General features: G+C 43.1%; 1 protein-coding gene and 2 long non-coding RNA genes across 4 annotated transcripts; all 3 read left to right on the top strand.

The window, feature by feature from the left end:
- Nucleotides 1–27354: 27354 nt before the first annotated feature.
- Nucleotides 27355–31202, top strand: LOC143102666 (4-galactosyl-N-acetylglucosaminide 3-alpha-L-fucosyltransferase 9-like). Of its 2 annotated transcripts, none has more exons than XM_076266426.1 (2): nt 27355–27413; nt 29727–31202. In XM_076266426.1, the coding sequence occupies exons 1-2, from the start codon at nt 27370–27372 to the stop codon at nt 30787–30789; spliced, it is 1107 nt and encodes a 368-aa protein (XP_076122541.1). In that variant the 5' UTR covers nt 27355–27369; the 3' UTR covers nt 30790–31202. The 2 variants fall into 2 exon arrangements, with proteins under 2 accessions (XP_076122541.1, XP_076122542.1); XM_076266427.1 differs by lacking the exon at nt 27355–27413 and adding an exon at nt 27424–27572.
- Nucleotides 31203–43293: 12091 nt separating this feature from the next.
- Nucleotides 43294–43677, top strand: LOC143102679 (uncharacterized). The gene is made up of 2 exons (XR_012982627.1): nt 43294–43374; nt 43586–43677. It is a non-coding gene; the product is annotated as an uncharacterized LOC143102679 (long non-coding RNA).
- A 9307-nt stretch (nt 43678–52984) lies between these two features.
- LOC143102680 (uncharacterized) lies at nt 52985–55406 on the top strand. Its single transcript, XR_012982628.1, has 3 exons — nt 52985–54161; nt 54700–54790; nt 54938–55406. It is a non-coding gene; the product is annotated as an uncharacterized LOC143102680 (long non-coding RNA).
- Nucleotides 55407–72089: the final 16683 nt, after the last annotated feature.

Genomic DNA, 72089 nt, shown 5'->3' with positions numbered 1-72089 from the left:
ATGTTCTCCACAGCCAAAGAGATAAATAGAGAGAGAGAATAAGGGATACAAAGGAGAGAAGTAAGACACACAGAGAAAGCGGATGAAAAAAGGAGAGACAGGGCCAGATGTATGTTTTTGTGCCCACATCAGGCATATTTCATTCGCAAAGTGCACGTAAAAGCATGGCAAGGTATGTACAAACAGGCCGCACTGAGAAAAAAGCGTAGACTGCCTGTCGTGGGAGCTGCAAATGGCTATTTGTGCTTTTCCGTGTCATGCATATGCATTCATAGGAGGGTCAGGGGAAAGTGGGAGTATCGCGCAAACACAGGAGACGACAAGTGCTAATAGCATTGATTAGGTATTCCACCATATGTATGAAAACAGCGCATGTCTGTTTTGCGGTGAAAAACTTGCACCTGTTAATCAAAATCGCGGTTGAATGCGTCAATTAGAGAAACTTTTAGAGACAGCTGAATAAGTATTCAGAGCATCAGTTTTCTTCATTGTGCAATAAATAGTTCAAGTATTTTTAAGTAGATTAGTAGAACTACTAGGCCTACTCTGTATGTCGCTGCTCGTTGACATCTTATTATCAGGGGCGTAGCACCAAATTCTGGGCCCTATGCACAAGTGGTGGCCATTCCACAAGTTAGCTTTGCTACTAATTTGACAGCCTTTCCTCATGAACCTATATAACATTGAGCCTACTAAGTTAAGGTATTAGCTCATAATAATTTTCGAATTAGTAGGCTATTGAAATGTGGTGGTAGGCTATAAATCAGGCATCATGTTATTTCTAATTTTGTGTTAATGCTGTTTTAGCACTGATAATCCGCGCTGGTAATTCGTGGTGGTATTGAAGTGTTTTGTAACCTTCAGGAGTTCATTTTATTTGTAGACTATTGCTTTCACATTGGGCTCACCTTTCTTGGGAATGAAGGCTGTTAACACTTGTTTTCCCTCATTTCTTTTTTTCTTGCCTCTCTTTTCTTTTCTGGGAACCGGATTTAGCTTTCTTAGACTTAGACATCTTCACACCGTGACCGTCTGCATTGCCGCTTCGGCAGAATGAACGTTACTTCAAAAATGCGCCTAGCAGGGGAAGGCGGACTGAACCATTTCGTGCAAGGGAGAGGGTGCCTGCCCTCAAACAATGTTGGCTTGGACACAATTTAATACATCAATCAACTGATGCATTTACCCGAAATATTTGCATCTATATTAGTTAATAACATTTATTAAGATCTTTAAATTAAGGAAATTATTTATTATTAAGGAAAATAAAATTCAACTCCTTAGGGGCCCTCCCCCCACTTGGGGCCCGGGTAATTTATTCCCACTTGTCCCCCCACTACGACGCCCTTGCTTATTATCATGTATGATCGCTAAAGTTTGTTTCTTTTTAATGTCGCAATTGGTTAACTATTCAACTGTGCTTGTGGTTCAGCTGTGGGCACGCAATTAGCTTTGCAGAGGGGGCGGGGAAACAACTACAGATATGATAGTAATATGTAATAACACATCCAACACAGATCAATATCACCTCAAACAGAAAGATCACCTCAGTTTTCTTGAGCTGTAGTATTGTTTACCTCAGATCTCCATGGCGACCATTGAGCACTGTTAACCACTTTATCCAACAAAAACAGATGTGCGGTGGCACCCCTAAATCATAATGTACTGGAAAAATATTTTGCATGTGTTGTTTCTACATATATTGGAACACTTTTAGCACCCAGCCATATAAAAAATCAAGAATTGTGTTTTTTGATGCACCCTACGTGGGACAGCAAGCAGTAGTTGGTCTTGTGACCTGAGTGACCTGGTAGTAGAGTGTGGGGGCAAAAGTTCAGAGATGTAAGGTGGGGCTAAACCTTTAAGGGCTTTAAAAACAAAAAGTAACATTTTAAACTCAATCCTGAATTTGACCGGAAGCCAGTGTAGCTGAGCTAAAATTGGCGTTATGTGATCACTTTTTTTGGTGTTGGTGAGGAGCCTAGCAGCAGCGTTTTGTACAAGCTGGAGTTCATTTAGATTTGATTGTGACATGCCAATGTACAGAGAATTGCAGTAGTCTAGGCGGGAGGAGATTAATGCATGGATAACGGTTTCAAGATCAGTTGTAGACAGAATGGGTTTCAGCTTGGCTATGGTTCTTAATTACAACTTGAAGGAGGCATGGGACGGCATGAAGATTATCACTGGCCTGAAGAAGAGCAGCAGCTCTGTGGAGGGGGAGCTGGACAGGGCGAACCAGGTGAACCACTTCTACAACAGGTTTGACTGCCCTGCTCCAGCTCCAATGGCGGTGGTCTGTCCACCATCCCCCAGCCCCCACACCCCCTCAATACCAGTCCAACACTCACCTCCATCATCACAGGCTATCGTACCCCCACCATCACTGGATATTGCACCCCTCCCCCACATGGCGATCACGATCAATGAGGTGACAACGACCTCAGTCAACAGCAAATCAAGTGAGAGTCCAACTAAGGCCTAGTCCACACGTACCAAACCGATCTTTTTTTCCTCCGTCTTCCCTGGAACCGTATCAAGAATATTTGCGTCCAAACGGATCCATCTCAACACGTTACTTCATACCCCAGGCCTATAGGTGGCACTGTTTCTTTACAGAAATTGACCAAAACTTACAAAACTTGCACTTTAAAAACAGACAGAATAGGCTACGACTAAATGGCTAGTGGAAGGAAACCAGAATTGTTTGTGTGGACTGATGGTGAACTGTCAACTGTAGTCAACTGTAAAACTAATAAACTTTTTTACGGTTTGTGAAGGGTGCAGTCCCGTCCTTTATTTGGCTAACGCAGGTAGGCCTACTAATCACCTTTACTTTCTTTGGTTGTAGGATAGTCCGTGATTCACATTAGTTTTGGCTATCACCGCAATTAGGTTACTAAACGCAAGGCTTACCCAAGTTCTAGGCTATTCTGTCGCCACATTTATAATATTGCTATAAAACCTTCGCTAGTAACAGTCAATACTTTTGCCTGCATCAAATCGTCATTCGCATTCAGTGTGCTACCATCGGCTTAACGTGAGTTCTAAGCGTCTTTGTATGCTTATATCTGATTTCACTCGACTGTGAATGCATGTATATATGTTGTAAGACATGTAAAATAAATGAATGACACTGGCACTACGCACAAATTAATGTAGCCTAAACTTACACCGCACTTTCCTAATAACTTAAGTTCTCTCGCATCACTGACAGTAGCTAGAATGCATAAAAAAACACCGGGAAAAACAGTGTTCAGTCCACCAAGTCATAAGCTATCAGCGCTGCGCAGCACCGGTTGTGATATTTATCTTACGGAGTGTAATCGTAGGTAATGTCATGTATGAAAACTAGTATTGTTAGGCAATACTATAAGTGCAAGTCCAGGGCAGCTGAGGTGTGGCGATGACATCATCGATACGCAAGCAGGATGTGCGGTTTCGCTGTCTAAACGAACTCAAACAGGCTACGGTTTCAGATTTCTCCACTCTGGGACCAGGTTTCAGAAAAGTGCGGTTTCGGGCAGTGCGTTTACAGGATTCATTTGGACGCTCGGCCAAGACAAAGCAAAACCTCTGCGTTTAACCTAAAAAGCGTCTCCGTGTGGACAGGCCCTAAAGACACTGCACATCAATAAAGCAGCGGGGCCTGACAGACTGTGTCCAAGGCTACTCAAGGCCTGTGCTGCTGAACTGGGGGAGCCACTGAAGCACATCTTCAATTTGAGCCTACGCCTTGGACAAGTTCCAACACTGTGGAAGACATCATGTCTCACCCCTGTCCCTAAGAAGCCACACCCTAGTGAGCTTAATGACTACAGACCTGTCGCTCCTACATCACATGTGATGAAAACAATGGAGCGACTGGTCTTAGGTATGCTCAGACCCCAGGTATGCCATGCATACCAGGAGAAAGTGGGCGTGGACGATGCCATCACTTATCTTCTACAAAGGACACATTCTCACCTAGACAAGTGCTGTGAGAATCATGTTCTTTGATTTCTCAAGTGCTTTAAACACCATCCAATCCCTCAGACTCAATCATCTTCAACTCAACACTTTAAAGACCAAGGAGATGGTGGTGGATTTCCGCAGGTCTAAGCCCACTCTGCTACCAGTCCCCATTGATGGGGTCAATGTGGAGGTGGTAAGCACCTACAAATATCTGGGTCTTCACCTGGACAATAAACTGGACTGGTCAGCCAACACTGATGCACTCTACAAGAATGGGCAGAGCAGGCTGTACTTCCTGAGGAGGCTGCGGTCCTTCAATGTGTGCAGCAAGCTCCTCAGGATGTTCTACTAGTCTGTTGTTGCCAGCGTCCTCTTCTATGCAGTGGTATGCTGGGGAGGAAGCACAAAGAAGAAGGATGCGGGGCGACTTGACAGGCTGGTAAGGAAAGCTGGCTCTGTAGTGGGATCTGAACTGGAGTGCATCACTTCAATATCTGACAAAAGGACCCTGAACAAACTGATCAACATCTTGGACAATGAGTGTCACCCACTCCACAGCACTATTGTTAAGCAGATCAGCTGGAGACTCGCTCACTGCCTTGCACAACAGACAGACTGAGGAAGTAATTTGGCCCCAGTGCCATATGAACTGTTCAATGCTTCACTTAAGGAAAGAGGAGAGATAGACTTCTCTGCATGTTTGGATACTGTCTGTCCACTAGCCATTTTTTACCACTGTCTTTCTGCCTCACTGTTTGCGTGCTATATTAGCACATATGTATAACCCCTCCCTCCATGCCATAGCCGAACTGTGGCCACACTTACAGTATACCTTTTCTTAAAACAGTTATATATATAGATATATAGACTCTATTCTTGCACTGTTGCACTGTTGGACTTTCATCATTTTCATCATCACCATGACCACTATCACCATTGCACTTTTACCATGACACTCACTCACACAGAGCACCTTACCTTACTATGTACAGAGAATCACAGGCTCAGTCCCTGCCTCAGTCATTTCAAGAGCCTCTTGATTGATTAATCACCACTATGTGGATACTGTTTTTAGAATTGATTTAGATTAAATGTTAGTTAGTATAATTTGTATTTTAGTATATTTAGTATATTCTTTATCTTCTACTGTCCTTATTGCTTAGTTGTGTTTTTATATTATATACTTTTAATTACTTTTTCTGCTGTTAATGAATGTGTGTGTGTTGTCTGTATGCTACTGAGACCTTGAATTTCCCCTGGGGATCAATAAAGTATCTATCTATCTATCTATCTATCTATCTATCTATCTATCCAGCTATCTATCTATCTATTCGTAGAAACTGCTTTTGACTACACTGCTGACTTGTTTGTTTAAATTCAAGGACCCATCTAGCTGAACGCCCAGGTTTTTGACTAGGCTATGCAGGTCAGGTGAGAGAGGACCAAGTGCATTGCCTAGGTTGGCGACAGAGGAGGGGGAGCCAAATAGAATTATTTCTGTTTTGCTTTAATTTATTGCAAAAAGTTGCATGCCATCCAGGATTTGATATCCTCAAGACAGCTAAACACTTTGTTGAGGGTGGAAGTGCAATTTGGACTGAAGGGCAGATAGAGCTATGTGTCATCAGCATAGCAGTGATATTGAATGTTGTGCTTCTGGAGGATGAAGCCCAGGAGCAGCATGTAAAGGGAGAAGAGCAGGGGGGCTAGAATGGAACCTTGGGGGACACCATATTTACTTGCAGCAATGGAGGAAGACTGGTTACCTACTTTGACACAAAAGGTTCTGTCCTCCAGATAGGACCTAAACCAGTTCAGGACTGGGCTTTGCAGTCCTACTTTGTCATGTAGGCATGCCAGCAGAATGTTGTGGTCTATAGTGTCAAATGCAGCACTGAGGTCAAGAAGGAGAAGGACAGCACATGAACCAGAGTCTACGGTGAGCAGAATGTCATTATAAACTTTGAGTAAGCCAGACTCTGCGCTGTGAAGGGCTCTGAAGCCTGACTGAAACTTATCCAAGATGTTGCCATTGTTTAGGTGGGAGGAAAGCTGCTGAAAAACCACCTTTTCTAAGATTTTAGAAAGGAAAGGTAGCTTAGAAATGGGTCTAAAATGTTGGGGGTTGCTGGGGTCCAGACTGGGCTTTTTTAACAGAGGCTGGACTATAACATGCTTAAAGCTAGAGGGGACAGTACCATTGGATAAAGAGCAGTTTATAATAGCTAGTATAATGGGGCAGAGTATACTAAAAACTTCCTTGAAAAGTCGAGAGGTCATGATGTCAGAGGGGCAAAAGGAGGGCTTCAAATGAGACACTACATCTGACAGCTGAGAGAAGAGAACAGCAAGTGTACAAGTTATTTTTTTCTTTGCAATTCATACTAAAATGCAATTCTTTATCACAAGGCCATGGTGACAACAAGTACACATGAACCTGTCTATTCAGTGCACAAGCACTTGAGGCTACGGCTAAACATGCACACACACACACACATTGCATTCATTTCATGGTGTTGCGAGGACACTGTGTTGTTAATGAAAGCACTGGACACTCACTCACAGCTTCATCAAGCTGTACAAAAGCTGAAGAGCAGCCCATCGGGCCCCGACATCTCACCATCATCATCATCATCATCACCAGTCCTCGCAATAATTGCTGCCGGCTCCAGTGAGGCTGGTGTTTGGCATGCGGAGGACGGGAAAGAAAAAGGAATACCAGAGTAATTATGCATTTGTAATGGAGTCGGTGCCTGGCGAGAAACTAATGAGCTTACAGAAGTCTACCATGGAGAATTGAATTGTTGGGAAGGGAAAGGGAAGGAGAGTGGCGAGAAGAAGAGAGGAGAGGAGAGGAGAGGAGGGAAAAAGGGAGGATGAGAGGGGTAGGTGGGACAGGGCTGCAAGAGGTGAGCTTGTCTCCACTGATGTGCACTTAATTGACAGGGAGCCGCCGCACACTCCAATCCCCATGAGTTATGATTAATAATGAAAGAGGCGGAAATATTTATTCGTGGGAGAAAACGCCTGATCCAGCATCTCCCTATCTTACTCTCTCTCTCTCTTTCTCTCATTGTCACCTGTCAGAAGGGAGAGAGAGAGAGAGAGATGGAGAGAGAGAGACGGAACCACTGATCACACAATTCTATTTTGTTTTCCTGTTTTCCCTGTCTGTTTTAGCTGGCATTTCTAGCAGAGGTAGTTTTTTAATGCACTCTCCCTCCTTCTCTCTCCCACCACACCAGCCCCCAACCCAACCACACCAGCCCCCCCTGCTCCTGCAATCTAGCTCTCCTTCGCTTCCTCCCGATCACCCAGACTAAAATGAAACTGTCGACTTCCACAAGCGGTGGAGGTGTCTGGCAATGGAGGAACATGGCAGGGCTGTCATAATCAGAGGGAGGGGGGAAGACGGCTGAAGAAACATTTAACCTGCAAACCTTCAGGCAGAACATCTCGAGAGCCTAGCCAGAAAGAAGGCACCCCTAAGGCTTCACTCCCAACCTCTCCCTCCCCCTCTCGCTCAACCCCTTCCATCCTTCTTTCTCTTATCCTATCCCTTCCTTTCAATCTTTCCCTCCATCATTTCCTCAACCTCTCCACCTCTCTTTCACAAAGCCAGCCTGTCAATTATAGATTTGTAGACTCAGAAGATTATGTGGAAAAGTGTTTGTTGGGTTTTACAGACGTCTTTTTTTTTTTTTTTACTATATTTGACCTGTATTGCATTAAGCTGTTTTCCCAATCCAGGAACTGATGGTCATTCCATCTAAACCAACACATACAAATTATCACAGGGGCCATACTGTAGTACCCAAAAATGTAAAATATGCAAATATACCTGAAACAGACAATCAACATGCACAGAAGGTACAAAACAATTTGAGGAAAAAAGCAAACATCACTTTTGTTTTTTTGTCTTGAAACATTTATCTTTTGAACAGACAAATTATAGGACCTTTAAGGCTTAGCTGTATCTATTTCACACATCTCATATTATTCTATGTGGTGGTATGCTTCCAATCAAAGAAAAAAAAGAGGCATATGGACGACTTTGACGGCGACAAAACCACCAGCCAAATGTGGAGCTAGCAGCTGTGAAAATGTGCTTGTGTTCCTTCCGTGGCACCAGACTCGAAAATGAAACTGCGGAGCATAATACTCTAGTGGAAGATTCGGTTCACTTTGGAGGGACAGCACCAGCTTTGAGAGGAGGATGCTTTCCTGGCGAGAAGCAGAACAGGTGTCGAATGGCCAAACAGGAGCGCCTGTTGATGAGTTTGTTTGTGTTTATTTGTCCACCAACTTGTTTTTTTTCCCCAAATGTCCATGGTTGCAAGAGCTGTGGATATAAATATTGCGCTTAACATTTGAACTTCTTTAACAAGAAAAACACACCACCACAGAGTATGGAGCAGCTCGGAAATTACTATACACAAACAACACTTTTACAGGGTTTATTTCAGACCACATCTGTTGAGAGTATTTGTGTGTGTGTGTGTGTGTGTGTGTGTGTGTGTGTGTGTGTGTGTGTGTCTGTGTGTGTCTGTGTGTTGTTTGGCACACGGAATTAAAATGAATGCAAATTATAGACCAATAAATGGAGAGTAAAATGCATTGAATACTTCAGGTCTTCAACTTAATGTAGTTAAGTGTATAGTTTATTTACCACACATCATACCGCCAAGCCTTGAAACCTTGTAGTGTGTGCTGTACTGTTATCTGACTTTGCATAAATACGAATCTTGTAAACAAGGCAGCCAGTCCTTCTGGGCATCGGGAGGACAAGTGGCCTTGATGGGAAGGGAAGTAACAAGGCAGGCAATTGGTGGAAATGAGGCAGATGTCCTCCGTTGCCTCGGCAGCACACACACGGGTGTGGAGACACCCCGCTGGGCTACGAGACAACAGTGTTAGCGGAGGGCTGTGCGACGCAGGTTGCTGTACAAGTGAGGACAGAGCGAGTGTGAAGGGGATTTTAGCACACACACACACAAGAACTTTTCACTCAAAGCCCATTCCCTAGGGTGTGCTTTAGAGCAGAGCACAAATTCCCCTCATCTCTAGTCTAGCCTTTCAGACTTGTCTCTCACTCACACTCTTCCAGGTTGCATGTATCCAATTCCAAGCATCACAAAAATGCCTGTGTTTTTTATTTTATTCTGATGAATATTTCATGATGTCTAATTTCTTTCTCTCTCTCTCTCTCCATATAATGCAATGGAGACAGGTTTCAAAATGACACAATGGTCTGCCCATGTCTTTATGGATTTAAGTGACAGCTGACGGTTCTTTTTGTGAAAAGACAAAGGGATTTAATGCCATTAAGCTTAAGCATAGATATTGGGATTCCCCCCCATCCTTGTTCATAAATGGATAACACACACACACACACACTGAGGGATGGCTTAAAATAGAAAGAGCTGTGCACTTGCAACAGTACATCTAATTTACCCACAATGCTTTGCACTGGGTGCACAGGGGCCATAGTACTATGAAGGCACAAGTGAGGATTTCCGTTGGATCCAAGATGGCGTAGTGCGTGTGGGTGTATAAAAGGCCAAACCTCCATAATCACCATAATGATGGTAACAAGCAACGAGCTCCATTCAGCATACAGATGAACCATAAAGCACTGAGCAAAGAGGAGCAAGTTTAGCAACTTATCCTCCAGTTTCTAATGGAGGAAAAAAAGAACACTGATCAAATGAAGAGGTCTGGGAAAATCCAATTAAAGTACAGTATGCCCCTTCCTTTAATTAAATCACCTTTTAGATACTTAACATTTTGATTTCATTAAATAACTCATTCAATCTCCTTCTCTTTTTTAATTCTGACCCATTCAGCGTGACTCTACCCCCCCCCCCCACCTTTCCACCTCCCTTTTTTCTTAACCTGTTAACCTTCTGGCTGTTAATTTTGCCTTCTGGGGAAAAAAATGAAAACTATTAAAAGTAGTGACGAAGGCAAAGACTACAGATCAGTCTGGAACGTGCGGAAGAAAAGATGGAAGGAGCCGAGGAGAGGGGAGGGAAGGACAGGGTGATCAGGGACACGGTGTCCCGCAGCAAGCAGGCTGCAGTGGTAGTATTCGCATGCACAGCCCCCCGGGAAGGCTCTGATTAGGAAGTGAATGAGTTGCCCTGGATACCAGCAGCAGTCAATCTTCAGCAGGCTCTCCTGGAGTCTTATTATGGGCTGATTGATCACCTGTTCTTCTCCGGCCGGCATCAGTACTTCGACAGTGCCATGTAATTGCACAGTAAAATAATAATTATTATTATTAAAAAACAGGAAACACACAGACCTTGGGCATCACCAAGGGCTCCCGAGGTTTATTAAATGCTGGGAAAAGTTTCCTTCTTTTTGAATTTCATATTTTTTTTTTTTGTATTTGTCTGGCAAAGTATCCATCAAGTTAAACAACCTTACGTAAGACTATTTGCACCACCCTGTCTTGGCCAGATATTCACTGCTTTCACTTGCTCGTGATGAAAATGCAACCCATAGATTTTAATTTTTCCCCTAGATTGAGTAGTCTTTGTTATGCTGTGCTATTAATTGCTTTCCCAGAGTGAAATAAGCAAGGGACTATTAAATTGGCCAGTCTCCACAGTCAGTCTTTCTATTCATCACACACAGTGTTTCGGACATGTACGGTGCCCAGTGGCAGTCTAGGTGCAGTTAGTCCCTGAAGTGACCGAGCTGTTTTGTACACCACCTCCGCTAAAAAAAAATTGCATTTCAGTGGGTAAGGTGGGAGTGTGTCCACTCTCTGATACATTTCCATGGCTCTCCCCTTGGAAGTTGGCACCTTAGGCAAGTACCGGAAACGCTAGGAACTGCAACTTCCTAGGGTGATTGCAATTTCCCACTAGGTTGGTGGGAAAATGGTTTGCATTCAGTATTCAAACTTCTAACCAACTTTGCGTGCTCTATCAATTTATACCCCTGGAGGGATGACAACTGTGCATGTTTGTCAAGGGTAGACATTTCTGGCAGGCACCCAACCAAATTGGAAGCTTTTCCAGGAGGCGTTGTGGGTTTTGTTCAACTGCATAGATCACAGAGCTGTTACATCAAGTCCCACATGATGGCTATGAAAAATGGAAGTGACTTCTAAGATTTAGTAAGATTCTGGCATATATGAAGTTTACAGTGTCTTAAAGGCAGACTCAACATTATGTAAAGAGACATATGTCAATGACAATGTCCCATGTACCCACATACACACACATTAAGATTTCCATTCAGTCCTGTGCTGAAATATTAAAGTCACGCAAATTGCTGTTTTAAGAGACATCCACTTTACAGACACTCCTAAAGCCAGGGAGTAACTTGCTACTCCATAATATTACATGACTATGTGGCTCTCGGGTAGTAACTAGGGCGGCAAGGCACCACAAACACCATAAAATCAGTCCAGGGACTTGCCACGGTGGAAACCTTTCACATTTCTGCAATCCTAGTTGCAATTCTCTGGTGGACCAAGCCATGACTTTGTGAGTAGGAGACAATATAGAACAGAAAAGCAACATGAAGGAAAGAGTAAACACAGTCAAAGAATCCAAAAAGATCTTTTTTTCCCCAAGGAACAGTTGCTACCTTGAGCAGCACTGCACCTGCCCCCTCACAGCAGAGAACACTGTTCCCATTACCATCAGCAATAACATTAATGACCATGGAGTGTTAATTAGTACCATTATATTTGCTATGTTTTCTAAGTCATGCTGTATATCATTATCTCTTGTATGAAAAGTCTTTTGCATCATCATCTCTCATTCTCTCATGGGAAATTCATTTTTTTCCCTTCTTTTTAATAAATGTCTCACCCAATTGCCCGCTAATTGCTTTCACCTGGGAAATAAACACTATTGACTGGTGGGCCATGTGCAGACATATCATTAGAGAAGAACAAAGTTTAAGCTTTTTGGTTAGGATATGTGAAAGACACGCCCTCTTAAAACACACACACACATAACATACGGTGGTAAAGACTTTATTATTAGTTGGCAAGTTACTAAAAGATTTATTTAAGCGCACAACAGAGTTACTTAATCCCACAACAACTCAAATTCCCATAAAATTATGAGCAGGTTTATAATTCATGAGCGAAACCTTTCGGAAAAGGTGACGGAAATTCATTATGCGCGATGAATTATGTGTAAGCGTGTAGCCTATAGTCTATCCCCAAAGCCACCATAACTGATCATTCATTTTCATAAAATAATAAATAAGCCGCAGAAATGAAGTCCTCATCGCTTGCATTACTGCATGCTAATTACCCCGGTCCGTCAGGTGATAATGAATTCTTTCCCTCACTCTCTCTCATCTGTCAGCAGGCTCCTGTGCGAATGCCTACGTGCTAGAAAAGCCACCGTCACGGGCGTGCGGCGCGGTAGCAGCAGCGGCTAAAGTAATTGGTGAAAGCTGCTGATGACAGGAACACAGATGGCTATTTTGAAGGTGTGTCGCGATGCCGCGCTGACAGTAGGCGTGCGGCACACGGGAGTGGGAGACGAGGGGGAGGAGGACAGGCGACACAGGAGCCGGGTGGCGGCGGAGACAACGGGCCCTCCACTCGGCGATGACGAGGGCGAAGAAAGGGGATCATGCTGAGGGGGGTGGGCAAGGAGGTTGGGGGGATGTTAGGTCCATCTGATGTGGCACAGCAAACAGAGAGAGGAGCAAGAAGGCTCCTGGGTGCAAGTGAGATGGGGGCATGAGGAGGTGGGGGTGTGTGGTGGGGGGATGAGGAGGTGGGGGTGTGTGGTGGGGGGATGAGGAGGTGGGGCATGATGAGGTGGGGGTGTGTGATGGGGGCCATGAGGAGGTGGGGTGTGTGATGGGGGCATGAGGAGGTGGGGGTGATGGGGGCATGAGGAGGTGGGGTGTGTGATGGGGGCCATGAGGAGGTGGGGTGTGTGATGGGGGCCATGAGGAGGTGGGGTGTGTGATGGGGGCCATGAGGAAGTGGGGGTGATGGGGGCATGAGGAGGTGGGGTGTGTGGTGGTGGCATGAGGAGGTGGGGTGTGTGGTGGGGGGATGAGGAGGTGGGGAATGAGGAGGTGGGGTGTGTGATGGGGGGATGAGGAGGTGGGGGCATGAGGAGATGGGGTGTGTGATGGGACTGCTGAGTGATGGATGGTCATTCACAGTCCAGTGGAACCTACAGGTGATTGAGCCCCAGAGGCCTGTCTGTCTAGCTCCTCCTCTCTTTCTTTCTCTGACTCTCTCTCTGTCACACACACACACACACACAATCTTTGATTAAGTATAAGTTTTTTTGCATAAGGCTGATGCTTATAAAATGCTTATAAAATGTTCCATCTCACCGATGCTAACAAATCCATATTAAATCTGCCACTCATATAAAAAAAGCAAAAGAAATAAATTTACCACATTAATTAAAAGATAAATTGGTTGATGGAACACAGAGCACGCTCTGCATGTCTCCCCAAAGAGCCGTGATACATGTTTGCGAATAGTCGTAAAAAGGGGGGGGGGGGGGGGGGGGGGGAAACCTGCATGTGTGGTGTGTACAGTAGCCGGCATCCCATTAATCCTGTGTTGCGACGATGGAGGTGAAACACACACACACGCGGGTCTCCTCTAACCATGCTCAGTGGAGTGCTGGATTGCAGTGTGGCTTAAGCCGAGAGAGGCAGGGAGAGTGAGCGCGCCTTGTGAGCGGGTTTCTCTCGCACTCCACTGTCGTGCTGTTGGACGCGTGTATTTTGGGGATTAGTGGCTTAATCGACCTTGTAATGGGGAGATCAGAGCGGTGTGCAGGCACTGAGAAGGGTGCACACTCCTCTAATGCACACACACACACACACACACACACTCTCACACACACACACACACACACACACTGTCTCGCTCTCTTTCTCTATACAGTAACTCTGTTATACATACCACACACAGCCCTTCTGCTCTGATGAACAACACACAAGCACTTAAGATAGATATGACACATACACACACACACAAGCAAACTATACATACACATGATACAACACTAATACAATAACAACTTGTACCAGACATAGCAACACACACAGGTGGCCACACTGTACAGTACATATTCAGTATGTCTTGTGCCTGGAGCTCCTGCACAGCCCCTCCAAGCTCACAGCATCCACCAGACAACACTCACAGAGGGGAGCCTGCTAATGCTCTCCTTGGGGCTCGGTGGTTAACAGCACGGTGCAACGTGTAGTCATCTATAATTCTCTGTCTCTTTCCGTTGGTCTGTCTCTTTCTCTCGCACTGTCTCATAGTCTTTCTCTCTCACTCCCTCTTTCTCTTATTCTTTCCCTCTCCCACTCTCTCTCTTTCTCTCCCTCCCTCCCACACTCTTTTTCTTGTTCTCCCACTCACTCCCTTTCTCTCTCTCTCTCTCTCTCTCTCTCTCTCTCTCTCTCTCTCTCTCTCTCTCTCTCTCTCTCTCTCTCTCCCTGAGCGTTTGGCATTTGGCCGTGCCCTCCTTCCAACACTTTGCCTCTCTCTAGGGGGTTGAATGCCACAGTGTGGGCCCATCCTACCAATCCGAAGTGGAGAGGGAATAGGGTGGTGCTGGGGTAGAGGGGCTGTGTCAAGGCGGTTGTTGTGGGGTGGGGGGTAGATTTGGAATGGGGTCGGGTGGGAAGTGTTGGGGTGGTGTGGGGGGTAGATTTGGAGTGGGGTTGGGTGGGGAGTATTGGGGTCAGGTGGGGGGTAGGTTTGAACTGGGGTTGGGTGGGGAGTGTTGGAGTGGGGTGAGTAATCCCTTGCGTTATCTGCTATCAGCCAGTGCGTTCGGGATCGAGTGCAGCGGCCACGATAAGATGAACAAACAGTGCGGATCATTAGAGCGAAGACATTGTGTAATCACCACTTTAATCTCCCGCTAATCCTGCCATCTCCAGCCAGCCGGGCACGCGCGCCAGCGCACAGAGCCATCCCATTCCGCAGCGCACCACACAACACCGGTCCACCCCACCGGGCATGCATCCACCCAGCCCTCTACCTGTCTCACTTTCTCTCTTTTCCTCTTTCATCTGTTCTGTACTCTCTACCTCTTTCTCCTCAAGTATTTCTGCTCTTTCTTTTGCTCCATCTCTTCTTTGTTCCCTCTCTCTCTGCCTTTTCTTTCCTTCCTTTTTTTCCCTTCTCTCTTTCTTCCTCTTTCTCTCTCCCCCTCTCATCCCCCCCAACTCTCTGGCTACACTAGACTTTTTTTTTTGTCTCTAAACTAATAACAGACTGGGCGCACATGGGCAACCCGGAGGAAAAAATCAATACTCTCTCAGACAAAATCAAGATTTCTTTTATTCTGCCATTCTGTTTCTTTTTTCTCTCTCTCTCTCTCTTTCCCTCATCATTCCTTTTTCTCTCGTTCTCCATGTTCTCTCTCTCTCTCTCCCCCTGCATCCCACTTCTTCGTGGTATCCAAAGCGGTCAGTCGGATCGCTGTACAGAAGTCTCAGGGCTGTTCTGTAGTATACCGTTACTGAACCTTGATCGATTGAAATAATGAAATATTTCCCCCCTTCGTTCCTCATCTGAATTTGCCAACTCTTTGACCTTTGGTGTTGTTTTCCCAGAGTCACGCTGACATATGCAGCTCTGAGGGGTCAGCACTCCACACACGCGCATCTTAAGTGAGATACAGATCAACCTTCCTCTCCTTTCCTCAAAGCCCAATTAAATCCACCCTGATAGCAAAACCCTGCCCTGATGGACTGCACTAAGTGTGTGTGTGTGTGTGTGTGTGTGTGTGTGTGTGTGCGTTTGTGTGTGTGTCAGAAGTGATGAAAAAAGTGTGTGTGTGTGGGGGGGGGGGGGGGGGGGGGCGGGTTATCCAGAGCTGTATAAAGAGAGAGTTGCGACAACTAGGGAATGGAATGTTCTGAGCTATCCCGTTACCGATTGGGTCCGAGGTGGTCACGTGTTTCATGGACGCCATGTTTCATCCCAACATTCAGCAGATCCCCATTGACATAGTACAGTGAACAGAGGAAAACATATAAATTATTAAAAAATACAATTATTTATTAAAAAAAAAAAAACGAACTGTAGCACATGTGACTGCAGTGCAAAACCGGGAAGCGGAAAACAGTTGTATAATTTCCCCCTGTGACTCAAAAAGGCAGAAAGTATGAAAGCAGAAGGTCAAGAGACCAAACTGGAAGACTAATAATTACTAATAATACTGTGTGAGGTAAATGTCATTTTTCTCTCTTCGATTTATGATAACACATTCCATAGGAAAATTATAGTAATACCATCTGTCATAACACTGCTTTAGAAATGAATGAAGTTTGAAGTTAGCCAAGCCTTATACTAGCGTTAGTTTTTTGCACTAGCATTCCATGTAAACACTGCTCCGAGACTGATTAGACTCACTACAATGGTCATTTTACAGGGCCATTTAAGATATCGAAGGTAAATATACACTGGAATATTTCTGTAAGGGCCTTTTACATACTGCCAAACGTTGATAATATCAGTTATAGGCCTGTTAATGGCGAAAATAAGCAATTTATTTCAACACACTGTATTCGCTTATAGGGTTACACTGTAGAATCATCCAACGTTGGGATGAAACATTGGCGCCCATTATTTGAGTTGTCTGAACTCTCTATATATACGGCTCTGGGTTAAAGCAACACCAAAGAGTTTTTTGTACCTTAAAATAATGTTTCCAAAATCGTTTCAGTGGTTCATCAACTTGTAACAGGGTGAACGGCACTTCTGCATTCGCTTCGTGGCCCTCTATCAGCTATAACCGCACTATGTTATATGTTATACTATGCTATAACTGGCACTATGTTTGCCAATCTGTAGTTCGATGGATTGAGACATAAGAAACTACACATTTGACTTGCACCTGATGTCGCAATACATCATAATTTCATAAAATCATGCAACTTTCTCTACCTTGTCTGTAGACACTGTTTTTTGAAAAGTTCTTTGGTGTTGCTTTAATCATAGGGAGGATAATAAGGCAGCGTTGCGTAGGGCAGGAGAAGGCCTGGGGCAGCCCTGGCAGACGTGCTCCAGACGAGCGGGAACAGCAGAGGGAACAGCACTGTTAGCAGCCATGTACAGATGGACAGAGGAGGAGGGAGACAGGACCTGAAGGAGGGGGAAAGACATGTGAGGGAAGACGGGTAGGGAATAGTGGTGGTGTGTGTGTGTGTGTGTGTGTGTGTGTGTGTGTGTGTGTGTGTGTGTGTGCTGGCTACGGTGCTTACACACTGGGAGATAGCATGCCAGTGTGTGGACAAGGGAGGCAGACGCCGAGGGCCTGAAATAACACTCAGGTTTTTTTTGGTGTGTGTGTGTCCGTTTGTTGTGTGCCTGTGTTCATGTCCATGAGTGTTTGTGTGTGTGTGTGTGTGTGTGAATGTGTGTCCATGAGTGTTAGTGTGTGTGTGTGTGTGTTTTTCTAAAAGTGTTGGCAAATGCCATAATGCCTCTGTCATGCCAATAAAGCCTGTTTGAAATTAATTGAATTGACAGAAGCAAAGGCAGTGAGACAAAGAGGGAAGGGGAGCGGAAGGGGTGAGAGGGAGAGAGGAGCCAGGATTGTGAAAAATGGAAAGCTCATTACACACGCGTCTCTTTCTCTCCTCTCTCTCTCTCTCTCTGTCTCTCTCTCTATCTCACGCACATTTTTTTATAGATCTCTCATTTTGTCTCTGCAGTTTGTTTTATTTATTTGAAGTTAGTGGCTTAATGAGATCCCAGAGGTACTGCGGTCTGCTGCGAATGAGGAGGAGAGGAGGAGAGGAGGAGAAAGATGGGTGAGTGAGTGAGAGAGAGAGAGAGAGAGAGGGAAGGAAGGGAAAAAGAGAGGAGGGAGAGAGGAGGGATGCGGAGGAGAGGATAGGGAAAGAAGGATGGTTGCAGGGTGGCTGGGCCTGACAGAGGAGCAGATTGTGGAAGAGTTGAAGAGGTGAGGGAGGGAGCCAGGGAAGGTCAGACAGAGACAGCATGTGAGCTCCCTCTACCGTGCGTCTCCTCACTCAGTCCCCCCCCCCCACACACCTTCTCCTCCTTCATTCTCCCTCTGCCGTGCGTCTCCTTACTCTCTTACTCCCTCCTCTCTCACCCCCCCCCAACACACACACACACACACACACATCTTCTCCCCCTTCATTCTCCCTCCTTCTCACCATCTCCCTATCTAATCCCTGCTCCATCTCCCTCTCTCTCGCTCTCTTTTGAACTTGAGAGACGGACGGCCGGAGCGTGGTGGGTGAGAGACAGCAGGGGAGGGGGGTGGAGGCTCCAGTTAAATGAAGCCCAATGCGGATGCGGATCGGCAGTGGACGCCCGGGGTGTTTGGCCGTGGAGCGGCGGCGTGCTGCCAGGCCTTTGTGCCGAGCAAACAAATGGAAAGCAGATGCCACATAAAACACACTGACTGGGCCTTTGTTTATTGATTCATTTGTTGTATTTGCGGTCTTTAAACAATGCCCGTTTTTATGGCGGCTGTCAAAGCATTCTCCCAGGATGTGTTTGTCGAGGTGTGCATGTGCCTGTGTGTGTGTGTGTGTGTGTGTGATGTGCGGTTCAATGCATCCATCACTGTGTAAGTGTGTGTGTTGGTGTGTGTGTGTGTGTGTGTGTATGTGTGTATGTGTTGACATGTATGTTTTTTTGTGGGGGGATGTGGTTAACATGCACGTATGAATATGTGCGCGTGTGTGTGTGTGTGTTGTCTTACGTGACACCTAATGCACACCATGCTGCAGTGAAAATGCAATTCATGCTCCACTTTAACTACAGGCATGCGAAAATTAAAAGAACAAGATAAGAAAGTTTTATTGTCCATTAAATTAACATAAATGGAAATTTGTCTTTTGGCAATGCAGTGAAAAATAGAATACATAAAATACATACTGTACGAGACACAAAATATATGCTTCAGCAGCAGCAATGTTCATGAGCTTACTAACATTATTTTGTTAGTTCTCTGAGGCCACAAATTAGGTTTTTTTGTACCTATTTTTCCTGGCTAGTGGGAGCGTGAGTCTCCTCCCAGATGGCAACAGCTGGAATGATGAGTGAAGGGGGTGGCCGGGGTCATGACAGGCGTGAGTTGCGCTCATGGTCGTGGACCAATTCTATAGGTTCTGGAGTTGCACTAGTTTTTCTCCAGTGATCTTGCGGGCCTAGTTGATCACCTGAGTCAGCTTGCTTCTGTGTTTAACCCAGAGGTTTTCATGCCAGGACACAATGTTAAATGAGAACACTCTCAATGAGTGACCTATACACTATGGTCAGGGAAAACTCCAAGAAGTGTAAAAAGTAACTCCAGTACCACTTTGAGCAGCAGCAGCCTATTCCGAAAAGCAGTCGGGAAAACCCTACTGGTCAAGTAGCCGAGTCAAGCACGCCAGGGGTCCTTCCGCACGCCCGGCCCGCGTCTAGTGCCATCACGAGACACCCGACGGGACCAGCAGACGCTCCCTGTCCATCCACTCCCCCGGAGCAGGCCCTCAGGTGCTCGAGAGTGGCTCCTCATCTCGACTGAAGGACAAAAGGAGAATCTCCACAACGTGGAGGAGGACACACGCGAGGCCAGTGGCGTCCTCCTTAATAGGACTTAATCAGGCTATTTTTACTCCAACAGCAGTATCGGGCCAGATGGAGTAGCGGCAATTTTCCGTCATTATCGCTCTTGATTAAAATGGCGTCCTTCTCTCCTTCCCACTCCTCTCCTCCGTACGTGACTCACGTCTCCTCCTCTCGCAGTTCTCACGTTGGACTAATTGACTCCCCCTTATGTCTGATGACCACTGTAACCCCCACCTCCCACCCACACACACACACACACCACCCCGGCTTCCCACCCACCCCTTAAGCCACAGTGGAATCAGACTCTTCAGGCCACCCCAACCTAAGTCATTAGGTGCAGCTCATCAGACGGGCACAAGGATACTGTGCTGCAGATGAGCGGAGAGGGGAGAACAGGGGGAAAGGGAAATGTAAGATATTTTCTTTCCCTGGAGCAGGAAGAGCACATTCAGCAAATATGCAAGCATACTGCGGACCTAGTTCCACCAGTGCTGACACGCACACACACATGCGCGCAAACACACACACACACACACACACACACAGAGACACATACACACCTGTAAACAGATTTGGAAATGAGAGTGTATGTGTAAGCATTTGTGAGTGTGAATGTGTATGTGTGTGTGTGTGTGTGTGTGTGTGTACAGGAATGAGGGTTGTAGGTTGTATCTTGCATATCTCTATGTCAGACAGGCTGAGTCCACACGTGGAAGACTGGTTTCCTGTTGCGCCGTGACACTATTACATGGTCTAACAGAGCCTAACTAATAACCTGGACGAGATCACCCAATTCCCTCTTCCTCTCAAGATCATCACATGTCAGACCAACAGTGCCCTGAGCCCCCCCCCTGCTACACACACACACACACACCACACACACCACACACACACACACCACACACACACACACACACACACACACACACACACACACACACACACACACACACACACACCACCCACACACACACACACACCACACACACACACACACAATGCCTTCATGGCTCTCAGTGAACTGGTATTTTGTTTTTGATCAATTGGGTGTAAAATTATTCTCATTTCGGTTATATATTGTAGTTAGGATAGCTTATATCAGTGAGTTATACTCAATATTTACTCTGTTTAGCTAGCTTGCATCTGAGTGAATGAACAAATTCTATTCACACTCTAAGACAAGCATGCACATTCAAATTCTTTGACACAGACAGACACTACTGTAAATCTTCTCCATTTGCAAAACTGGTTTCGAGGCGAGCTACTCGAGAGATGGCACTGGCTTTGACCGTCGCAGCTGTGTCTTGGGCTGTCTGGATGAATAGGGAATTATGGGTGCCGTGGAAACGCAGCCAGTGACAGCACAAGTGTCTGCGGTGCTCTTTTCGGGCGGCGGCAGGCGTCCCCGATGCTGGCAGACGTGCGCGCACCACCGAGGCTCAGTGTTTGGGAGAGACAGGGCCACTTCCTCTGGGATCTCATTGAACTCTGCCGAGAGCCCGGGGAGTCTGCTGCACCAGACACAAGGCCCCCCAAGCATTTATTTTGGGGGAGTGTGTCTGTGTGTGTGTGTGTGTGTGTGTGTGTGTGTGTGTGTGTGTGTGTGTGTGCTTGTGTGTGTGTGTGTGTGTGTGTGTGAGCGTGCATATGGATGTGACTGAGTGTGTGTGTGTGTGTGGGGGGGGGGGCACATGAAATGCTGCTGTGTTTTCACCGGGCCAAAGCACTTTCCATCAGCATCTCTGCCACAGGCAAAATAGCTGTGCCTTTCTTTTTTGTCTTACTCATACACACGCAGACATATGTCATGCATGTACACACAAACATCCACAGCTACCATCACAATCACACACAGACACATATGCGCACACATACAGTAATCACAAATGTGCATGCTCACATCCACACATATTCATACAAGCACACCACCATCATCCTGATACACAATCACACAATCACACACACACACACACACACACACACACACACACACACACACACACACACACACTTAAATACACAGGCACTCACATCCATATGCACGTGCACACATACACTCACACACACATGCACACACACACACACATTCACACACACATACACACACACTCAGTCTTGTCAGTTCTCCTCGCCTTGCTCAATCCTCCATTTCTTCCCTCCATCAACTCCGTGGCGCTCAGCAGTGGGCCGTGACATTACAGGAAAACAGGATGGGGGAGTGGCAGGGGGAGGAGAGGAGGAAGGGGGGATGGAGAGAGAGAGAGAGAAAGAGAGATGGAAAGCAAGGAGGCAGACTGACAGAGATGATGAGGAGAGGGCAGTGTGGGGGAAGGGAGCGAGAGAACAAGTAAGCGATTTGAGGGAGGGAAGGGACAAGTCAAGCGACTGGACGAGTGAGAGAGAGAGAGAGAGAGAGAGAGAGAGAGAGAGAGAGAGAGAGAGCGAGTGTGTGAGTGACTGGGCCAGCAACTGTGACCCTGCCGCATATAGAGAGGAGGAACACTGCCTTACTGCAGATACACTATTCAACCCCATGAGTGAAATGCCACGCATGGGGAGACCGATGGGGGGGGGGGGGCGCGTCAGGGGTACCCGCTATGTTGAGAGGTTGAGGAAGCAATGAAGCAAACCTGATGGCCCACCAGTGTGATCAGGCCCTGATTTCCCTGGAAAGGAAAGGCGGAATGACGCGGGGAAGAGGAGAGGCCATTCAGTAGGGTGAGTGGAGGTGGGAGAAGAGGGAGGATGGAGAGAGAGAGAGGCCAGGCAGTGGGGTGAATGGAGGGGGGATGGAGAGAGAGAGAGTAAGAGAGAGAGTAAGAGAGCCAGAGAAAGAGAGAGAGAGAAAGAGAGGCCAGGCAGTGGGGTGAATGGAGGGGGGATGGAGAGAGAGAGAGAGAGAAGGCCCTTTCACACAGAGATTACGCAAAATTTGCGGGAAGAGGAGACGTCTTTTTGCCGCAACGTGTGTCTGAAAACGAGATGAAAATTTGCCGGCCTGCTGATCTGTTCACAAGTCCCGGCGATTTGGGGAGCCAGGAGACAGGACCTATGGGTGGGACCAGCTAGCAAATTTAAACGTGACGTGCAATAGGGGGCGTGTAGACTGATATGCGTGGGCCTTATGCACCCTTCAGATGCAGCAGGTGTGTAATTTTCAAAACCATGGCGGGAGAACCGACAACACTTTGGCTAGCTGCTGCCCACATCTTTAGTAGGCCTACCTTGCAGATGCAATTGAAGTTGCTTTGCATCATCGTGCAGTGCTATGCTTCGATAGAATCGGATTCATCTTGCGAGCAACGTCTTCGGACAATAAAAAGTAATTTGGATGAGAAATTGAAGAGAAGCAAGGAGCAGTTGCATTAAGCATTACAATACCTACTCTTGTTCAAGAGCATTATCGCCTGTCCTCGAACAATACAGCAGGCATTCCTAGCATTAAAGTCCACAATATTCTAAACAGGTGCAGTTACCAAAGCAATCGGTATACAATGCATTAAGCATTACAATAAGAAGTGTGATTTCACCGATTAGACGTCCACATTTGAATAACCGCGGACTTAGGCTGTATTTGTGAAGTCTGGCGAATGTAAATGAGTGAAGTACACAGGAATATTAAACTATAAATGTTTTAATAGAAAGAAATGTGCTTGAACTATTTACAAGTGCAAAATGAAACATCCAACAGTGCAATGTAGGCATATTATAACTATTTACAAACATGAACTATTTACAAGTGCAAAATGAAACATCAGTGCAACAGTGTATTATAACTATTTACAAACATACAAAAAATACCATCCATACCAAAAATAGAGCCCTATAACTGCAAAATATGCAGTGCTAAAAAATTTTTTTTAATTTAAATTAAAAACAACAATATGATCAGTCCAGCTGCTGATAAGACGCAGACGGCCCGTTGTGTGACTCGTCCATGTGGAAGCTGGGGAATGGTGGCGGAGGAGAGTGGTAGGACGCTGCAGCAGGTGCACGGTAGTGGCGTGGGGTGCTGTGCTCTGGTACAGGAGCTGGTATTCTTGCAATCATGTCCCGCATAAGGGAAGACTACGACTGCATGTCCCTTTGGATACTTAGTCGGGTTGTTTCATAGGCAAATAAATCGGTGAAACACACAGGGGAATGTTATGGCCTGTAATTGCGAAAATGAGTAGGCCTACGAATTTACCTGGTTGGTTATCGGTGGCTGATTGTTGGCTTTCGGTGTTGGAATCGCTGGTGCTGGTGTCGGCGCCAGAACAGACACTGGATGCTGGGGATGCAGGTGTCGCCTCCATGCTGCTCTGAAGAGCGACAGGGTTGGCCTAGTGGCTGCTCCCCCAAATCGCACAACAGAGGTCGAAATATGGCCAATCCAGTCTCCCCCTGCCACTTCTGCCGTTGTGGTCATTGACGCTGTTGAATTTTTTGCAGGCTTTTTAATTTGCTGGTGACCTGCATCTTGTCCCGTGCATAGCCGAGGTCGCGGAGTTTTCCGGCCAGTCTTTCCAATATAGGACCATCCTTTACTGTCCCGTTCATGTGGCGCCTCATCTCATCTTCTCCCCTAAGGGCAAGGAGCGTCCGAATTTCTTGGTCTCCCCAGTGTGCCATGTTTTCTTTCTCCTTGTTGTTGTTGTTGTTCTTCGTTCTGATCAGCTGTGTGTGTTTTTAAATCTCCCGGTGGTGGGTTGCATAGGTAGCGTCACTAGACACCCCCGCCCACGTCCCCTTCCCACGCCCACGTTCCCCCTTTCCGCCTTGACCCATTCACACTGGTGGCGGAACGAAAAAACTCGGCAAAATGTCTAGGGGGCTTGGTAGTAAATTTGGCGAGACCCTTTGTCCCGCCTCGGTCTATGTGAAAGGGACACTCGTTCCGCGATTCTGGTACATAAAATCGCGGCAATTTTGCCAGTGTGAAAGGGCCTAGAGAGAGAGAGAGAGAGGCCAGGCAGTGGGGGGTTGGGGGGCAGGCTGAAGGCAGAGCTGTGACTAGAGAGAGATAGGGAGAGAGAGAGAGTGAGAACAAGAGGGAGAGAGATTGTGTGTGTGTTTGTGTGTGTGTGTGTGTGTGTGTGTGTTTGCGATGGCTGTGCAGAAATACAGGCAAGGCTGGGTGAGAGGTGGGCACTGAATGGACGTGAGGGGGCAGAAGTGTGAAATCAGCTGGGGGACCGTAGGCACAGACTGTGTGTGTTTTGTGTGTGTGCGTGTGTGTGTAAGTGTCGGTCACGGCAGGACGGGGTTTCACAGCTGAGGCAGCTTCTCCGCGGGGCTGCCATCCTAAAGCACTGCAGAGAGTGTCTGTAATTACTACTGAAACACACACACACACACAAACAACCATGCACACACACACACACACACATGTAAATATACACACAACACACACACACACACACACACACACACACACACACACACACACACACACACACACAGGGGATGCTGGTAATTACAACAGAAAAACACACACTAACACACACACACACACACACACAGGGGGCTTACAAAGACAAGCAGGCCATTCACCCACAAATACACATGAATGCACACACCCACATCCACACCCACACCCACACAGGATACTGGTAATTTCATTTGAAATGTGTACATACACACACACACAAACACAGAGGGAGCTTACAAAGACAAGCAGGCTATTCACACGCGCAGCGTAGGGTAGTTTGTGAGCATAAACACAAAATCTGGCACAAAACACATTTTCAGATTTTTCACATTCTCATCGTGAGTTCCCGTTGCGTTCCTGCTGTGAGTGCAACCACACAGAAATAAACACTACAGCCACATCAAGATAGTCCGGCTATGACTACTAAAGTAAGTCTGTCTCTTTGTGGACACCAGCTGGAGAACTATCATGCCAAAGAAAGTATACAAAGAAAGTATACTTGTGTAGCATGGGTAACATTGTGTCGCATATTTATGTAAGTAGACTGAATTGTGGGGGCGGTGGTAGTGTAGGGGTTAAGGAGCTGGGCTAGCGTGCAGTAGCTTGAAAGTTGTCGGTTCAATTCCCGGCTTCCACCGTTGTGCCCTTGAGCAAGGCACTTAACCCCAAGTTGCTCCGGGGACAATGTGATCCCTTGTAATATAGCTGACATATGTAAGTCACTTTGGTCAAGAAGTGTCTGCTAAATGTAATGTAATTGCCTCTGTTTATGAAATGTGGCATATTTATGTAAGTAGACTGAATTGCCTCTGTTTATGAAATGTGGTACATAAATAAATGTATCTTGCCGTGTACCAGAGAGAAAGCCTCCTAATGGCAGGCACCTCTGAAGTGAAGACTTTCAACATGATAACAATGCCAGCCAGACGCAGTCAGACCCGGTAGTGTCAAAGTGGAACTGCAGATATTTCAAACCCATTAAAATGTATGAGTTGTATGAATAACCATGAATTCGCACAGCAAACTGACACACGGCTGTCCCCTCTGGTTAGTGTTTTGTTCGCCCTCTTCCATCCTACACGGTACAAAACGAACTTTTGTCATTCGTCTCGCTCTCTTCTCCAACTTCAGTTCTCCTGTGTCTGTTGATGCCTCCTGACTTGTCTTTGGCCTGCCTATTTGCCTGTTCATTTGCTTATTCTACTGATAATAATGAGTGCATTTCGAATCCACCCACCCTTATCTGCTCACACAGCTTATCACTTTCAGCCGTCCACGGACTGAGCCTTTGAGTGGCGTTCCCAAGACGTACGGGTTACTTTAGTGCTTTAGTTTTATCATGCTTGTGCCGTTTGTTATGTTTGGAACACGGCATTGTTGCAAAGAAAGATCGGATCGTTTGGTTGGACGAACGAATGTCCACTCAACACATTCTAATTCCATGGTCACTGCAGCCATGTCTGTCTGTAAAAGGGCCTGCGTGGGCAGGTGGAGGCCTGTAAAAGCCAGGGGCAGCCACTCAGCCCCCCCCCCTCCCTCCAAAGCTCCATTAGCACTGAGAGCAGATGGAGAGACAGAGTGACGGGAGAAAACAGAGTGCCTGCCATTTCCAAAATGATACCCCCTCTACATAATAACTGCAGTAGGAGTGAACTCATACCAGGTTGTCCAACTATGCCCTGTTGCAGCATTTTGTCCTGTTTACATAAGAGAGAGGGGAGTAGTTATGTAGTTGTTACGGACCAAAGAAAGGGAGGGAGGAAGGAAGGAAGAGGGTGGGCCTGCATTTCCGTATTTGTGGTGTGTTGGCTCCCCCAAATGGTTACTTGAGGTCTAACAACAGTCTCTCTTATCCGGAACTTGCTATAAGGCTTGTTTTTTTGACAGAATCAGCTTATTTTTTGACTGTTGATTGTGTTTTTAAAAGAAAGGGTTAGTTTTGAGTTAGAAAACTAATAAATTATCACTATTTCACCTCAGACCTGGGAAAAGTGCTGATTCTGATATTTATATTCTTTATTGCATAATTCTTTCATTACCTTATTAACATATCGCCACAGGTCTATGTACCTAAACCCATTCTGACAGAAATATGTTACAACCCAAAATATGTTACCCCACAATATCTGATATGTTTATAATTTGCTGTGCTTGCCAATGACTACAAGTCTCCTGGGGTCTGCCTGAAATGAAAAAAAGATTCGGAACATTGGAGGCGAGGCATTGAGGCATGTTGCTATCTTAGCGTCTGATACAAAGTTTCATGTATAACTGATACATACACAAAGTTCATAACTGGCACCTTGAGCCCTGCTACAGCAAGCGACACCTTTGAAGGCAGTGAGGCAGCTGGCAGACTTCTGTTTCAGACGGACCTCATGTCGTATTACATGGGACTTTTATTTTGAAGAGGATATATGTCTGTTTTATGGGTGGTCCAGACTCCCACACTCAGCCACAGTCGCTTATTTGGTGAGTAAGATGCACTTATTTCCTCTTCCCTCTTGTGTGCTGTTATATTCTGTATATCCTCTGCACGCCTTTTACCATGGAGAAAACAATCGAATTACCATTTCAGTTAAAACAGAGTCCAAGCTCTTCTCACTGCCATTGGAACATGTAGTCTACAGGGTAATTCTTGTTCCTTTATACTAAATCTAAGGATGAGGAACTATTGCAGGGATTTCCTGTAGAGGTTGAATTGTGTCTGAATAATATTCACAGGAAACTGTACAATGTGTATGTGGATGTAACGATTACCGGTATAATGGTAAACCGCGATAAAAATGTTGACGATAATAATTACCGTTTTCATTTCAAACATCATGATTATCACTGTTGATTACCGCGGTGTGGAAACCGTGTGTTTAATCCTTCCCAGCTTCATCCGAGCCTGCTTTTGACATACAGTAGGCCTGGTACAATGGAACAAAACTGGTACCCTACTGATTCTGTTGTTTAATTGATGGTTTTAACTACGATTCGGATTAGGCTACACCTGATTTGAAAAGGCGGAACTTTTTCACCGCAAAATGTGCACTGTATCATGTAGCCACTCTGCTTCTTTTTATGTTCACGTCCACATTAAATCCATTCCACTCACGTTATCAGGAGAATACAGTAGCCTAAAGTTTTATTTTGAACACTTTGGTCTCATTGGATTTTGGACTCATTGCATCCAAATAAAAGAAATAGCAAACTCCAAGTTACTCAAAACCGGGATAATGGCTTATCCGGGTTTCTGTAATCGGGATATGATGTTTACATGCGCAAACACAAAACCGGGATACTTTGAAATCCCGATAATAACCGGGATACTGAAGTGCATGTAAACACGTTCATACATGCTTCTCTTTCCAAAGGAATGAAAGCTATTTGGACAGTGGCACACAATGGGCTTAAAATGACAGTGCACAATTTACAAATGAGATAAATAGCATCAAATGTGTAGTATTTCTTAAGAAATGAATACTTTAAAACAAAATTACTGTCATTATTATCTTTTAAATAATATAAAAGTGTTGACCTTGGCTTCCCTTATGAGTCGCCACTGGCAGACAGCCTAATAAATTGTTTGCAGACAAATCTGTGGCCTAGCGCAGTGAACTGCCATCAGTCAAATTATTACTCATCCTTACAGTGGGCTCCGCAATTTGGAAAAACAATATATATATTTGCAGCTGTGCTGAGTGTCATGTAGCTATCCGTTTTGTACAGATTACTCAGGTATGCACATGTGTATATTACACAGGTATGTCGTATGTCATATGTCGTAAAAGATTACAAGACAGAAACATTGAACATATTTTAATCTGTATTTATAAAAAAAATACTGTGGATTAGATTTAGAAGTGCTAAAATTGTGATCGATAGTGTAATAATGGCATTATTAAGTGAAGAGTACCTGATGACTTGGTTCAGGACTTGAAAAAGATTGGGACTTGGACTTGGACTTGGACTCGACTTGGCTTTGATGTGACTTGGACTTGGACTCGACTTGCCCTTCTCTGCTTTTACTTGGCACTTGACTTGGACTTGACTGCTAAGACTTGGGACTTGGGACTTGCCAGACTTGGTCCCACCTCTGCTTATTTCTCCTTTTTTTTTCTCATAATGACAGATATGAAACCTGAACACAAAACTGAAAGCCTGTGAAATTAGTAGTTTAAAGGCCAGTAGTTTAAAGTACATAAAATAGCATAGTTAAAAGACATAAAAAAAAAACAACATAGAATGAATCTAGCAGTTATGGCAGAGGCAGATGGGGAGGGCACTTTTAGACCCAATCTGCCCACTAAACACACATTTTTGTTGTTTAGTTTAAAGTAGTTTTGTCTAAATCTTATTTATGTGTTATGTCTATTGATTGTGGCGATTGAGCAGTTGAATATCCAACAACACAAATGGCAATGGTGCTCCCACTGATAATGTTTGCTGCGTGAGAGCGGGATGAGAGTGTGCTTCATGACTTTTACATTTTCGCCAATCGTCAATACGCATTCCTGACTTTTTCATGACGTAACGCATAAATGTGATTAAACCCAAGCCAAAGGACTTCTTCATTTACAAATAAATAAAGCATATTTTTGTTTCACTAGATGAAAGTTATCGTCAATTTTCAATAAATTGATAAGAAAATAAATCTCAACTATGTTTTGCAATTTTCACTTGCTTTATAGCAAATAAAAAGTAGACCGCAACAATGTCAGAAAAGGCCTGTGAGAGGATGAATACTATTACTTTGTGTGTGTCTGACATATTCTTGTTTTCTCCTCCCTCATACAGTGTGATGGCAGCTACTGGAACCCACCAAAAAGTGCTGATAAGTTTGCTTATATTTTTGTTTATTTTTGTAGTGTATAAACGGAACAATACTTTAGCACCTCAGACACCTCAAGTGGTCCACATTGCTAAGGAAAATAATACAAATGAAAATTACACGATCCTCCTCATATGGTTTTGGCCTTTTAAGAAAAAATTTGACCTGAACTCCTGTGCATCAAAATATCACATCAATGGCTGCCATCTCACTGATGACAGAAATCTGTATTCCAAAGCTGATGGAGTGCTCATCCATCATAGAGACATCTATGATAATCTGTCAAATCTTCCCAATCTGCCACGTCCTTTCTTCCAAAAATGGATATGGATGCTCTTTGAGTCTCCCCAGAATTCGAAAAGAATTCAAGGGCTGGACAACTTGTTCAATGTCACCATGAACTACCGGCGGGACGCTGACATTACTGTGCGCGAGCAGCTGCAGTGCAACACTAAAGAAACTGAGGAGCCCATTCCGGTCAAAAACAAAAAAACAAAAATTGTTTGTTGGATTGTAAGCAACTGGAATGAGAATCACGCACGTGTGAAATATTATAACATACTTAAGGAGCACATTGAAGTTGAGACATTTGGGAGGCATTTTAACCGGGTGCTTAGTAATGAGGGGTACACCCAGACAATAGAAAACTGTAAGTTCTATCTCTCTTTTGAAAATACACTTAAGAGTTCTGACCACACAGCGATTGACTACATGACTGAGAAACTGTACAGTCCACTCCGCCTGGGGACAGTGCCTGTTGTTTTAGGGCCACCAAGAGACTCCTATGAGAGGTTCATACCACGAGATGCCTTCATTCATGTTGATGACTTCAGTAGCCCCAAAGAGTTGGCAGACTATCTACTCGGGATAAATGAGACTGAGTATCACCAGTTCTTCAACTGGCGAAAACACTTCACAATGACGGGTGTCAACTTTGCAGAGGAGCATGCGTGTCGGGCATGCCAGTACATCCGCGAGAGAAAAAGCTTCCAAGTTTTCACTAATCTCAACAAATGGTACTGGGGATAAAGACTACTGTGATGAGAACTGACTCCTACGGATACACTGGGTCGTCACTTTTAAGTGTTATAAAGTGCACAGTCTTTTCGTAAGTCATCATAACACTGTGGTTATTGCTATAACTATTTATGCTCAGGTAATTTTATGTGGATATTTTATTTAGTTTTATTTAGTATAGTATAGGTAGTTTAGTATTTTAGTATTTTTTATCTTTTTGTGTTTCGTGTTTATCTTGTTTTTTTATATTTACTTATATTACATTTTCTGCTGTAAGTGCATATTGTGTGTGATGTCTGTATGCTACTGAGACTTTGAATTTCCCCTTGGGGATCAATAAGGTATCTATCTATCTATCTATCTATGTACTTAATACTTCCTTCATGAATATCATAACGATTAAAATAAAACCCTTGTTACCATTACAGATGGTATAATTTTGTATTTGCATAATTTTCAGGCTACATTTTGTTTTGTGTCAAAGCATTCATTGTGTGGGGGTAATGGAGCCTACTGCAATACATTTTCAAGTTACAGCTCTTGCAGATTTGTGCCACAATACATTCATGTTAATTTATGTTCAAAAATGCTGACCAGACAAATATTGATTATTGATGGATATTCTGAATACTCAGATACCACCCACAGTACACAATCCAATCAAAATGTCTGGCAACTGAAGACATCTACTGAAAAGAAGCATTATGATACACTATATGTGGACAATTGTGCTTACCAATGTTGTTATTAGCTGGTTGAATGCATGGTATGCATGGTATGTCTTTTTAATGGTTAGATTACTTAGTTGTTGCTTAATTCCACTGTACGATCAGCCACTTAATACATATAGCAAATGTGATTTTAATGTAATTTCCATATGATTCATTATTAAGTCAAATAATTTGTAAACTGTCAGTGTATATGACAAGCACTTGTTGATGCGATTGCAACACCACAGAGGCTGTGGTTATTTCCTGTTGTTATTTCCTGTTGAGCTACTGAACTTCGACATATTGAAAGTCCTTTTAGGTTGATTACGGTATGTGCATAAAACCTTGTAAGGTACTTAAGGTATTACTTTATTCAATCCCACACCAGGGACATTTACTTGTTACAACAGCCAGGGATGGAGCCAGCAATAAAATAATTAAAAAATAAATTGTTGAAAAGAATGCAATCATGTAGTGTCACCTCACTTGGTAGCACATTGGTTGATGGATTAAACACTTCTTTTATTTATTTTTCAACGGCAAACAATGGTGTGCGAGTTTTCTTCCATGACTGACTACTACGTTGCCTAAAACTAACGCACCCGCACGGCCTTGAGTATTTGGCGCGAGACCCTACCTGTCTAACCTGAACATTATGTCAACGATAAATTAGGCGATCAGGTCATTTATAGAGTATCAGACAGACACTAGGCTACACATTAAAGTCATACAATGAATAACATCACTTTGTATGTGATGGCAGGTACATTTCCCGTTTCATAGCATATGTTCAAATCGCACAGGCATCACTGTTTCAAACAACAGACCTAACGTGTTCTAACGACATTAGTCATGTGTAGAATTCTGGGGTATTCTTACTGTATTCTGATGTGTTCATATGTTACTTCTGTGTGTAGTAGCCTATACAACGGGGAGAGGTCCATACTATTGTACATAACATAACTGTGCCTTAGGCCTGTGTACCAGCAGGAAGGTCAGACAGGCCGATGTTTGGGAACATCCGAGGAACATCAGACATAACATGGGCCGAGGGAGACAGCATGTCTGCCTATTCGGGCTGGTATCTCCATCTGGCCAGAGCCGGGTTTTGTACACTGGTTGGCTCCTGCCACGTTGGCCTGATTGTCGTGTGTATGTTTTAATGTAACAGGCTTTGTCTTAGGTTTTGACTCTGAGATGGATCGAGGAAGCGACCAAGGAGCATCTTCTGTCGGAAGGCTCAGCCGCCGCTTGTAACAACAACCAGAACTGTTAGACTGCACAGTTTTACTGTTCGAGACTCAGCCTGTGTTCTGTTATTCATTATTGTACCATCTACAATAAATCATCATCTAATCGCCGATCCTGATCCCGCCGTCAAGCTTTATTGACCATACAACCATCAGAACTAAAACACAACGCAACAACCAGAGAATCCTACACGTTTTCTAACACTGTTTATTCTCAAACATAGGCTTGCCGCGCAACTAAAAATAGACCCGCGCCACCAAGTTCCTGTCATGACTTAACCCTTTCATTGCTGAAACTGTACAATAGGCCTCAGTCTTTTGTATTTGTTCAATGTTAGGCAGGGCTTAATTTGAGCCGGAACATGTTCCGGCACCTCCGACGTTGGATCCGGAACCTTTTTTATTGGACCCGTCAACTCTTACGTCAATGTAAAAAATAAATCGCCTAAACGAAAAATAAATAAATTACTGTTTGTGTAGTGTTCAATGTTGATATCTTTCTTATTAGTCTTTAGAAATAGGGAAGACCAAACAGGATACAACAAGCTAATCGACTATTTGAAAGTGCTTTATCCACAATATTGGCCACAGGAGGGTGACGCGCTGTTCAGGGAGAGAGAAGTTGAGACGCTCAGCCAGCAGTTTTGCATCGATAGCCCGCGGAATGTCATCAGGGCTTTCAGGGAATACCACCTCTAACAAACACCGCGTGAGTGTTTGTGTCTCCCGTTCCCTCTCTGTGTCATATTATGTGTCAGTTCCGATGTGTTTTGATTGGGGGGAGGTGTCCGGGGGGAATAGGCTAGGGGTTCAGATAGGTATTCACATGTGTCAATCAGAAATTACTTTTTTTACATTTTACACCATGCAATGCAGTGTGTTGCAAGTTCTGAAGTTAATAAACATTGCCCTGGTGTACACACCGCGTTGTTTCGTTTTTTTTTAGTCAGAGCTATGTACGCAGGTTTTTTTGTTGTTGGTCCGTAACCTCAAATCCCCGTTTTGAGTCGCCGGATCCACCCCGCCTTTATGCTCCGGCACCTCCCACTTTACAAATTAAGCACTGATGTTAGGCTTATCTCTAAGGCAGTGGTTCTTAAACTTTTTGTCTGGCGACCCCACAAAAAAGTATGGCGAGGTCTGGCGACCCCACTTTCCCCAAACCCATTCTAAGTCCTTACTCAAATACCCCCCTCAAACGTTAACAACTAAATCAAGCAAAAACTAGAAAGCAAAGTCATTTGTTTTATTTACTCCATGTGAACAAGAACCGAGAAAACCAAACAATCACGATTAAACAAGTGTAGGCTGCCGCCATATCAGATCAGAGCGCTATGTGCGTAGCGCGCGCACACACAAGCACGCACACACACATACACATGCAGCTTTAGGCCTACAACGTTACATTAATTATATTTATGGCGATAACAATAACAATATTTTTTTTATTTCCCTTTTCTGGTTTACTATTTCCACGGTGCTGAGCCGACATCTGTATTTTGAGATGTCGTTTCATTTTGACAGGTTTTAAGATCTCATTCGCCAGAACATCGACGCAAATCACACATTGTGGGTGGTTGAGGTTATCTTTAACTTGGCAAGTGAATGCATATTTCAGAAATTCTTTCTGATAAAGCCGACGCGCCGTTTGTTCTTTTTTATTCTCACCGGCCGTTAGACTTGTCCCATCTGAGGATCACGGAGGAGTAGACGCACTGGTAGATGGCACTTCCGAGCTTTTGTTCAATTTTTTAAGCAGCCACCTGTCCATTTTGGCTAGTAGGCTACCTATGTCTTTTGTTTTGTTTTACTTAAAATAGCGGGAACAAGTTGAGTTTACATAGTGGGAGCAGATAGTTATTTGTTTCTATCAGCGGACCAGTAGCCCATAGGCTGAACCAGATCTCGTTGAAAGACGAAAAAAAATCTCTCTCTTCTCTTAACTGCGTGTAAATAAGAAAAAGGCAGAAAAGGGCAATATTATTTTCCTTTGTTTCACCTAATAATAATTTCAGACTGAATACAGAAAATAATTGGCGACCCCACGGAAGTTTTTGGCGACCCCATTTGGGGTCGCGACCCCTAGTTTAAGAATCACTGCTCTAAGGGTAAGTCTTACCTTAGAACAGAACATGTTTAACTTTAAAGGAGCGTGTTACCGCTGGGAGGATGAATGTGTATTTAAATTGGGTCATTTATGTAGTAGAAATGTGGAGTCATTATTGAAGCCAGCGTCTTCTTGACCGAGAAAAACCCGAAAATGTGTTTTTGGCTCAATGGGATGAAAGCCAACAACTCCCATAACTCCCTGCCTTTCACTGCTCTTCGCTGCTGGTCATGATAGATCAATTCTAGGATACCTCTTTTTTAAGATGACCTGGCACAAAGATGTTACGTTTATACTATGGCTGTTGAGACTGTGGACCCCAGGTAGGTGAATTTGTCCACCGCAGATAGAGATGTGTTGTCGATGGACACAGCAGGGTTCAGGGTTGCAGTTTTGGCAAGGACAACTGTCTTTTTTAAGCTGATCTGTAAGCCAAACTCTAGACATGCAGAGGCAAAGGATGAGCAGAGCAGTTCTGCCTCTGAGTGGGCGACAAAAAGGCAGCATCATCAGCATAAAGCAGCTCATGTACCAGAACATGGTGTACTTGGGTCTTCACCCGCAGTCTGGCCAGATTGTTTTCCTGAGCTGCGGGTGTGTAGAAGGATACCTGAGTCATCAGAGAGGGCATGGCGTAGTAGGGTAGAGAAGGCATGGCATAGTAGGGTAGAGAGGAATATTCCGAAGATGCCTTTAAACCGTACAGTTGTAACTTAGGAGGACAGCAAAGTCTTTGCAGGTTGGGGAAGAGTCCAGATCGGCTAACGTAGTCAAAGGCCCGGGTCAAGTTTACAAACACCAGGAACAGAGGTTTGTGTTGTTCAATACACTTTTCCTGTAAGGCTAGATTCAGCGCTAGCTATCAAGGTAATCTCTCTGATTTAGAAAATATGATTAGACAAATTAGGAAAGAAACTGACCAGGAATTGAATCGTAATGTTAAACCAATGACCTTGTAATCTACTCTTGAATTGAGTTCACCTGAAAGCGTGGAAGTGAATGAATGTGTTGATGCAGATGTTGAACAATGTGCAGGATTACTAAACCAGATCACCCTGACCTCAGAAATAGTTGATGATTATTGAATGTGAATAAAAGAATGGAAAATGAACCATAACTGCAAACAATTACCTCATAATAAACTAGATGTACCGCATAGCGGTACAAAATATGACCGCCGCTCAGTCCTGTACAGCCGTTCCGTGAAAATAAATCACACTTCAATTTGTCTCCATATTTTACTCCATCCCCCACTCTTGAAACTTTTGTGTATGCTTGTTTGGCATGCCTGAGTGTGTGTGCTGCACAGAAAGTAGCCTACTGGTGCTGAAAAGTTGAATAGATTGTAGAATAGCCAAAGAAGATGTAGCATTGTTATAAAACCTTTAAAATCTCTAAACAATCACAAGTAGGGCAGTTCATCACAGTTCATCCATTGCAACTGATTGATGAAAGGTCACTTACACCTGTAGGCTACATTGTATTTGGGAAAAGCAAAAGGTATCAGCATAATGTTATTTATGTATTTATTTGTTTGTTTGTTTGTTTGTTTGTTTGTTTGTTTATGAACAAAAACATCTCTGTCAGTTCCATGCCGTTTTCAACAGCTATCAAAAACAAGGTCATTTTTGGATGGATGGATTTTTTGTGAATGTTTCTTCTTCTACATATGATTTTAGTCATCTTTAGTTCATGTAATACTTCATTGTCAATGCACAAATTAAGTAACAGTAGTCTGAAACGTTATTGTTAATGCACAAATTAAGTAACAGTAGTCTGAAACGAAATGCTGTTTTACATGTAACCAGTGGTGCAAATAACTGTCCAAATGGGCCTTGATGAAATGCGTCGCTAGACTGTTCATACACATTTTAACGGGCCAAAGTTGAAGAACTGTTGTCCGTTATTGTTCGTGCAAATATAGGCTGATTCATGTTCCCTTGCATTGTGTAACTGAGGTCCATGGCTAGTCTGGCTTTCACCAGACCAAGCTCAATCTTTTAAGAAATCAAAAAATAAATAGCAGGCAGATCAGGCTGGGTTCACCCAGCCTAGTCCATGGCACCCGATATTGTTTAATTTTCCGATTGAGATATCCACGCTCTGGCTATTCTAAATGCAAAAATGCATCAGGGAGTTATGACAAAACTGTGACTAACAAACTAGATCCTAATAGAAAGCTGTTAGCTTCCCTAAGCTACAGGTAGGCTTATAAGGTAGGCCTATTTACAACATGTCAATAGGCTATGCTGGCGACACAAATAAAATCTCCTTTGGAAACCAATGGCTCACGCCTTACAGTATCAAGCGGACTTAAACTGCCATATCGTGGCGAAAAAGTTGTAATAAAATTCACGCAGCTCCATGAGTCAAGGAAAGCGCGAATGAAGTAGCCACTTCTAAATGGGACCCACTACATAGTAGCTTAAGGTGTGTTGCTAAAGCAGCCATAATGAAATGAAGGTGTCATTGTTTGGATACTTCACACACACGTGCTTTTTAATTTCACAGACTACAACTACCAAGCTGGAATCAAAGCACATCGATTCCCCTCTCACACCCTGCACGCACTTAAAACGAAATAAACAGGCGTCTTAGTCTCACGCATGTATAGGCAAAACTGTATCAGTAACGTTGGTAAATCTTCCATTGCACAGAATGATTTTTGTAGCACGTGCAACAAATGACAGTCGAAAGATACAATTACAGTGCTGCTATCAATTTGCTTGGTATATCCGCATTTCTAGTTTTCTACAAATGCAATCAATCAAATTGGCCTCCATCACTCAACCAACGCTAACGGTAACATTACCTAGGTCCTTATTGATATTATAAGATTAACGTACCTGCAGTAAAAACCAAGCATGTCCGATAAACATCCTCAGATTTATGTCGGCTTCAAGAAGAAATGGGAATTACATTTAATGTGAACATCGTCCTATCCTTATTAGACGTTCTCTGCGGTAAATTACAGTCCTTGTAGGAAGCGTCCATTGTTTTTTTCAACCCACTTTTAACTTCCAACAAAATTACGTCTCACTGCAACGATGCGCCATCTAGTGGACAAACGACTACTTATCGCCAATACTGGAAATGCAGCCATGATGATGGTGATGAATATTTATTATGGCTTTCTTTTAATCCTACTAAATTTGTAATTATGTATCGGCCGTTCTAATACCGATAGTATGTGGGTGCCTGTGTGTGTGTGCATGTGTATATGTGTGCACCGCCATCTACAGGCCAATGAGTGTACAGTCACTAAATGTACACAACCTAATTTTTTTAGACCCCCCCATGGATGAAATTCTACGAAACTTGGCATACCCCCAGAGAATGCCAGGTCAATCATACACATAAAATTTGGTGCAGTTCTGAACATCTTAACTGAAGATAGGGGCGATTAAAGCAGAATAATATTGCATTTTCATTTTTTACCGGGGGGGTGCAAATCACAAATGAGTGATTATGGGCCAGGTTGATGTGGGCCCTTGAGACCAACATACCATAAAAGATTCTTCATCCTCAGTGCCACGGTTCAGGTAGTTATTTAGGAAAAACTGCTTTTTTTGCGGTTCGGGGGGCCCAGCACGGGGGTGGAGTGGCCCCCGGGGATGAACCGAAATTTTTCCGTAAAAGTCTAGTGGGGCTACATACCCACCAAATTTCATGTGCCCCGGTGGTTCGGTGTCCCGGGTATCGTTGACCAAAAATTCAGGAAGTAGATGACGGGGGGAAAAAAAAAAAAAAAAAAAAAAAAACTTTGACAATCCCTATATGACCGCTTCGCTAGCTTCGCTATGTGCGATGAATGAAATGTATCATTACAAGTATTTTAATAGCCTGACCTTGTAAAGTCTAGGGAATTATGCATGTAAAGAATAGTATGTCTCAAACTGTGAAATGGGTAAAGTGCCTTAAACTGTTTAAATGAATGTATTCAGATTGCATTGTAATGCCATAAGTGTTTGTAACCTGTAAGAATGTAACCGAACTCTCTCGATGACCGTAAAAGTGTAGGCCGTTGCTAAATGTAATGTGTCACATGGTTATAATTGCCATTGAATGTAAACTGTTTGTGTAACCTCTGGAAACTATCTGTAAACCTGAATGTAATGTATCATCTCCGAAATGTAACCCGGAGAAGTATGTTAATGTGTGTCATCTTAATGTTGGTTAAGATCAGTGACTTCTAGAATGTATTAGCTATCGTGAGAATTTTCCCAGCTACCGTGAGAATATTCCCAGCTATTGTGGGAACTTCTAGAAGGTTCTAAACTGTCGTGGGAAAGTAGGATTGATTTGCCTTAGGAATGTGTGGGGGAGGTCAAGTCCACCTAGTATAAATAGGGGCCGAACTAAACGATCGCACAGAGAGTGACTGCAGAAGACAATCAGCTGACTTTTTCCCTTTTTTGAGGACTTACTTTTTTCCCTTATATTCTCTTTTTCTCCATTTGTGGATTTACCATTTTTATTGTAATCTCTTCTCCATTTGTGGATTTACTATTTTCCTATTTTGTGGATTTACTCTTTTTATATTTTATACAACATTGTAACCTGCAAGTGGATATTACGCCGCATTTTGTTATCATCACCAAAGTGCTGAAAAGTAAAGAACTTATTTAACCTTGGCATCTAATTCTTCAAGCAGTATTTTTGTCTTTTCTTGGTCTTTCTACGAATTCCAGCAGGAGGGTAAGATAACTTGTCTCTTCTGTGGTTATTCATCTGTCTTTTCTAAGACTTGGGTCAGCGTGACTTTATACTGAAGGACGGTAAGAAGGTCTCCACTCTTTAAAACCTGAGCAAGAAGTAGCCTATAACCTGTGTCTCTAGATAAATTTTAGGGTCAAACATCTTCGCACGTTAGCCAACTGTACGAGACCTAGGCGTAGCTGCTCCTTATTTCATAAACATCTCAATAAATCCACCACGGAAGCCTGATCAACTTCCAAGGGGGATATTTAAAAATAGGGGCAAAAGGTTATCTGCGCCGCAGAGGGAAGACGTGCGACTTCGCTCGACAGTAGGTCCCTGCTATCTACAATAACCTCAAGGGGGTATCATGGGTCTTAACTGCCTAGGCCTGGGGTTACGTCTGAGTAACGGCTGACGTTGACTAGGTTCTGGGGGTTACCTGCAGGGGGCAACACAGTTTGTGATGTATCCTCAGGCTCTCTCATGCCCATGTCTGGTATCACTGGTTCAGGGATGTTAAACTCCAGTGGCAAGGGTGCATGTCGGAGGTGCTTGACATTCCTTATCACGAGAGTCCCATTTTCCGTATTGACCAGTTCAAAAGAAGTGTCAGAAGTATTCCTTAGTATGACATAGCGAGCATCTTTCTATTTTGCATCTAGTTTGCTGTTCTCCAAGTTTGCAATGTATACAATGTCTCCTATTTTCAAATTATGTTGTTTTGCTCCATGTTTCTTATCTGCGTACTCTTTCATTTTGCTTTTGTATTCTTCATGATGCTTTCTTATACCGCATTCCTCATTTTCTTCCTTCTCCAAGGTTGGTAGTTTTGTACGCATATCCCTTCCAAAGATAAGGTAGGCTGGAGTTTCGCCAGATGCTCTGTGGGTAGTTGTGCGATATGCCATGAGAATCTTCGCACAATCTTGGCACAAATATCTCCACCTAACCCTCTGAACATGGGAGCTGTAGATTTGTACACAGAATATACTCTTTGGATGGAATCCTACAACATTTTTGAGATAGCCAGTGGATCCACACATAACGCAGATGAGGTGAGGAGAGCTACTTTGTTACACTGCATAGGCACGCCAGTGCAACGAATTTTTGCAAATCTGCCAGGTTTGAAAGGAACGTATGCACAAGCAGTGCACGCTCTAAATACCTACTTTACCCCTTGAAGAAATGTAGTTCTGGAAAGGCATAAATTCAGACAAAGAACACAAAATCAGGAAGAGACAATAGATGCGTATGTGAATGCACTGAGAGAACTGTAAACTGAGCCCATTTTCAACGTGGAATCAGAGGGTCATCAGAAGACATACTCTGAAGCACGGACAGCACAGCCACTTTTGCCCCTTGCTCTGCTTGTTTTATCACCTTCAGAAGGCAGGTTGACCTGAACGGACATTTCTGTACACACAATTGACTTTTTTTTATTTTATAGTGTCACCAGGTATTAACAGAATTGAAAATCGAAAAACGACCTTATATCTGTATTTTTAAAAAACAAAATAGGAAATTCCCTCGTGTTTTTGTTTTGGATATTAAACTTTGTATCCCCACGACCGAAATCCAAAATCCGCACAACAAGAATGTGAAATCGGCACTTTCCTCAATTTTTCATTTGGCGTATCCCCGTTAGGCTGTCCTACATTGAAACCTATGACGTTTTAATTAGAGACATGTTTGTAAACAAGCTAACTTACGCAGAAATGTCAGCTACGTTGTATCAACTAGGAGCAAGGGGAGTGGAAGCCGTAGAATGCTAACCTGCCTCCGCCAGATGGATTTGCTCCGCATATCCATCTGGGAACTTTTCATTGAAGAACTTTTGGGAAGGGGCGGACATACTGGTTAGCTGATTGGATAAACCATCTGTCTATCACCACCTTTGTTGGTTATCGACGGGCCAAATCAACCAATTAGATGAACAAAGTATTCTTCTAATGCCGTTTAACATACAATTAAGTTAGGTAACGTGACAAACGTTAAGATGTTTTAACTTACCATTTATGAACCTAATCAACAACAATTCCCATCAAGTTTTCACGGTAGGCCCTACACTTCTGAAGAAAGTATATTCCTCCATTATGAACTGGAATCAGCCGTGGAGGATGTCTGTGTCGTTCATTCCTCCCAGCTGCATGGCTGAGACTAGCTTCACAGTTTACCCAGGAATACGTGATAATTGGCCTAAGGAAGCATATAGCCAGCCGACCAAAGACGTAGGCTATTTGGTTATGGTTATGATAGGCTAATGGTATTTCGCAGATGCTTCTGTTCAAAGTGATAGGCCTACAACTAATTTATATTTATATTCATATTGTAACAACTGAGGCAACAAGGTTCAAATCAGTACATTTATTGGGTCAGGAGCGGGGAACACAGACAGGTCAAAACATCATTGTAGAACACACAAGGCTAGTCACTAACACATGCACAATACACGAACGGGTAGTCACACACAACACACATGAATAAACACATGAGGTACAACCATAGGGTAGGCTACAACCAAGGGAAGACTACACATGCTAACACACCACAAGGTAAATGCAAATACAATAGGCCTACTAAAACCGATATATCACATTCCAACATGCACATATGGCATTATGGGAGTCCGATACAACGCGTCAAACGCACCGACGTTAGATTTTTTTTTTTGCAGTTTAAACTGTTAAGCTAAGCCTATAAACATAGGCAAATAAATGCATGATGTGTATTCCCAGCTAACAATTTATGGTTTCCAAAACGTTCTGGGAACCATAGTTTTTGGTTTCGGAAACGTTAGTTTTTGGTTCCCAAAAGTTCCCCGAAGGTTAGTTTTTGAGTAAGTTTTGGTTCCCATGGAAAGTTTGCTGAATGTTCCGGAAACGTTAGTTCTTGGTTATATAAAACGTTCCCTGAACGTTCCCCTAACGTTATCTAAAGGTTGCAAACCTAAAAAAACCTTCCCCTAACATTCCCTAACCGTTGCAAACTTTAGAAACCTTCCCCTAACGTTCCCTAACTGTTCCCATAACGTTCCCTAAACGTTGTAACATTTCATGTAACATTGTCTTTTCAGTGACATGTACCCTCTTTCTTCGAAGGGTGCACGCAACCATAATCCCACTCCCTAGCACACCTGGACATAAATTAGGCCTACATATCGATCAAAATGAGAAGCTTGGTATGTTCTGGCGATTTTTTTTCTATGTGCAGATCACTGTCCTTCAACATCACCATCTTGCTCCCTTTGATGAACATATAGGCTAGCAATTATCCATTCGGACAGTGGCAAACAATGCTGTCAGCATGCAGTAGTGAATGTGGAGTTCCTGTTTTCATTTTTAACTTGAATAATGACTAATTGAAATTACAATATTGAAATTCAAACCCTCATTGTATATTTGATTATTTTTTCCACAAAATGCTTCAATATTTGTGTTTTATTTTTCTCTGGGAAGTACTGTTTTAGGTAAAGGTCTTCAAATCCGTTTTTTGATCACTGTTTCAACCTTGAAAATCAAATGAACAGAAGGTACACGGACCATCTGCCCATGTTTCTTGTCCTTTTCAGAAAAAGGGACCCTGCCATCACAAGCTCCAAGACATTCTTAGATGGCTTGATGCTCATGTAAGTATTGAACATATGACACTGCATTCTATGATGTGAATATTAATGAGCTCAGAGTTTTTTCTATTTTGCAACACATTGTGTTTGCGTTTGTGTGTTTCCTTTTGCATTTCAGGATTCCAACAGAATAAGCGAACAACAGTCCTGCTTGGCATGCCCCACTTTCTTCGTCAAGATACTTCCAGCATTCTAAAGACCTGTGAGGTAGGTTTAGCAAATGACTTCAAATGTGATTTGGAAGCACTGGTTGAAATACAAGGGCATGCTCTACAGATGGAAACTCATAATTCTATAAAGCATGTAACATTGTATTTGAACTAAGCAGATTATTTTAACTGTTCTAAACTGTAATAGAATAAAAGCATGTCCCTGGTAATGAGTTAAATATTCACCTTTCTGGTGATTTGTTTTTCAGCCAACTGGTCCAGTTGAAGATGTCTTAAAAGAAACCAGTGTGGGGATCCTGATCGTGTATGAGGACTGCAGCAAATGCGTGGTTCTACAAAATCAATGACATATGTCTTGATTTGGAGGAACAGTTTATCGTCATGGACATTTCCAATATTACAAAGGCCTTTGAACTCTTTGGACTGATGGGTCTCAATATGGACTACCCGAAGCATCTAAAATTCACATTTGAAGTACTACAAAAGCTGTTCTTGAACATTGGAGGGAGCTCCTCTTCACATGAACATTGCAGCTGCTTTCTCCAAAACAGGCTGCTTGGTAAAGAGTAGTACAACAACCTTCCGTAGACCTTGGACTTGGTCCTCAGTTTTGATTTGTTTTTATGTGTGTTTTCAGATAATTTTTTCTAATGTAGCATAATGGGTTTCCCCCCCCCCAAATTTGATGTGCTGTACATCCACCTGTGTATTTTTAGTTAGTTTTTGTTTTTTTCTTAGATATTATGATGTGCATCCTATCTTTGAAAAAAATAAGTATAAAAGTTTTTAAAAGTTAAAAAAAACTAACAAGGAAAATACATGTCTGAACAAATTTATTTCAACTAATGATCCTATTTTGAAACAACATATAAATTAATCAAGTTAACTTACATGGCTTTTTTGACACAACAAGAGTCTATGTAACATTTGTAGTTGACTTAACTAAGAAAGATAAGTTAAATCAAATGTAATTTTATGTCAAGTTAACTCAAAAACGTAAGGCAGCGGGGTAACAAACCTTTTTAAGTTAAAAGGGCAAATAATTTTTTACAGTGAGGGCCAGATGTACTAACGCTTTTGCGCCCACTTCAGGCGTATTTGTTTCGCAATGTGCGTGAAAAATCATTGCGAGGTATGTACAAACAGGCCGCAATGATGTAAAAGTGCAAACTGCCTGTCGCGGGAGCTGAAAGTGGCAGATTGCGTTTGTCATGTCATGCATATGCATTCATGGGAGGATCCAGGGGAAAGTGGGAGTTTAGCGTAAAAAGATGGGAGGTATGTACACGGTATGTACAAAGACTGTTCCTGAAACCGCACGTCTATTCTGCGCCTGAATACTTCCGCCTTGTAAAAGCAGGTGTTACTGTAATCCAAATTGCAGTTCAATGCGTCAATAAGAGAACCTTTCAAAGACACAGAATCGCTATTTAGAGCACCAGTTTTTGTGGTGAAAGTATTTGTACTACCAAAAGCAACCTCAACTTTCGTTGGCCTTTCGAATGTCTTACTTTCACTTTCACGTCATTCACTTAAACTTTCCTACTTGCTAGATTTGACCAATCTTCCATAGCCTACGTGCACAAGTAGTTTGAGTAGAACTACTGATCTTCATTATGTCCCTGCTTGTTTACATCTTATCATGTATGGTATTACTGCATTTCATGATCGCTAAACGTTTGATTATTATGACCGCCGCTAGCGAAGCTAGCGAAGCGTTCATATAGGGATTGTCAAAGTTTTTTTTTCCTTTTTTTTTTTCCGTCATCTACTTCCTGAAATTTTGGTCAACGATACCCGGGGCACCGAAACACCGGGGCACATGAAATTTGGTGGGTATGTAGCCCCACTAGACTTTTATGGAAAAATTTCGTTTGGTCCCCGGGGGCCACTCCCCCTCCGCGCTGGGCCCCCCGAAACCCAAAAAATGCAGTTTTTCCTAAAAAACTACCTGAACCGTGGCACCGAGGATGAAGAAATTTTTATGGTATGTTGGTCTCAAGGGCCCACATCAACTTAGCCCATAATCACTCATTTGTGATTTGCACCCCCCCGGTAAAAAATGAAAATGCAATATCATTCTGCTTTAATCGCCCCTCTCTTCAGTAAAGACGTTCAGAACTGCACCAAATTTTATGTGTATGATTAACCTGACATTCTCTGGGGGTATGCCAAGTTTCGTAGAATTTCATCCATGGGGGGGGTCTAAAAAATTAAGTTGTGTGTACATTTAGTGACTCTACACTCATTGGCCTGTAGATGGTGGTGCACACATATACACATGCACACACACACACAGGCACCCACATACTATCGGTATTAGAACGGCCGATACATAATTACAAATTCAGTAGGATTAAAAGAAAGCCAAAATAAATATTCATCATCATCATCATGGCTGCATTTCCAGTATTGGCGATAAGTAGTCGTTTGTCCACTAGATGGCGCATCGTTGCAGTGAGACATAATTTTGTTGGAAGTTAATCTAAAGTGGGTTGGAAAGACACTATGCTTCCTACAAGGACAAGACTGTAGGCTACAGTAGTTTACCGCAGAGAACGTCTAAGGGTAGGATGATTTCTGCATGACATGTAATTCCCATTTCCTCTTGAAGCCGAAATAAATCTGATAATGTTTATCGGACATGCTTGTTTTTTACTGCAGGTAGGCAGGCTACGTTAATCCTATCAATAGCAGAACGTAGGTAAAATAATGTTACCGTTAGCATGGTTGAGTGATGGAGGCCAATTTTATTATTGATGTATTTGTAGAAAACCATAAATGCGTTTATAGTGTAACGTCGGCGCAAAAGACAGTGTTAGCGTTCTCCCGCGCAGGGGATCCTGGGATACGAGAGCGAACATTTGGGGGGTTTATGTCGTTATTCTCCTTAGTTTTGTGTGTAATGTTAGCGTCTTTATTGTAACATGTTTCGCTTTTAGTTCTCCCTCGTGTGTGATCCTTTTTGTTTGGGAGGCTGCGTCCTCCCCTGTATGTGTAGTGTGTGTGCGTGCTTGACCTGCCCTGTTTGCATTGTGTTCTGTGTCTGAGTCCCTGCCCTCGTTCGTGAGCCAATAAAGCTGCCATTGAACAACGTTGGTGTCGTGTGCATTAAACGTTACATTGGTGTCAAAAGCAACTTTCGAACATGGAAGCCTCCAATGCTGGACTGAGTGGCGGAGCTGCCCCTGCCCCGGGAGTCTACGTGAGGGCAGGCGACCTGACCCCGGGGTGGGGGCCGATCGAGCTCCCGCCAGCCCTTTTCAGGGCTCCGAAGGCTCGCACAAAGGCTCGGCGACGAAGGGAGAGAAGGAGGGGCGCCATCATCAAAGCCTGGCTCCACGCGGCAGACGAAGCTCCGGGAGATCTCTGCTCGGAGGAAGAGGGCCGTCTACTCGAGCTGCGTGAGGAGGACGTGAGCGGGTTCCTCGGGAGAGACTCGGGCCTGCTGGCGGCAGAGAGCGCGCCAGGGGCGAGGGAGGAAGAGAGCGGCGGCGAGAGCGGGAACGAGAGTGAGAGCAGCGCGGAAGACGGGCCACCTGGATTGCTGGTCGAGGTGGGGCCGGAAAGGCTGCCCCCGCCGGGGGAGAGACAGCGCGAGCTGGCGGCTCACTTCCGGCCCTCCTCGACGGGCCGACTGTGGGTCCCGGAGAGAAGCCCGTTTGTCGCGGGGGAGATGGAAGCGGCGAGGATGATGGGGAGCCTGGGCGGCCGCGCCTGCTTCGCGCCATTCTGGAGCCACGAGGGGTGCGGGGACTTTTGGGTAGGGAAGAGGGTGGGGGCCCTCTAGAGTGTGACTGTTTTTGTGTGTTTTAACTTTTGGGTGCGTGTGAGGGGCACCGTGCAGTGCTAGGCGCTAGTTCTAGTTGGCCTGTTGGCCGGCGCCTTTAAAAAAAAAAAAAAAAAAAAAAAAGTTTGTTGTGTGGAGTTCGATAGCACGACCATCTCGGGGGTCGTGCCTTCGCCGAGGCCGCGAAGGAGTGGAACGGGCCGGGAACAGAGCAGTGCGGCTCTGCGAGATGGCAACACGAGGAGGGACGCCGAAGACGGTAGCTGCAGCGGGAGAGCTCAGCGCGGTCCGGTTGCTGTGGAGTCGGTGCCTGTCTGTCCTGGTCGGCGACTCGACGGAGCGGAGTGGCATTGGCGCAGCTTCATCTGGCCCCCCTCTAACCCCGGTGCTTGGTACAGTGTCGACGGTTGTAAGGCCACCTAGGGCCCCGTCTGGAGAGGAGGAGTGCCGTGGTGACACGCCGCGGAAAGTGCAGCCTGAGGGCGGCTGCTGAGAGGGAGCTGGTGACGAGCGGGTCGGCCACGTGGCTGCTAGCACGCCCGAACTGGATTGCTAGCAGCGTGGCGCCCCGTTGAGTGAGCTCCTGCGGTGCGTGCACCCCACGTGAGTTGGCGGTACTGTCGCACTGGACTGAGTGGCGGGCGACGCGCGCCGACGCTAGCATGTGGCTACCTCGTGGTGGCAACGGCTTGTTGGGGGAGCTATGTAGCGTCGGCGCATAAAGACTGTGTTAGCGTTCTCCAGCGAAAGGCATGCTGGGACACGAGGGTGAACAATCGGGGGGTTTATGTCGTTATTCCCCTAAGTTAGAAGTGTAAAGTTGGTGTTTTTATCGTAACCTGTTTCCCTTTTTAGTTATCCCTCATGTGTGTTCCTTTTCGTGTGGGGGGCTGGACCTCCCCTGTTGGTGTAGTATGTGTGTTTCCTTGACCTGCCCTGTGTGTATTGTAATCTGTGTCTGAGTCCCTGCCCTCGTTCGTGAGCCAATAAAGCTGCCATTGAACAACGTTGGTGTCGTGTGCATTAAACGTTACAATAGGCTACCAAGCAAATCGATAACAGCACTAATTGTATCTTTCGACTGTCATCTCATTTGCTTATGACCATAACCTAGTCTACTAACAGGAGCTAAGTGAGTTAGCCACAACACGTTCGCTACGTGATGGTTTTTTAATGGAAAATATATAGGCTACCTGAAAGATAACCTGTCTATGATCCCGTGATGATCTACATCTCCATTTAAACCAGATGTTTTAGAGCGCACGTTGAGATGTATTCAGGGCAGGGCTGTACCTACACATATTTGTTGCACGTGCTACAAAAATCATTCTTTGCGATGGATGATTTAGTACCAACGTTACACCGGTCAGATACAGTTTTGCCTATGGCTATTCCGTGAGACTGAGGCGCTTTTTGTTTGTTCGAAGTGCGTGTTTAGGGTGTGAGAGGGGAGTCGATGTGCTTTGATTCCAGCTTGGTAGTTGTAGTCTATGCGATTAAAAAACACGTGTGTGTGAAGTATCCAAACAATGATAACGCTTTCATTATGGCTGCTTTAGCCACAGACCTTGAGCTACGGTACAGTGGGTTGGGATCCATTTAGAAGTGTCCACTTCATTCGCCCTTTCCGTGATTCACAGCTACGTGAAATGTATTACTACTGATATGCAAAACTATTTCGCCAAGAGGTGGCAGCTTGATACTGTAAGGTGTAAGCCATTGGTTCCAACGGAGATTTTATTTGGGTCGCCAGCATATTGACAATTTGTGTTGTGTAATAGGCCTAGCATAGGGCCTACCTTATATAGCTTATAGTTTGTTAACAGTCACGGTTTTGTCATAACTCCCTCTATGCATTTTTGCATTTAGAATAGCTCTAAAACCGGGGGGCGAACACGTCGCAGGGGGGGCGCCAGTGCGTGGATATCTCAATCGCAAAATGAAACAATATTTCTATCGGGCGCCTACCATGGACTAGGCTGGGTGAAAATCAAAAGATTGCGTCAAAAGATTGAGCTTAACCATGGACCTCATGGTTGCAAAATGCAAGGGAACATGAATCAGCATATTATTTGCACAAACAATAACGGAGAGTAGCTCTTCAACTTTGCCTGTTAAAATGTGTATGAACAGTCTCGCAACGCATTTCATGAAGGCCCTTTTGGACATGTCAGTTATTTGCACCACTGGGTAAAACGGCATTTTGTTTTAGACTACTGGTATTTAATTTGTGCATTGACAATAAAGCTGAATATCATTTGAACTAGATGACTAAACTTATGCATATGTAGAAGAAGAAACATTCACAAAAATCCATGACATGACCTCTCTTCTTGATAGCTGTTGAAAACTGCATGGAACTGACATGGATTGTTTTATTTAATAATAAATAAATAAATACATTATGCTGCTACCTTCTGCTTTTCCCAAATACAATGTAGCCTACAGGTGTACCTTTCATCAGTCCAGTTGCAATGGATGGACTGTGATGAACTGCCCTACTTGTGATTGTTTAGAGATTTTAAAGGTTTTATAACAATGTTTTGGGCCAGAAACAAATCTATTCACCTTTGCAGCGCCAGTAGGCTACTTTGTGTGCGGAATGTGTGCAAACACACATTCCAAACAAGCATACACAAAAGTTTCAAGAGTGGGGGATGGAGTAGAAGATGGAGACAAATTCATTAATATGATTTATTTTCGCGGAATGGATGTGCAGGACTGAGCGGCGGTCATATTTTGTACCGCTACGCGGTACATCTAGTTTTTAATGTTGTCATCAGTTAACTTCATTCAACTGTGTTTGTATGTAGGCGCTGCCATTCAGTTGTGGACGTTGGGTCTGACAGCGTTCGCAATCTGCGGTGTGTCCATGACGCTGATAACGCTACGTTCGCAAATGTACGTACATCTGGCCCTCAGTGTTTTCCCATGCAAAGAAAGGTCAGAACTCGGTGACACTACCTGAAAATGCACAAAACAGCACTATACAGTAGTTGTACAGCCATTTGAAAACTACAGTAAAGTTACACATTGCTGTAGTTAGGGGAGTAAATGAGTACAAGACACTGAATATGTATGTTTCAGAGTTTTACTGTATATGCTCTTTGCAATTCTACAGCATTGTGACAGAATTTGATAACTAGTTCACCCCTTTTTTATGTAATGACTCAAGCAATGAAATGAAGACTATTAGTTTTATTGAGAACGACTATTCAGCATCCATAAGTATAGTTCATTTTGACTGACATGACAAAGCAACTGATAAATGTTCAAAAGCATTTGCAATTTGTTCAGAGGAAGGAGAAATTGCTACTATGATGTGCACAAATGACTAAATGTTGTGGAGGTTGAACTAATAGTTATGAGAATTTTCATTCTGATCTGAGAAAAGCACCAAAGCGACTGACAAAAACTGTAAGAAACACTGGTCTATATGTAGGCCAAAAAAATTGCATGTTTAACCACATGCACATACTGTACATTTCCCCCTATTTCATATAGTCTAGTGATGTTACCCGTGAACCCCCTGCTTCGAAGCGTGTATCGAAGACATGAACCAATTTGGAGTGAAGCTTTGTATCGAAGCTTGATTCGTTTTGTGATAATCACGTGATCAGTGACGTCCGAAGCTTCGTTTCACACACACCCACGTGACTGCTTCGAAATTTAATTCAAAGCATTAAAGTTGCGCGACACGGGGGGCGCCGTTGTGGGTTGTTGAAGAAGGAGAGCCAACAGACTCAATAGTGCTGCTGACACGAAAGCTTATTATATAGCCCGGGCTTTTAGCTGAATTATCAGCACACTCGACTCCCGTTCTAAGGTGCGTCTGTTTCGCGGGTTCGAGTCCAGGCGTGTGCAGGACTGAATCGCACAGTTACAACACAACCCAGAATACAATTGGTCTAGGCTACGTACGCAATATAATCATAGAAATGTGTGTGCAATGTGCATGCCCATTCTTTATTCATCTCCCTTCTAAATTGATGTATTTGTTTAAGAATACAAGAAATGTTCACAGCCAAAATACTACCTTTATTGTTTTTGTAGAGAAGGCAATTACATTTGTATTTATGCAGGGTACAAAATAGACTTAGTTAGGCCTATTTATGACATTATTTTATCCATTAATTCATGCTCAACATTTATTCATCTTCGACTCAAAGACATTCATGGCTAATGTCTGAAACAGTTCGTGACACAATGCTATCCTTAACTTTCACCAGCAGAGGTCCTCATAGAGTTCTGAAGCTTTGAGTACTGAACCCTTTTTCGATACAATTGGATTGAAAGCTTCACTGGTTCAGAAAGCTTCAGTTCGCCATCACTAATATAGTCCATTAGCCTGATGAGCCAGACCCACATTAAAATGTAGGGTCTGGGCACTCACCGTTCGCAGTACTCAGTCCGAGGGGCGGGATAATCGGTTGTCTTTCAAATTCCCTCTGCACGCTATAAGTCAAGTCAAGTCAAGTCAAGTTTATTTATATAGCGCATTTCATACACAGAGGTCATTCAATGTGCTTTACACATTTACACAAAACCAAACAATAATAACAAATAAAAGCATAGAAGGGCAATATACACTGAAAAAAGTGATTTTGACATGTAGTAATTTTTTCTTAAATGAAACTGTATTTATATACTCAATTTGTTTGTGTTTTGCAAAAACTCATTTCAGATAAGTAATATCTGCAAGAAAAAAAGGGGTTTGCTTCAGATTTGTTTGTGTTTTACAAAAAACTAATTTCAGTTAAGTAATATCTGCAAGAAAAAAAGGGGTTTGCTTCAGAGGCGGTGCTGCGCATGCGTTTATTTGGCTGCCAAAAGATGATTGTCCTCCATTTTGCAAACGGTTCCGTTGGCTTGAAGAGATCTGCACTTGAAATCTTTACGAAGCAATTTACAAAAGATTCACTGAACAAAAATGCTGATGTGGTACATGAAAATGTAGCTAAAAATGTGGAGAATGCAATGCAATCAAGCATTTTGGACGATATATTTTCACAAGCTGGCAGAAAAGGCAACAGGGCGATGTGCGTTTTATTTGGAGACTGTTTCGCGAGACAGAGACTGAGTTTGCTGCTGATATTCTGGGGATAGGCTACAACATAGCCAATGTACGACTTTAGCCTTTTAATATATTTGCTGCATTGGATCAGTCTTCCTAGAACAGGCAAGGGCTTTCTAGCCTCACGTCAGCAGCGCTGTATCACCCATATAGCCTACATTAAAACAACCAGCGGATGGTCGGCGGGTGCCGTTTCGAAAATTGGTCAAAAAACTTTGGTGTTGATGGATGGCTGATGGATGATAAGTTTTGCTATGCAGTTATGTTTGAAATAATAGCCCATCAGCACATCTCTAGTGTGTGTGCCTCTCTCTCGCTCAGAGGGGAGGGAGAGGCTGAGGGTCGATCCAGCATGGATTCTAAACTCTGTGGTGGATAGGATCTACAATTAGGTGTTAACAATACTACTACGCTAGGTCGAAGTACTCCCAAGTGCTATTGCGCCACACATTGTAGTTCTCCGGTTTATTCGCTTGGAAAATCGCCACGTTTCACGTTGCGTGGCCGTAGCATTTCTATCAACTACTCGTGCAACTGTATTTAAGTCGGTAAAACGTGGATGTTTTTGATTACTCCTACGCTTAGTTGCCGTCAAAGCCCGCTAGCATAGCAACATGCTAACACAGTCCAGCCGCGCACCAGAGCGTTTGAGTGCACGTACGGACACGGGAGAGGTATGACTCAACTCGTGAAAGTTAAGGTAAGAACATATATTACTACTGACATTGGGTGGCGTGTTCCTTTAAACGTCATTTGACAGTCAGTTTACCATTAGAAATTTGGAGTGTCTTTAATTGCCTTATTTGACACGATAGAGCTGTTTTCTTGAATATTTAAGAAATCGTCTAGCAAGCTAGCTAAAGTTAACTTTACCTAGCAGTTCTACTCCAATATAATGTTAACTGGGCTAACAAGTTCATCTTAAAGTTTACTTTTATTACCTCCTCGACGTAATTGATTGAATAACTTCAAAATGAATATATACCTTAATGTTAGACAATTTAGGTCGTTGAAACTCAGTGGACCCAAGTTTGTACAATTAACATTAGCTGCTAACTGAATTGGAACACAGATCTTGCCTGAAATATGGTTGACCTTAACGTTGCTAGTTAGCTAACCGAACACGTTATGCAGCAGACCAAACACGTTTTCACCGACCCCTGTGGAGTCAACTGACACTTAACTTGAGCAATGCCGAGTTTGCAAAATACATTTGTTTGGAGACTCAGAATGCAGGCCAAGGTACATGTAAAAAGGAAAGAAATAGGACGCATGTTTTGTGAGTGATTAGGTCAGGTCATAACTCGGACAATGTTGGGCAAAAGCCACATTTACGCTAGGTTTAGAAACGTGTTTATTTATTCTGTCAGTAATGGAGTACCACTATTTTCTCAATAATGTCATCGCCAGCGCTGAATATGCATGGTGGTGGTGGTGGTGGTGGCATTTCTCAAACTCAACAGCAGTGCAAGATCTGGACAGGCTGATGCTACGCACCTGTTAAGCAGATATTGGTTGAACATTTTATTTGTTCCATGGTGTTGAAATTCGAAATGTTTTCCCTTCAAGGGGACAGTCAGACCAACAAGCAGGGCTGTGTAGCTATTGTTGGTAGATTGTAAGATGTGTCAAATGTCAATTAAATGAAGTGTCAAAATCGTTTGATTAACTAGTACCATTTGTGTATGTATTAAATAAGTATATTTCATAAATGTATACTTTATATTTATATTATAAATGTGTTTCTATCCTCTTTAGTTACAGGTATTGAGAAATGTCCTTGCTTGATGACTGGATCAGGAAATGCCTGTGATGCTTGGGTATTCAGGCAAGCTACAGGTCAAAGATGCGTAACCTTGGATGTCCAGTTACCGCCGTTTTCCAGAAGAAGAAGGTCATAAGTTCCAGAAGAAGGTTTAAAGGACATAAAATGACCAAACATTTGAGGATTTTGCAAGGTGTAAGTTTGTATTACTATTATTGTTTACTTCTCTTACATATTACATACAATGATCACATTGGATCTGTTTCTGCTATTTGCAACTGCCATCAGTTATAGTCACCCTACTCACACACTGCTCTTATGTTCCTTATTACAACATAGCGACAGATAGAGGCATTATAATTTTGTGTCTAACTATAACTGGACTCCTCAGGGTTGATACGACTACATGAGTCGTCATACATTTACCCACTCACTCATTTTCCCGTTGCTCACATTGTTCCTTCCCCAACTGGTACACTCACTTATTAGCCTGATGTCGTTATACTCAATTCCTGTCAGAATTTAAGTCTTGTGCTGCTTCGTTGGGACGTGATTATGGGGTGTGTTTCAACCAATACAGGGGAAAGAAATGCTTGCCAAATGCCTGTTATCTGTTGCAAAGTACTCTGAACTGAATCTTCCGTATTAAAAGTGCTTTATAAATAGAGGTTATTATTATTTAGAGTATTAATTGTATTTTCACAAAATAATTAATATCCCTGTATCTGAACAGACAGAGACTGTACATCTGAGGAGGGAGGCAGCCATCAAGACCCCGTGCCTTTATTTTGGTGAAGATGATGATTCTCTCATACATGTACATGGTAAGTAACACTAACCAAGGGCATGTTGAAATTGCAATAAAAATTGCATTTTTATGCCAATTTTTAAGCCAAAAACCTTTAAGCCAGCTCCCAGCTCGTACCTTTTCTCAAGCGTCATCCTAAAGCAGCTTTTTAAATTTTGTACAGGATATCCATGGCAAGGAGGTGTCAAGAGAAAACCACCCCTTGGAACATGAGGACATCGGCATCGTTGTGGATGGAGGCATCATTTTGGAGGAACCTTGGTCTGTTGCACAAGGCTGTGCAGTGAAGCCAGAGACTTTCTAATGAGGAGACACAGCACTCAAAAAATCCTCCAATCATGTGTTGTGAACTCTGTGCTGGAGTAAGGTTGATGTCGTGAAGCCTTGCGCACGCGCATTTCTGCCAAATAGGATGCCCGATGAGTGCCAAAAAAGCATTGCATTATGGCTGCCGAGTGCAGGGACTTGCCTAAAAGGACTTTGGTGAAGCTAGGGGTCATATACACATTGAATCAATGTTGAACTCTTCAATACTATTACAAATTCATGCAAAAAGTTGTCATTCAGATGGATGGTGATAAGCTCCTACCCAAGGTTCTCAATCTTAAGAACCAAATCATTAGATGGGCAAGTGGGCCACAGTCATGATTGATTTGAAAGATTCAATAAATGGTTGTGAACCTTTCTTTCTCACTGTCTTTCTCTCATTCTTTCTTTCTCACTGTCTTTCTCTCATTCTTTCTTTCTCACTGTCTCTCTCATTCTTTCTTTCACTTTCTTTCTCATTCTATCTCAGCACATTTACTTACACACGCACGCACGCACACACAAACACACAAACACACAATCACTCACTGGTAAGGTGTTTGGCTTTGGTCAAAGGTTCACAACCATTTATTGAATCTTTCTTTCTCTCTTTTGGTGCACACACTCTCTCTCTTTGGCACTACTGCCTTTGCTTTTGCTTTGGTTTGAGAGCGGGAAAATTATTATTTTTTAAAGCAAAGGGTCCCAATGTGTGTTCATATGTGTGTTTCTGTGTTGAACATTTGTTTTAATAAAGACAGTTATACCATTTCTGTTTGAGATTTAAGTTAATACTATTTAACCTGAATTTGAAGTTCAACTTAATTTTTACCAATGAAATTATATACAAATATTAAGCAAATTCAACTAAATATATATGGCTGGATGTAGCTAAATTAAATTGAGTGCAAATGGTTACCTAATACTAATTTTTACTCAAAATATTTGATTGGAGTTTGCTTGGCTTGATTTAGTTGTAACTACTCTATTTAGTTTAGCTTTAATTGCAAGAAAATATTAAGCAAATTCAACTAAATCTATATGGCTGGATGTAGCTAAATTAAATTGAGTGCAAATGGTTACCTAAATAAAATTAAGTAATTCTTGCATTTTTTTCAGTGTACTGTAGTCAAAGAATAGTTAAAAGGTAAAGATCATAATAAAAAGAAAACATAAAACACAAGGTAAAATCATTTAAAAATAAAGAATAATTAGTAAGCAAAAACAAAGGCAAAAGTAGTAAAAAAAGTAATAAAAGACAAGGTAGAATAATTATCAAAGCAGATTCAGAATTTGTAACTCCGCACAGTTAGCAGAAAGCATCTGAGAACAGTTTGGTCTTAAGTCTAGATTTAAAACTGGCTACAGTATAGGCCTTTTTGATGTCATCCGAAAGTTGGTTCCACAGCTGAGCCACATAGCAGCTAAAAGCTGCTTCACCATGTTTAGTTCTAACTGTAGGTTTTACTAGCAGGTTTTTCACCTGGGACCTGAGAGGACGAGAAGGTGTGTACTGCTGAAGCATGTCTGACAAGTATTTAGGTCCTGCTCCATTTACTGATTTATAAACAAGCAATAGTGCTTTAAAGTCAATTCTGTGACTTACTGGAAGCCAGTGCAAGGACTTAAGAATTGGAGTAATGTGGTCAGTTCTTTTAGTTTTTGTTAGAATCCTAGCTGCTGACCTGAAGCTGTTTAATAGTCTTTTTAGGAAGTCCTGTGAACAGTCCATTGCAGTAATCAACCCTGCTGGAGATAAATGCATGAATGAGTTTTTTTAAGTCATGTTTTGACATCAGCCCTCTGAGTTTGGCAATATTTTTGAGGTGGTAAAAAGCTGATTTAGTTATCACTTTCATGTGGCTGTTGAAATTTAGATCACTGTCAATTAATACACCAAGATTTTTAACAGTATCCTTTGACTTCAACCCTTTTGTGTCAAGGAGAGTGGCAACCCTAAGTCTTTCCTCCTTTTTACCAAATATAATAACTTAAATTTTTTCTTTGTTCAGCTGAAGAAAATTTTGAGACATCCAGGTGTTGTTTTGTTCTATACACTGACACATAGATTCAAGAGGACCATAGTCGTTTGGTCATAGAGCTAAGTAAATTTGTGTGTCATCTGCATAGCTATGATATGAAATCAAATTATTTTGAATGATTTGTCCAAGTGGGAGCATATAGAGGTTGAATAATAGTGGCCCCAAGATCGACCCCTGGGGAACACCACAGGTCAAGGACATTGGTGTTGAGGTACAGTTTCCGATGGCAACAAAGAAGCTCCTTTCTTGTAGATATGATTTAGCCAGCTGATAACTATGCCTGTAAATCCAACCCAGTGTTCTAGTCTGTGTAGTAAAATATTGTGATCAACAGTGTCAAATGCTGCACTAAGGTCCAGTAGCACTAGGACTGATGTTTTACCTGAATCTGTGTTGAGGCGTATGTCATTGGAAACTTTAATGAGAGCTGTTTCAGTGCTGTGATTTGCCCGAAAACCAGACTGAAAGTAATCAAAATACCCATTGGATGTTAGGAAGGTGATTAATTGATTAAAGACTACTTTTTCAATAATTTTGCCAATAAAAGGTAGATTGGATATGGGCCTGTAATTGTTTAGCATGGAGGCATCCAGGTTATTCTTCTTGAGAAGTGGCTTTACAACAGCTGTTTTCAGTGACTTAGGAAAAGTGCCAGACAGCAGTGATACATTTACAATTTGAATCCGCCGCTATGAGGTGAAAAACAGTTTTGAAGAAATTGGTAGGCAGAGTGTCTAAGACACATGTAGAAGAGCTGAGATTCTGTACCGTTTTTTCAAGTGTTTCATAGTCTATCAAGCTGAACTCTGACATCAAGTTTAGTTTCCCTCTGTTTGTTGCTGGAAGTTCAGGTTGTTGAATTTGTAATTGAGCAGATATGTTCAATTTGTTCAATATGTTCAAGTCTGATTTTGTCAATTTTACCTTTAAAAAAAGATGAAAACTCATTGCATTTATTAGTTGAGAGAAGTTCAGGCGCTAAGAGGGGGGATTTGTTAACTTATCAACAGTTGAAAATAGAATACGAGTGTTATTTGAACTTCTATTGATAATGTTAGAAAAGAAAGACTGTCTTGCTTTGCATATTTCAGAGTTATACTGTATGTGTGGAGCATCTTTTTATGGATTTCATAGTGGATCTGAAGTTTGTATTTACGCCATTTTTTTTCAGTCTTCCTACACTCTCTTTTTAGAATTTTAACTGCTGGATTTTGCCTCCATGGTGCTTTCTGTTTGTCCTTAACTTTCTTGAATTGTAATGGAGCAATGTCATCCATAATGTTTGCCAGTTTTGCATTAAAGTGATCAAATAAGTCTTCAGAGTCTGACAGTTGACTTGACTGTAGTGAAAGTGCTTGCTCAAAGAGAGCACTTGTCTGATCATTTATGATTCTCCTTTTTACCATCATAGCTGTGTTTTGAGTGTGTGGGGACATAGACACATCAAAGAACATGCAGAAATGATCAGATAAGGCCAGGTCTTTAACAGCTGTAGAGACATTGAGACCCTTTGTGATAACAAGGTCGAGGGTATGGCCGAGAGAGTGTGTTGGCCCCTGTACATGCTGTGTTAGGGAGAAAGTATCGATTAGTGCAATGAATTCCTTGGCATAATTGTTTTCAGGATTATCCACATGCAAGTTTAGATCCCCTGATATAATAAGACAGTCAAACTCTATGCAAACAACTGATAGCAGTTCACCTAGCTCTTCAAGAAAAACTTTAGCTGAATGTTTTGGAGGCCTGTAAATTGTCAGTAATAAAATCTGAGGAGAAGACTTAATGCATGCACACAGATATTCAAATGAAGTAAAGTCACCGAAATACGACTGATTGCACTGAAAAGATGTCTTGAAAATTGTGGCTATCCCCCCACCTCTTTTATTTGCTCTGGTAGCACTCAAAAAACTGAAATTTGGGGGAGCTGATTCGATGAGAGTAGCAGCACTGTTTTCTTGATCTAATCATGTCTCAGTTAAAAGTAAAAAATCAAGGTTGTGTGTGCAAATTAGATCATAAATTAACAATAATTTGTTTGAAAGAGATCTGATATTTAGGAGTGCTAGTTTTGCTGTAAGTGTTGGGGAAATATGATCCATGGGGGAAATCTGAGGTTGATGTGGTACGGGTAGGAGATTGGACTGGTTTACCCTATAAGCTCGATGCATTTGTGTTCTATTTCTTGTCAATACAGGAATAGAGAATGTCATGGGCTTACTGGGTCCCGGCATGTTCTCAAAACTACTGCAGTACCATTTATATTGCAGGGACCCTGAGAATATCATGCAATACAGTCATCATATAATTGTCCCCTGCTGCTGCCATCTGTATTTTCCACTGCACATTCCATGCTATATGCCGGCTGAGAAAATGAACTAAGAGGTTGCTGCTGCTTAAGAGATCCTACTAAACGGAGAGGGGGAGGGCGAGGGGGTGGAGGTGCCCTTCGCTTCTTTGGTGCTAATGATCTTGGGCTAGTAAAACTCTGCATGGCTACTGGTAGCAGTCTCTCCATTCTTGCAGGGAACATCATGTGCTTGGGTGGGGATGGTGATGGGTATTCAGGGGATCCTGTGGAGTTTGAGTGGGTGGTGGGATGACAGGGTGGGGATGGTGATGGGAGATTAGGGGGAGTTTGATTGGGTGGGGACGTGATTGGGTGTGGGTGGTGATGGGAAATCAAGGAGGTTGGGGTTGAAAATTGATCCAGAGTCTCCATCTGCCTGTTGAGGTTCTGGGAAGTTTGTTGCAGACGCTCCGCTTTCAGCATGTATTCCAGTAGTGTATTCCATGTTGTTGTGTCTTTGTGGTGACAAGGAGTCGACGGAGGTGGGGAGGGGTATTGGTACTGGTGTTACAACATGACCCTTCCTTTCTGATAGCCTCTCAGCAGCTTTGATAGGTGCTATCTCCTCATGCTCATCACATCCATTTGTTTGCTGAGATTCCAGGGAGTTTGACGCCAGTGATTGACTTTGAGTCATTTTAGCAGCACCCATCTTATCTTGTCCAGTGGATATGGCTGGGCATTATTGAGCTGGTTGTTTATGTTTCTCCAAGGTCTGCATTTCAGTGGAGGCTAGCGGGTGGTTACCAGAGGGCCCCACAGCAGGGGGGGTTGTGCATATCTCTGTTTCAGCCTGTGCAGAGTGTTTTGGTTTAGCTGAGTTGTTAATGTCATCCGCTTGTTCCGTCTGTATGGCCACTCACTGCAAAAAATGAAATCTAACCAAGTGTTATTAATCTTATATTAAGATTAAAAAATCTATTTGGTATTGTTTTTAGTATGAAAAGACTTACCTAGCGCCCTCTCAAAAGAACATTTTGACTTAATTTAAGAAGACTTTGACTTATTTTAAGGAGTCAAATTTGCTCAACGCACTGGCAGACAAATTTGCTTGTTTTTAGGACACATTTGCTTAACGCACTGGCAGACAAATTTGCTTGTTTTCAGGATGAGATGTCTTAAAATAAGTCAATTTTTTTTTTAAATTAAGTCAAATGTTTTCACAAGAAAGCGCTAGGTAAGTCTCTTTATACTGAAAACAATACCAACTATTTTTTTTTATCTTGATATAAGATTAACTAGATGTACCGCAGAGCGGTACAAAATATGACCGCCGCCCAGTCCAGCACATTTTTTCCACAAAAATAAATCACGCTGAAAGGCCTATATGATTCTAACTGTCTCACTAAATTGCATTATCCACACTCAATTCTCACTGATATCTGCTAGACAACAAGTACCAAAACATGATTAGTTCATAGATTTCACATGTAAAATTAATTTTATACAACCCCACCTCCATCTTGCCTGTTCATAATTCTGAGAAATTCTTGAATTGTGTGCATGTACATGTTTATGTTATGTGTGTGTGTGTGTGTGTGTGTGTGTGTGTGTGTGTGCGTGCTTGTGTGTGTGCCTGCGTATGTGCCTGTGCATGCAAGCGTACATATGTCTACTGTGTGAGTATGTGTCATACGTATGATTACTGTGAATGTATGTGTGTGTGTGTGTGTGTGTATCTGTTTGTGCACATGTGTGCACATGAAATGGGTTAACATGACCCCTGGAGGCAAACATACGGAAAAAAATGGTCATCCTAGGCCCTACAGTTCTCAAGATATTCACAGAGAACTGTGTCTGCCCTACCCTTCTTTCGGGGGGTCCAGTCCAGCGGGGGGGCTACAGATCAAAACGAAAAATTACGGTTCCATGCTATCCATGTGGGGGTACATGCCCACCAAGTTTTGTGTACCCCGGTCTTTCAGTGTCCCGGGAATCCTTGTTGGTGTACGTCACTAAATGTACACATAAATAATTTTATTGTAAGGCCCCCCATGAACGAAAGTACACAAAACTTGGCATGCATTCGGAGGGTGTCATAATGATCCTACACTTTTAATTTCGTGCAGTTTTGACCTTGTCAGCCAGAGATATTGTGATGAAAACACCTAATTTTTTGCTTTTTAATTTTTAACTAGGTGGCGCTATACATAAAATAAGTGGTAATGGGATGGGTTGACATGCCCCCTTAAGACCAACATACATAAAAAAGGTGGACCTCCTTGGCCCTACGGTTATCGAGATATTCACAGAAAACTGTCTCCGGCCACCTACAGGCCAGTTGGTGTATAGTAACATAAATTAATTTATTGTGTGGCCCCCCATGAACGGAATTCCACGAAACTTGGCGTGCATACAGAGGGTGTCATAATGATCCTACACTTCCAATTTTGTACAGTTTTGACTTTGTTAGGTCACAGATACCTTCAATTACAACACCTCATTTTTACTTTTTTGTGTTTAACTAGGTGGCGCTATACATGAAATGAGTGGTTATGGAATGGGTTGACATGGCCCCTTGAGATCAACATACAAAAAAAAATGGTCCTCCTAAACCCTACGGTTTTCGAGATATTCACAGAAAACTGTGTCTGCCCTACCCTCCTTTCGGGGGGTCCAGTCCAGCGGGGGGGCTACAGAACGATGGTTCCATGCTATCCATGTGGGGTTACATGCCCACCAAGTTTCGTGTACCCCGGTCTTTCAGTGTCCCGGGAATCATTGACAGAAATTTGGGCATGCGAAAAAGAAAAAAAAAAAAGAAAAAAAAAAAATCTGACCAAACCTATATGACCACCGCTTCGCTGCGCGGCGGTCATAATAACACTTGGTGAGATTTTGTTAGATAAGCAGTTTTTGCAGTGCTGAGCGCTTATCAGAGGCTCGCCTCAAGGTTGGCAGAAAAAATGTTGGGTGCAGGAGAGCGAGGTGATAGTATTCGGTTAAGATCTTGGCCCCAGTCCAACTCAGCTCTGTGCTATTTGGTCTGAAGTATTCCCTGTGATTCCAAAAAAGGTTAAAATTGTCAATAAAATTCATCCCAACTGAAAAGCATGTTTTTGCGAGCCAGGTGTTTAAACTGAATAGTCTGGAAAATACAAAGCTTCCCTCTGCTGGGAGTGGGCCACTGATGAAAATTTGTATTCCAAGCTCATATATGGCCGAGAAAAGTTCCTTGAAATCTTCTTTGACATACAGCTGTTTTCTGTAGATGTCATTTGCTCCAACATGCACAATGATGCGCTTGATAGTTGCATATTTTGACACCAGTTCTGCAAGCTTGTTTTTTGTGTCAGACACTGAAGCATTTGGGAAACAACATACAATCATCCTTTCCCCATTTATATGTCTCACAGCAGAGTCGCCTAAAACGAGGGTTGTGGGATGAATAGGTGTCGAGTGCTGCTTTTTGTCTGTGCCCATCTTTCTATTGTTGTGGTTTGATTGCTGCCTGCTTTGGGTCTGTTCCCTGGGAAATTCCTCTCTCACGTCCCGGAGGCATTCAAATCTGTTCCATAGTGTTAGGGGCTGTGGGCTTCCCTTAGGACCACAAGCCCTGTAGTAGTTTGCTGATCTGTCTGTATTTCTGATACGAGGCCTGAAGTTAACATCTGAATTTACTGGTGTTGAGGTAATTACAGTTCTTGTATTACGTTTTTTGGTTTTTGGTCTGGCACCTTGCCTGTGCCAAGGCTCTGTACTCACATTTCCCTTTGTGAGGTCGATGCATTCATCTGCTCTATTAGCAGTGATATTAGACTGCTGGGTTACATTCTCTGCATTTCCAGTAGTTGCTGTACTCACTTCATGAGATGCCTCTCGTAGTTCATCTGTCGTTGATGGAAGGGCATGCATCTTTGATTCCAAAGTAGAAATCCTCTGTTCTAGCTCAGTACATTTTCGGCATGATCTCCTGGGTCTCTGGTCGGAGGAGCACATTTTGTTTTAATTCAACTTCAAGGTGCCGTTCAGTTTTTGTTCATTGACTTGGCTGGCTCAAAACTAACCACTAAAGTTTCAGATTTAAATGTACTGGTTTCACTGTCTTTGCTAAAATAGCTTGTAAATTAAATAAAAGAATGAAAAAGAGTGGAAATTGCTAAAAGGATAGGTGAAGCAGGAGCAGTGTGAAATGCGTCCTACTCGCTTGAGTAGGTCAGCGCTGAGTCAGCATGCGTTTTCCCACCAGCGGAGCTAGTTGGCTAGTTCAAACTTTTGCCAACTTAAAACAAGCTTAACTCGTGTCACGCTGTTGGCCAACAGCAACATCCATCTTCTTTGTTTTCAAGTAACAGGGAATTCAAGCCAAACTGTTGCAACTCTGCCATCAATCATTATGTTAAGCCCGCCTAACGACTCTATACACGATTTGATTGGCCTGATAGAAGTTTAATTTTTCGAGCTCACAAGCCAACAGAGAGTTGCTAGACTAGCCCTGGAATGTAATTTGCTGCCGCTAGGGTGCATCTAGATTTCTAGGCTAACAGTCCATGATTTTCACATGTAACTTAATTTCAACAAAAGAGGAACACAACCAACGAGAAGTGGTCCCACATTTGCACTTTTCTGAACACATGAGACCCGGTACCCTCATAGGATGATGTTAGAAACATCCCTAGCTAACACACCAGACAAGTTCACAAATGAATTCGCTGCCTCTAAGGCTAACATGCATTACAACTGCCAAAACGACCTGTTGAAAATCAACATGGAGGAGGCGAGTTACAGTATATGTAAATATAGGGAAAATGGACAATCCCTGCTGTCTACATCTGATAAACACACAGCAGCAACAGTGTGAAAGACAGCACACTTAGCCTACTCACCATGTCTGCAAAGTCAGATGACTGGAGATGCTGGGTGGGTATCATGCTCAAGTCATTCTAACTTCACTCGTTTCAATCTTAAACGGCTGTGCACATGTGTGTGTATTGTCCACATACCTGTATCCCCTCTGTATTTCATTTCTATTTTCCTCCAGGTGTTCTGCTCGGCTGTGTGCTGTCATCTGCCAGGTGACGTATTGACCTACAATACAATTAAATGGAACAGGTAGGCTTACAGTAAGTGCACTCCATGCCATGTAATCACCACATCACGTTCCGTTATTACAAAAATATGTTAAGCCAGTTAAGCAAATTGCCGTATTGATCAGTTAGAGATTAAGCGCCCAAACCTGTGACGTCACATGCAACTGTAGTTCATTATCACCATGTTACGACAAAAACTCAAAACAATTCAACTGATCCTAAAAATAAGGTATGACCACTAGAAGCATTAGAGGTGACCCCAGTGCCTAACATATGGAAGGCATTAAATTATGTGCAAATGTGCACCGAGATATATTTTTTCTAAAAAAAAATCTCATCCACTCCGCTAAACTCTAGGAGCGCAACCACTAGGTGGCGATGAGATTACTTTCCCTCCCATGGAACGTCACGAAAACATGCGTGCGCAACCAAGAGGCAGAAAGCACCATAGAACAGCATAGAGCATAACCTGGCCCTAGCCAGATGAATTTCGCTCCGCCTAGCTCCACTCATCCATCTGGAACCGATCCATTGAAGTGTTGCTTCAGAAGGCTGGACCTAATCAAAAAATGCTTGCATATGATTGAATAAGCCACTTGTCCGTCATCTATTGACGTGCTACTTCAACCACTCACATCGAAGCCAACCCGTGACGCTGATAACAGTCTCACAGTCGCTTCTACGCTATGTCACATCTATGAAACTCCCGCCCTGCGTCCTGATTGGCTAAACCATAAAGTTGGTTGGAGAAATCACTCTCAATGGAAGAGGTTCCAGATGGATGTGAGTGAAGCTAGGCGGAGCTAAGCGGAACGACATTCATCTGGCTAGGGCCAGGTTACATAGAGCAATGCAAAAGAGCAAAAGAATAAAATGAGTTTTTGTGCTGAAAACGGCACCAATTCGAAATCACGATGGTTAGAAAATGCTAAATATGTTCAATATCCCTAACGGAATGCATGTCTTCGCCAAAAATGACAAAATACGATGTTATATTAATAATCCAAATGAACGTCAAACTTTGAAATATAGTCTGAAATGAGATGTTATTATCATTGAGACAACAGGGGTATACAGAAAAATCCGATTGTAGCTTACAGCAGCCGACTATTTAGGTTAAGTTTATAATGTTGTGGACGGCCACCAAGCATCTTCTGCCTCACGGCTGCGCGCGCATCTAGTTTTGTTGGTAAACGGGAAACCCATGTATAGTCTCTGACGGCTCCCACACACAGCTGCGTTCCGTCAATGCATGCCAGTGGGTGTTCCCGATGGTAGCTATGCAAATGACTTGAAGTAAAACCGTAATGTGATTGGTTGGTGCTGTCCGTAGATTGGCTTGATTGGCCGGTGCCGTCTGTCGGTGCAGCAACAGCTGAACTCCTCAACGCGAGTGGCGGGAGAAACGCGATGCGACGGACCCACAATTCAGTTCGGCTCCCACACACAGCTGCGTGCTTCGCGTTGCTGGAGACGCATCCCATTCACTTTACATGGGCTCACGTGATCCGTTGCCGAACTGAATTGTGGGTCCGTGGCGTCGCGTTTCTCCCGCCGCTCGCGTTGAGGAGTTCAGCTGTTGCTGCACCGACAGACGGCACCGGCCAATCAAGCCAATCTACGGACGGCACCAACCAATCACATTACGGTTTTACTTCAAGTCATTTGCATAGCTACCGTCGGGAACACCCACTGGCATGCATTGACGGAACGCAGCTGTGTGTGGGAGCCGTTACCTATGTGCCCTGACACAGAACAGACACATTCCCACCCGCTCTTCTTCGTTGACGGCACGCCTGTTTTGGTTTACACGTGCGCCTCGTCCGTCTCTCCCCTCATTTTAGCACACCGCACAAACGCACTTCTTTTTTTCCACTGATGGTCTGTACCAAGCGCGTGTAGCCTATAGGCCTACAAAGTGAGGTGTGAGCGTGAGGCCATAGCTGTGGTTGCGCAGCAGTTGCTAGGCAATAATGTAAATGCGCCAATCAACAAAAAGCATGTATTATCCCCGAAGAAGGAACAGAATAACAGAAATCAACATGCTACTTCAATATGAAACTGCTACCCAGATAGCAAAATCAGCAAATTTGCAGATAGCGGACTGCTGGTGGCATGTCAGATCTGCCGACAGTGGGCCAGCCTCTTGCTATCTGGGTAGAAACTGTGAGGTTGGGGAAAAGGTGCTGCAGCAGGGGCGAGGCCACAAAGTTACTGTATTATGTCCTGAGTATACCAAAATTCTGAGATGCAATAGAACTCGACATTTTGAGATTTTTAATTTTTATTTCAATTTTCTGACCCAAAATATTTACCCAGTTAACTCGCAGCGGAACGCCGTCGCGCCATTTGGGGGGAGGAGGGGGGTGTATTAAATCAATGGGTAGGCTCATTACTTCATGTAATATTGACATCCCATACATCAATAAAAAGCTACGGGCAGTGTTGGGGAGTAACGGAATACGTACCGGCGTTACGTATTCAGAATACAAATTATGAGTAACTGTATTCCGTTACAGTTACAAGTTAAATAGTTGGTATTTAGAATACAGTTACATTGTTAAAATCAATGGATTACATGACGATACTTCTCTGTTTCATAAGTTTATTCACTCTCTAAATAAATGAAGGCAACTCCATTTCCCAGAAGCTCCTGAAAGCAATCTGATGAAATTGTTTCCATGTTAAATTTCCAAGCCCCGCCATCTTGCATAGCCTCAAAACGCACCGAGACCCTGAAATGACTGTTTGCACAGCAAATTAGGAGTAAAGTAAGTGGAGGTAACTCCTGTTCCTTACTGATCGTGGTTCCTGATGTCTGTTCAAACGATATTTTCCCAAGTATTAATAGCTCAGGCTACTTCAGCCAATCACAGTTTGCTAATCAATAAACAAAGCCTAGTTCACGTGTTGATTTAGACCTACAATAAAACCAATCTCTAAAATAGGCACTGCATTCTAAGTTTTTTTATTCTAACTTAAAATAGCTTTATGGATTTTTTTTTTTACATTTACGTTTTAAAATGAATTATATGGTGCAGCCTCTGAAGAATTATTCTTGCTAGTAGCATATTTTAACGTGCGGTTTTTGATTGTCATTTTGAGAGCACTGATATAGTCTACAGTAGCATAGTGTTTACATTTACAAGTCATTTGCGTTCCACCTGTCATATGCGCCCCTCACTTGTACTGGGTTGATGCCACCGAAAAATCTCACAGGCACACCGTAATTATAATTTCTGGCTACGCCCTTAAAGTAGCCTAATTATTTTGTTTGTTTTAATTAGCCTAGTCGCCTGCTGTAGTTTTAGTGGTCACCTTGCTATTTTAAAGTTGTATCGCTTAGTTGACTTTACATTCTCCTATGTGGGCCTATAACACTTCAGCCATTTGGGACAGAAGAACACACCAGAATAGGCCTGTTTAGTAGGCCTAAGCAGGATTTGATGGCCGCATTCCTACACTTATAAAATGCTATTCAATGCGGAAGTAATCTAAGTATTCAGAATACGTTACTCAGATTAAGTAACGTAACGGAATATGTTACAAATTACATTTTTGGGCATGTATTCTTTATTCTGTAACGGAATACGTTTTGAAAGTAACCCTCCCAACACTGGCTACGGGACTCAAGATTCCAAAGGTATCCACCATTCCATGTCAAACTGTGTGGTGTGAGCTACAGTAAGTAATTTATGCTGATATGCCCCCCTCAAACCCCCCCCCCCTGCATCATTGCCTTCTAATCCTTGTGTACACCCATAACAATATATTCATATGGCTAACCTGGTCTTGAAATGTCCGTAAGAATCCATAGAACAAGATTATATGTGTTGTTATAGTCCAATGTTGAACTGTGAGTGTGTAAGCTTCCATATTCAAAACGTTTATAGAATAGAAATAAAAAACTTTCAAAGATTTTCCGGTGAATATCGGTGATTTTGAATACCATTCGGCTTCGAACTCCCTACTTATGCGTATTCCCCACGCTCCCCAAAGAGCCATGTCACGTGTCTGTAGGATCTACCAATCACGAGAAACGAAGCAAAGACGAGGCAGAGACAAGCTTGGTCAGCTACACCTTTCTATTGGACATGCAAGCTTGGAATGGCAGCCACGTGGGCCTCTTACAAGTAAGAACGAAATTATGGACATATTCTTGTAGCCAATGACCAGAGCTTTTAAACCATGGAGGTATTATATATAACTGGAGAGAGTGACTAAGTCCCGCCCTCCATACAAATGAATGGTGGAGGCTAGGCTAGTAAATCCGGCCAATTCATAGTCAACGCCATCTTGAACACTGGGGTTCGGATCCAGCGCCAGTCGACTCTGACCATGCGCCAGTTACAAAGCTGGAAATGACGCATGGACCAACGTCGATTTTTATTGGATATTCTGTAAAAAGAGTGTCATCCTCCAGTAAGAGGGTGGCGATAATGCACATAAAGTCCTTGCCTCATAACAAGAAGAAGAAAAAGTTGCTCGGGAACGCGCATGGAGTCCGAGTGGAGTCGCCCTGAAGCGCAACTTAATTTCATTGGATAACACAGCGGCTCTAACTAGGAGCGGTCTGCTTGCTGTCCTGCTGCAAATATGCATTCGAACTTGACGTGAAATATCCATAGTCGAACTATAAATAAACTATTCGGTTTTTAGTGCCAAGTGTAGCGCATTTTTACAGTCTATGATTAGTTTGTTTTTTATTTTATTGTTTGCCATCTCATAGCGGGTGCTCTAAACGTATTCTAGCGTTGGCCCATGACCAAATCAAGCCAATAATAGCCAGTAGCCACAATAATGACTGGAGCCAGAGCCCTCAATAGCCACCCTGTTTTGAAAATAATATTGAAGATAGTATTGAAGATAACGCACAAAACGGTCAGCCTGAGCGGACAATTACGTCCCCAACTCATCTAAAATGTGGAGTCTTTACTTTGAGTTGTACACCGCACAACCGTAAAGTAACGGTTAAAGAGAATATTGTCTGCGGACTCAGCAAAAAACAGTTTACTTACGCATCCACGACGTCCAATCTTTGCGCTCACCTGTGGAGTTACCATCCAAATGAAGCAGCGGTGTCAGAGGCACAGTAGACGGCCAGAGCATCGCCAGGCGTCCAACATCGTATGATTGCATTTCCGTAAATCCTAAATTATGTCCAGGGTCTGCTATCTACTTAGGCTGCAAAGCACAAGTATTTATTTGAGGTATGCTTATTCGAGGCAGACCTTTATTTCTTACATTGTACGTTATTGTGAGACATGCGTTTTGTTTGGAGCGGCATACCAGGCTATCAAACGCAGACGATTTTCGGCTTTGGTATGGGATTTAATTTACTTTTTGACTTTTATTATATAGTTAAATGTTGAGGCTGATGGGCATTTAAATATAGAGGGTATTTGATGATCACTGTAAAGTTTCGTGTAGTTGAAAAAGTGTTGGAATTTCCAGCTGTTTGCGAGACAAGGCCATTTTCATTCATTGAACGTGCGCTGTGCTCTAATGGAATCCTTATTGCATAGAGAAGTAGCCTAAATTGAGTTTTTTTTTTTTTTAATTATGCATGGTTTACTTTTTATTAAATTCGTAGGCTGGAATGCCTCGCGGCAATAATTGTGTTTAAATGTAGTAGCCTAGTGCTTCAGCCTCTGGCAAGCTCCAAAGGGGGCGGCTAGGTTGAGAGCAACGTGTTGGATGGTGTAACGAGACAAGGTCTTTATGCCGCTGTTCATATGTTTAGGCTACGTTTGTTCGGGACAAACAACAACGAAACAAGATCAATACAATTTTCTTTATTTGTTTATTTGTCATATGATGGATAAACAACCATAATATGCACGTCTTCTCATAGGATCCTCAAGAAATACGCACTGAATAACGTTTGGCTGTAGCCGCCGGATAGGTACCCGCCCACCAACATGTACGCGCATGAGAGCTCGTGCCCAACACGGATTTTCGTGCATGGAGCTGGTTCCAAATGCTCCATGCAGCGCCATATTTGAAAATGGCGTATGCTAACATGCCGAAGCTAATCTGCACGCTCTTGACCCCGTTTTAAACGACGTATGGGATGTCGTCATTGACTTTGACCATGCGCGTGTATCTCAATGCACAAAAGAAGCTCTTGTTGGTGCGAAAAAAACTTTATTCCAGACTCTGTGGCTCTTTCTGAGAACTTCACAGGGTTATCCTGACAAAAAAATCTACATGGTCTCAGCTTTCCAATGATACCAGCCATGTGCTTGTAGACCAAACGATGTGGGCATGGTGGCCTCTCTAATACGTGCAGTGCCTTTTGGTCAGAATTACTGAAATATGACTGCAAAGCAAGTGGGTTTACACATGTCAATATTTCAGTTTACTAAGTCAGAATTTTGACCTTGTGCAAGACTTGACCTCAGTAACTTGCTATGCTAATGCAAGATGGACACTGTGGTCCAGATAGGTGAGTAAATACAGGGCTACTTGGTTTAGCAACTTTCCTGTACACTATACACACTATAAATATTGTGCTTTGTTATTAGATAGCCTACCACTCATTTCATTATAGTTTCTCAGACACAGATATTAATTATCATATCAATACATTGGCCATGCATTGTTCCCGGTCAAAGATTCAAAAGTAAACAGGGGAGTCTTGGCAGCTGTGAGCACACTAAATGCATGAACAGAAACCTAACAGCCCATCAGTCACAAAGATTGTAAACAGGTCATTTGCCAGCAGTGAATTACCCCCTTATAATAATAATAATAATAATAATCTTTATTTATATAGCACTTTTCAAAACAAAGTTACAAAGTGCTGTACAATATCAACATAAATGAAAATGCAAATAAGACATAATAATATAACAATCAAATAATATATACGAATTCAATTAGAACTTAACATAAATTTGAAAATATGAATTATTGAAAAATAAAAATGTATAAAGATCATGGGACTCTTATACTGTAGAATGGGAAAAATCTCAACTTTGTCAGACTATAGGACCTAGAGCTTTTCCGTAGCTTGGCGTATACCTGGAGAGTGTTCTGGTAGCCTACCACGAGTATTTGTTAAGACAAATTAAGACATGATTGTAGACATCAGCATTTTTTTTCCCAGATAACCCACATTTACCATGTTATGTTTCATTTTTCATATTCGAGTGTCCACTCTGTCTCAACACAGAGGAAATGAGATTCAAACTGACCAATTACCAAATGATCCAGTCATGAGGTCAAGCCTGCTGGAAAACTTATTGTGCGATCAAAAATGGATATCATTTTTAAAAATACAATCCAAGACCATTTATGCGCTCTTCTTTGTTCATGTCTCAGTCATCACTTATTCTAGAATGTACCTTCAGAGATTCTTGCTCTGAATCAGAGCCAAGTTCCTAACTAAAGCTATTGTTAGTGCACATAACATACAGATAGATTTATGGCTGTTGCCCCCTTGCTTTTCACACATAGCCATTTTTCCCAAGGAGTGGTGAGGAAATGTCTCTTTACGCTTATTCAAGCCTTAAGGCAAGAGAAGAGTGACGTTGATAATATGGACATAGCCTATCAAACACATGTTTTGCTATTAAGGGTAGCCTA

Source organism: Alosa pseudoharengus, unplaced genomic scaffold (assembly GCF_046254945.1).
Source record: "Alosa pseudoharengus isolate Yale_2024_CS ecotype anadromous, Long Island Sound unplaced genomic scaffold, YU_APseudo_1.1 YU_APseudo_1.1_scf_4, whole genome shotgun sequence".
Lineage (NCBI taxonomy): Eukaryota > Metazoa > Chordata > Actinopteri > Clupeiformes > Clupeidae > Alosa > Alosa pseudoharengus.
This window is presented reverse-complemented; position numbering and strand designations above follow the sequence as displayed.

What these genes read in the sequence shown, in the direction of transcription:
- LOC143102666 (XM_076266426.1), top strand. Translation starts at nt 27,370, where the DNA reads ATGGGTGGTCCAGACTCCCACACTCAGCCACAGTCGCTTATTTG. An exon ending in CAGCCACAGTCGCTTATTTG is followed by an intron (nt 27,414 to 29,726) that starts GTGAGTAAGATG and finishes TCCCTCATACAG; the next exon opens with TGTGATGGCAGCTACTGGAA.